A 60948-nucleotide genomic window follows, 5' to 3' on the forward strand; every position below is an offset into this window, starting at 1 on the left:
ACTAAAGTGATTGAAGGTCAGTCCTAACTATACACTCACTCACTAAAGTCATTGAAGGTCAGTCCTAACTACACACTCACTCACTAAAGTCATTGAAGGTTACGTCCTAACTACACACTCACTCACTAAAGTCATTGAAGGTTCAGTCCTAACTACACACTCACTCACTAAAGTCATTGAAGGTTCAGTCCTAACTACACACTCACTCACTAAAGTCATTGAAGGTTCAGTCCTAACTACACACTCACTCACTAAAGTCATTGAAGGTTCAGTCCTAACTACACACTCACTCACTAAAGTCATTGAAGGTTCAGTCCTAACTACACACTCACTCACTAAAGTCATTGAAGGTCAGTCCTAACTACACACTCACTCACTAAAGTCATTGAAGGTTCAGTCCTAACTACACACTCACTCACTAAAGTCATTGAAGGTCAGTCCTAACTACACACTCACTCACTAAAGTCATTGAAGGTTCAGTCCTAACTACACACTCACTCACTAAAGTCATTGAAGGTTCAGTCCTAACTACACACTCACTCACTAAAGTCATTGAAGGTTCAGTCCTAACTACACACTCACTCACTAAAGTCATTGAAGGTTCAGTCCTAACTACACACTCACTCACTAAAGTCATTGAAGGTCAGTCCTAACTACACACTCAGGCCCCGCCCCCTCTCTACTCTACACCAGAGGTGTTCCACATGTGTGAAAGCAACAATGCCCAATGATTTTCCTGAGATATTCCTGATCTTAAAGTGGCTTCTGCCATCATTAGTGTAACTATTTTATAATCATAGGTATCGAGCTTTTCAAAAGGTGCATATCTCATTTGAGAATGGATTTCTAAATGCGACTTCTTTGCTTGATTCCTGCTTTTTGAAATGAGCGACTTTATCATTTTGAGACATGAGAAGTGATGCTACTTGTATGTTGCACAGGCCCACTAGTTTGTTGTTGTGAATTTTCATTCAAGTTGTGGCTTATTAGTCTGTTCTTTTCAGATGAAAATGTCAGGTGGTAGTGACTGTTTGTAACACATTGTCCATTTCTCTCTCCTCCCTCCCATAACCAGCTGAGGACCAAGGGGAACCTTGAGAACATTGAGCAAACGTCAGAGCTGCCGTCAGAGATGGCCGTGCAGTCCATCAAGGCCTTCCAGGAGAACAGCACCATGGGCTCCCAGATAGAGGTGGGATGATATGACAATTTCATGTTACCATTATCTTGTCCCAAATCATCACGATTAACGATATTATTGCGAGAATTGTCAAAATATGCTTACAAACTCTCTTAACATGGCTCTGAAACAAACTGGAATCCCTTTACTATACTTACTGTAAAGAGTTATATTGTGACTTCATCAGAATGTAACTCAAATGCATCGAACAAAACAAATCTAAGTGTAAGAGTACCAGTGTTTCCTCTAGAATGGAGTTGTAGCAGTGGTGGTGAAGCACAATTTTCTTTATTTCCCTGTCTAGTCCTGTCCTGTCTAGTAGGACAGCCTGTCTAGTCCTGTCCTGTCTAGTAGGACAGCCTGTCTAGTCCTGTCCTGTCTAGTAGGACAGCCTGCCTAGTCATGTCCTGTCTAGTAGGACAGCCTGTCTAGTCATGTCCTGTCTAGTAGGACAGCCTGTCTAGTCCTGTCCTGTCTAGTAGGACAGCCTGCCTAGTCCTGTCCTGTCTAGTAGAACAGCCTGTCTAGTCCTGTCCTGTCTAGTAGGACAGCCTGTCTAGTCCTGTCCTGTCTAGTAGGACAGCCTGTCTAGTCCTGTCCTGTCTAGTAGGACAGCCTGTCTAGTCATGTCCTGTCTAGTAGGACAGCCTGTCTAGTCCTGTCCTGTCTAGTAGGACAGCCTGCCTAGTCCTGTCCTGTCTAGTAGAACAGCCTGTCTAGTCCTGTCCTGTCTAGTAGGACAGCCTGTCTAGTCCTGTCCTGTCTAGTAGGACAGCCTGTCTAGTCCTGTCCTGTCTAGTAGGACAGCCTGTCTAGTCCTGTCCTGTCTAGTAGAACAGCCTGTCTAGTCCTGTCCTGTCTAGTAGAACAGCCTGTCTAGTCCTGTCCTGTCTAGTAGGACAGCCTGTCTAGTCCTGTCCTGTCTAGTAGGACAGCCTGTCTAGTCCTGTCCTGTCTAGTAGAACAGCCTGTCTAGTCCTGTCCTGTCTAGTAGAACAGCCAAATTGTATTAAGCCATCGGGATGTAATGGTATAAAAATGTCACAGTATGGTACAAACAGTATCTACCAAAAACATCAGGGCATTTCACAGTATTCCCCCATTTTAATTAAACAAACCTAGGCCTATCCAAAAAAACAGCCTTTTCAAAATAACGGCTTTTCAAAATAACAGTCCCATGGTTAGTTTTTCAATGTGGCGGTAATTAACAGACTTTAGTGTTTAATTTTTATTAGAGGGGTACATTTAAACCTTCCCCTGGCTGCCCCCCCCCCCCCCCCCCCACATGTTTCCTACACCTTTGTGTTGTGCTGACATGATCAGGTAAGGCATGAAGCACAAAGCTTCTTGTTGACTGTTATATGCTTTACTGCTCACAGGTGTGTGAATTGACTGGATATAAAGCATCTGTAATATAAGCTTCGTTTGTAAAGAAAAAAGCTATAGCAGTGGTGGCCATGCTGCATATGGGGGAAACACTGAGTACTATGAAAGGGTGGCATTTCCCTTTTTAAATGTCCTCACCTCCCCGTGTCAAATACGGATGCTAACCAAGATGTGATGTAGGGATGCACGATATATCGGCAATCATATCGGTATCGGCCGATGTTAGTCAATTTTTAACATATCGGTATCGGTCCGATGTTGCAATGTTAATATCGGTTATCGGTATCAACCAAATTCTTCACATTAAGATGAAATAATGCAGTAAATCTATGATTTATGGGCTTTTACAAATGTTTTTGAAATAAAGAAATGCATTACTTTTTCAAATTCAGTGTGTTCAATGTGTTTTTCAGTATGTACAAAATTTTATTATCATAGAAATGTGTTTTTATACAGATCATATCGACATCGGTAAATATCGGTTATCGGCCAAAACGGCAATGTTAATATCGGTTATCGGCATCGGCCAAAATGTTCATATCGGTGCATCCCTAATGTGATGATATTCCCTCTGTTCAGACCCAGATGGAGGCGCGTGTCCTTGTAAAGACCTCCGACGGCTACCGGCTCCGACTGATCTGTGTGGGTTTCACAAAGAAGCGCATGAACCTGATGGGAAAGACCTCCTGTGCCCAGAAGCAGCAGGTCCAACAGAAGATGAAGGAGATCATGTCTCGTGAGGTTCAGACCAATGACCTGAAGGATGTTGTCAACAAGCTGTAAGTAGTGAGATGTTCTTGCTGTGACTACACAGTTACGTAGGCATTGATACTAAGCTGCTGCCCCGATGGAATATCTCCTAAATCAGACAGAAACCTTTTCTTACCAGGGTGCACTGCTGAGTCTGACCTGCAGGGTGCACTGCTGAGTCTGACCTGCAGGGTGCACTGCTGAGTCTGACCTGCAGGGTGCACTGCTGAGTCTGACCTGCAGGTCTGTGCAAGATTAACACGTTCACTGCCAATGACGAGTTGACTCGTCAAAAAAAATCCAACGGTTGACTGCCAATGACGTAAAAAAAAAAAAAAAAATTTTTTTGACGGTGGGACGTGCATCTAACGCTTTTACATCTCCTATATAAATATGGGAGCCACCGAACGTGTACAACCCATTCCACCCACCCACTAAGTGGCGACAGTGCTCTCCAGACTAGAGGAAGCCAAGCAAAAAGCAGCCTGAGGAAGCCATTCTCATGAAAATGGATTGGCGAAAACGCTTTCGCTTTCGCGCTGGGAGCTGGCGGTGGGGGATTGCAAATTTGCATAATAGATTATGGGTGCAACACACTTTGAAACACCTTTGAACCACCAGCAGAAAGCCCAAAATCGCACGCAGCTTCATTCCAGCTGAGCTCAACCGAAAACCCAGAAACGAACGAGCCTCATTCTCATACTGTAGGCGAAAACGCTTTCGCGCTGGTGCACACGGGCGCACAACGGTGGGGGGTTCCAAAAATAGACTGGGTGCAAAACACACTTTGAAACACGCAGCATAAAGCCTAGAATCGCACAAAGCTTCATCAAAGCTCTCAAACCCAAGAAACGAGTGAGCCCCATCCAGACTCGCCGACGAGGGGGCCGCCAGGGAGGGAGGCTGCTCACTGCTCAGACAGGCAGTAGAAACTCGCTTGTGACAAACGCTGCTGAAAGCCACCAGACACGCCCACGGAGGGAGGAGTTTGAAGGAGAGGGGGTTCAGAACTATATTGTTTAGATGTCTGATATCTCACTGATGCCAAAAATAAATGGTTAAAGTGACTGTTCTGCCTGTTTGATTGAATTTCACAAAACTGCGATTATCTCAGCTTTCAGTCTCAGACGCTGAAACCATGCTGTACTCAACGGCTAATATCTACATAACTACTAACTCTACAAACTAACTCTTTTAGACAGAGAAAGCACACATTCTATTAGTACTTTTGTGAACTTTGTGTTCACAAAGTCCAAGCAGAAAATAATCCTCGGCTCTTGTAAAATGAGCCAGAATCCTCAAAAAAACCCTTTGGCAGAAGCTACCTACAGTAAAAAAAAACGGCTGGCAGTGAATGTGTTGAAAAAGAGGGAAAAAAATGCTTTTTTCATACATCACTTTTCTCAAATGTTTTACAAAGCACTTCACAATGACAACACAATAACAAAGCCACACAAGGAGGCTTTTATTCATATTATCGCCCTATAACAATAACCACTAACCAGCCTCTGTTCTTTTAATGACCTTTATAAATCCTTGATGTATTAAAACATAGCATTTTAAAGTGATGTCTGTATTTACATCATCTGTCTGCTGTGAATTTGGCTTTCTGTTTAATGCCGGGATCAGACCACACGATATTTTTTGTCTTTCACGATGTCACCATGTCAGACGAGGCATGTCAGACGAGGCATGATGTCACCATGTCAGAAGAGGCATGATGTCACCATGTCAGACGAGGCATGATGTCACCATGTCAGACGAGGCATGATGTCACCATGTCAGACGAGGCATGATGTCACCATGTCAGAAGAGGCATGATGTCACCATGTCAGACGAGGCATGATGTCACCATGTCAGAAGAGACATGATGTCACCATTTCAGATGAGGCATGATGTCACCATGTCAGAAGAGGCATGATGTCACCATGTCAGACGAGGCATGATGTCACCATGTCAGACGAGGCATGATGTCACCATGTCAGAAGAGGCATGATGTCACCATGTCAGACGAGGCATGATGTCACCATGTCAGACGAGGCATGATGTCACCATGTCACCATGTCAGAAGAGGCATGATGTCACCATGTCAGACGAGGCATGATGTCACCATGTCAGAAGAGGCAATCATTCTGCCATCAATTCGTGACGTTGTCTTGGTCGTGAGTCGTGAGAGTGGATCAACACTACAAGTCTGATCCCGACCAGGACCGCCAACTCTGATGCAGAACATCGACAACAACCCGCACGTCACAAGTCCATTTTCTCACGCAGAGAAAAACAAAATCAAACTGATAACCTCACGGAGTGAAAACATGACTGACAGCACACGGGCAGGCAAGACAGACAGCACAGCACCACAGCAGGAAGCCAGAAATAGCCTATCGGTTACTAAATCTAGCATTACATTACATTACATTACATTACATCATTTGGCAGACGCTTTTATCCAAAGCGAGTTACAATAACGCATTTTTGTCAGCAATATAGAAATCAACTATGCAACACAATCTATGACAGCTACAACTTTTGAAGGAATAGAGTGTTGTTGTTGTTGTTTTTAGCCTGCTATATTTGTAGCTACAATATCATCGGTTGTGTAGCTCACAGCATGCTGCTGCTGCTGCTCTCTCTCTCTCTCCTCTCTCATCAGGGAGGCAGAGTGTGTGAGTTGCTATGGTTACAGAGTGTGTGAGTTGCTATGGTTACAGAGTGTGTGAGTTGCTATGGTTACGGGGAGGGGACACACTTCAAGCCGAAGTCAAAAGGAACTCGTCCTCATAGTTTATCAAACTACATGAGAAAATAATTCAGCCGTGATGAAAAAAGACTTGGCAGCATGCCAGTCTTTTCATCAGGCTCGCGTGTGATTTGTGTCGTCTGATCCCAGCATAAGACTCCAGTCTCAGAAGACTAAACAGCGTTGTGTCTCACAAAGGCAAATGGTGAATGGCGTGCTGCTGTGTACTAACGTGTTGTGAAATGTCTCTTGTGCTCCAGGATTCCAGACACTGTTGGCAAACACATTGAGGAGGCCTGTCAGTCCATCTGCCCTCTGCACAACGTCTCCGTCTGCAAGGTCATCATGCTGAAGGAGCCCAAGCTGTGTGAGTAGAACACAGCAACAACGCTGGGATGGTCAAGCCACAGCTGTGTAACAGGAAGAGAGCTCTGTTCCCCTGTCAGAGCGCTCATGTTGTATCAGGACCTTTAGGTTTTGATGCCAAGACAAAGTCAGCATTTTCTACAATCTTTACAGACTGGTTGCTATTATATAGATAGAGCAACCATAGAGCAACCAGTCTGTTAAGATGTTGATCAAGTCAAGTCAAGTCAAGTTTATTTATATAGCCCTAATTCACAAGCATGTCTCAGAGGGCTTCACAGAAAGTATGTCTAGCTGATTCTAGCTAACACAACAGTAACAAGAATATACAGAATAAAGATAACATTTGAACAATTGATAATATAGAAAATATAGAAATGAAGAGAGAGCAGAGGAGAGAGCAGGAGAAGGGAGAAGAGCAGGGGGAATGTGAGAGAGTGATGGGGTGGGGAGGGAATGGGAGATGTTGGAGGGTATAGGAGGTGGGGAAGGAGCAAGAGGAGAGAGCAGGAGAGGGGAAAGGGGGGGGGGGGAGGGGGGGAGAAGAGAGCAGGGGGAGGGAGGAGGTGGGGAGAGAAAGGGAAATGTGGGGGAGGAGAGAGCGTATGGAAGAGTATGAAAGTATAGAGGAGTAAGGGAGACTATAAGGAGAGAACAGGGAAGGGAGGGCTAACTGACACAACATTAACAATTTACAATAGTAATAATAACATATCTAGCAATTATATGATAGAGAAATATAGACACACATCTTGCAAACAGAAACACCGGGAGGAGGAGAAAGCAGGAGAGTGGAGGAGGGAAGGAGAGCGGGGGGATGTGGCGGAGGAGAGGGAGGAGGTGGGGAGAAAATGGGAAATGTGGAGGAGGAGAGAACAGAGAAGGAGAGGTGGGAGGGTGCAGGGGAGGGAGAGCCAGGGTAGAGGTAGGGTCTAGGGTTGGGGGAGGGGACAAGTTTATACTGATATTGCTGGCTTGCTGGATCATTTAGTTGAAGGACCAGTTGTCTGCTTTTAACTACTTTTTTATTGTGGTTTGAACCCATCAGTAGTTTCAGCATTTTGAATCTGTCTCCTTCTTCTCTGCAGTCTGGATCTGAATCCGAGCCATCCGCTCCCCGCCTCCCGCTCCGAGCTCCACATCTTCTGCTCCACCAACCAAGCCAAGTTCCAGCAGCTCAGGATTGGAGCTTAGGCCTGGACGAGCTGCTGAGGCACTGTGAGTGTGTGGTTAGGGGAAGCTCCGGCAACCAGAGCTGGAGCCGTGCTACCAGTACCATGGCCGGCACCGCCCTCTTCACACACACACACACCGCCTTCGACATGCCGCACAACTACAGCAGGATAACTGCAGCTGTGGAGAAGGTGGAGCTGCTGTGGCAGCAGGCCTTCTCTTAAGGCCCTTGTCCAGCTGCAGGTCTTCCAGCTGCGTGAGGACGCGCTGCAGATCACAGAACAGATTGAAACTCTCTTCTAAAAGAAAAGTTCCAGTCTTACTCTTACAGGATGGAGATTGGCCAAGGATGCTGCGAAGGCTGGAACGCTGGCATCAGAATTTGATGCATCCATTTACCCCCCAGCTCTGGCACTGGGTCCGCTGTGCTGATGACGTGATCCACACGCTGGTGGAGATTGTGCCGTTTGGTGCTCTGTCAGACCAGAGAGAGTTGGGTCCTGGATCTGGACAGGCTGAAGGAGAAGCTCCACTCGGCTGTCAAGTTAACTCAAAACAAACCCTCAGAGCTGTTTCAAGCTACTATCACTACTACAACAAGGCCAACAGCTGTGGTACAATCTGCTCCTGTGTGAGAACATCCTCCAGCAGCTACTGTCAGGTGTCAGCGGAGACGTGGCCGCCAGGCAGCGGCCCACACTCCCCCATGTGGAGGCACAGACTGTCTGCCTTTTCCAGCAAAGGAACCCCTCCTCCCCAGCTGTGGAGGAGCTGGTTCATCTGACTCATCTCTCTAATGTCACATCCCAGACGGCCGCAGGCTCAGCAGGCCGGACAAGCAGCTCTCCCAACGGTGCACGACCCTCAGGAACCTTCTCAGCTCATCGGGGAGGCCAGGTGGCCGTCGGTGACCTCCAGGTGGCTTTACAGTGGCAGTACGAGCTGCTGAGTGAGGAGCAGCCACGGAAATCGGCCCCACGCTGACGACGCTGACGAGCAGAGCGACCGAGAACGTCCAGGACGGCCCCCGATCCCTCCGCGAAACCTGCTCCCGGATCAGAGCACCACATTAAGGAGAACCCACACAGCCACGGTTCTGTTTCTAACCCGAGTAAATGGGCAGCTGGAAAGGAAGCGAGCACCCAGCAAGCCCTTCTTGGAGCGTCCCCTTCTACTGCAGTTCCTGGGAACCGCATCACAAGGACTTCCAAGGAGGACCGGAGGACGTTTTGTGCCGGCGAGTGCAGCCAGAGAGACCTGTACAGCCACCTGCAGCACACAGTCTCCCGCCGAAAAACACTTAGAACTCTAACAAAGTGAGATATTCATCCAAATAAGACGGAACGATCGGAAGTTGTTCCCTGTGGACTGAACTGATTTTTAAATTGATGAAATAAGTTTTGAACAAATTTAATTTTAAATCGAGGTAATGAAATCCCTTTAATTGTATCATATCTTGTCAATATTAAGTATAAAGTATTCATATATATGTTTTCTTATGTCTTTATAATCTCCTCTGGGTTGTTCTGGGTTTTGTTTTATACCATATATACCATATTTCTATAAGTTTTAAAAATGTTGAATTTTAAATTGAGGTGATGAAATCCCTTTAATTGTATCTTATCTTGTAAATATTAAGTATTCATATGTTTTCTCATGTCTTTATAATCTCTTCTGGGTTCTTCTGGGTTTTGTTTTATGCCATATATACCATATTTCTGTCATTGTAAATATCTGTTTTAAATAAATGAATAACTAGCTGTGAACTTTAACAAGGATTTCTATGAATACATTTCATGCTGTCATGATTCTCAGGTTTTCAGACAGACAAAACATCAACACAGTGAATCCTCCACTGACCACGTGGTGCCCAGCCAAAAACATCAGCCAGTCTTTACAAAGTTGCCGTCTGTAGATCTTCTCGTCCACCATTCGAATCCACAGGTGATCAGGCTGTAGATGTCCATGTTTTCAGTCTGGCCCATGAGATACACACTCGGTTTGAGCATCTCTGGCCGGGTTCCAGCTGGAGCAATTAGATCACAACTCTGTTTGCTGCCGTTAAGGTGATTCCAACTCCTACCCGTCAGTCTCATTATTTTGAAGCCTCTGTTGCCCAGGACGCACACACACCCACACACACACACACCCACACACACACACACCCACACACACACACACACGCACACACGCACACACACACACACACGCCCGCACGAGGACGCGCTCGATGTCAACAACCTTCCCTGTATTGAGTAAAGACCAGACTTCCTGTTTGAGCCTCTCGAGAAGCGCCATCAGAAACGCCAGCTTTCCAGACTCCCGATATTAATGTTCTATCTGGAACGTTGACGATGCAGTGAGCTGTCGTGTCGACTCGGCCGCGTCATGCTTTTGTCTTACGGCTGTAGGCTGCTCTCCTCCAGGCCTAACGGAGCTACAGACATTACATTATGTCATGCCTTTCTCCAAAGCGACTTACAGTGTCATATCGGCATAAATCACAGCAATATCACATCTCATCAAGAGCACAGAGAAACGGCATGAAACACAATTAATAACGGTCAGACATCAAGAATAAAATAGCATAGAATAGCAATTGTAAAAGGTAATCGGGGGCAGAACAAATAATATGTAACATTAGTTAGTAGGTATAAAAGTAGCAAGTACATTAGTCGTTTTTTGTTTTTGTTTTAGTTTTTAAGAAACTGAGACAGTTCCAGAAGGGTCGAGGTGTAGCTCGAACAGGTGAGTCTTTAGTCTACGACGAAAAATAGGAAGTGATGCGGCCAATCTGACCGAGAGGGGGAGTTCATTCCACCATTGTGGCGCCAGGGAGGCAGGAAGTCGCGATTTTCGACATCCCTACTTGCGGTTGGCCTGCGCCCGGCCAATCACAGTGAATCTCAGCGAATTCAGGGTTTCCCCAAGGCTGTCAATGTTGACAAACATCAACGTCTTGCTGTTTCCTCCCAAGCACATCTGCAGGAGGTAGGTGAGCTTGGTGTTCCTATAGGGAATGTAGCGCTTCTTGTTGGCCAGGGCGCTGATGACGTTGCCCAGGTGGGAGAGGGAGGTGTTGATGTCGTTCATCTCCGTCAGACGTTCCTCTGTCTTGGCTCTTGTCACGCCGCTCACTGCCCGGCCAGGTCCACCAGGCACAGAGTCGACTTGCAGGTGATGCGCCTGCCGGGGTTCACTCCCTCTATTCCAAGCTGGAGGACCGAGTGAGAGCGAGAGGAGCAGTTGTTTTGTTTGGTCTGAGCTGTGGAAGGATTCTGATTGGCCACCTCGATCAAGCCGAGTACCTGATCGATATAGGTGACCTTCTTGTAGGTGAGGTTGGTGACCGTCGGCTCGTTGCGAGACTTGCGGATCTCGTGCCGCAGCCGCAGCAGAGAGCAGCCTTGGGTCATCTTCCACATGTTCAGTTGAGTGGTCGTCAGCAGCTCCTTGGTGTGGTCCAGTTAAAGAAACCACCTGTATGAAGCCCAATGTTTGCTTCGTCGCTAGACACTTTTGACATCTTTCTTTAGCAACATGGCAACATAGATAACTGTCTCTCAGTGAAAACCAATGGGATATTTGGATCCAGTTTGTCAATCATTCGGTTCTATAAAATGGCTGAAATGGTCAGTAGAAATGACACATGGCAAGGTTGTTACATATTTTAACGTTACTGAATAATATTTTTTTAATCCGTGGTCATGCTGGGGACATTGTGTTGTTGTCTTCGTTTCACAAAACCACAAAATTCTGGAATGCTAAGTCTGGCTAGTAATTTTCTTTTTTCTCATTGCAGCTTCAAAACTGCCAGAATCCACCTTAGATAATGAAGAAAACCATATTTGAGGAATCCTTCAATGCAAACAAATTAGCAATGTTGTCATTGGACGCAGTTAAAGCTAATTGTTGTACACACCTGTTCTTTTCCACTTTAGACTGAAAGTGGGCGGGGCTTATAATCCCTTATTTGGGCTGAAAATGATGTCACACTTAAGAGGACACCAGACCAACATGTTTTTATTTTCACGTTTTTTTTCTTTTTTTCTTATTGAAACATGAGCAGAACTGAACCTCAGCTGTTTTCTTGCCTAAACGTCATCGCTGGCTAACGTTTTTGTGTAATGAACACATGAAAATAGCGTGTCCAGTTCAAAATGTTATGTGTTACTGACTGTATTCGGAACATGTCATCTGCATTTCAAAGTCATGAAAACTTTGTGAGATTGTATGAGTATTTTACCGTCTTGAGAGCTGAAGTGAACGGTGTTTTCTAGTAGGAAGCTTGTATCTCCTGACTTTCCCATGTCACCTGAAGGCAGCAAACAGAATCATCAGTTACTTTGTGGCGGTGCCAACTTGGCCTCCAGTGGCCGAACTCTGTACCGGCTGTGCGCAGAGGCCTGGTGTAGTACAGAGCTGTTACTGAACTCTGCTTTAGAAGCAAGTCTTTTTGGAAACGCTTTTTTTGTATTGCTCTTCTTGCGATGTATAAAAATGAATATAAATATATTGATACGATTTCCACTATGGCTAGTTTATTTTAGCCAACTACGATTGCTAAAACAGAAAAAGCAGAGAAATCACTTATGCAGTTAAACAATGCTGATATTTGAATGGAGTTGGGTTGCGGGGGGGGGGGGGGGGTATATGAGGATTGAGGAGTTGATATGAAAGCGTTGGAACAACTTTCACCCAAAGTGACAAACCTCATGAGAAAAAAGAATCCAAGAGCTTGTGACACTCCTTAACCCTCATGCCCCGCCCACACGGTGTATCATGCCCCGCCCCCACGGTGTACATGACGCAGAACATTTGCCGATTGCTGCACTTTATTCATTTCAGTGACGAAAGTGTGCCTCTGATCATTCATGTTAATACCTGTTGTCTTTTATAAACGGATGGTGAATGACGTCTACATGTGTTGTGCGTTTGTAATTGCTTTATTTTATCTTATTAAAACCATAATTTTGAATAATATCTATGATCATATAAATAAAGAGAAATGTATGGAATTTGATGGACATTTGTTTGTTTTTATTCCCCCCCCGTGGGTAAGAGCTCTTTAGTCCAGAGAATAGAAATCTGCTAACTGGTAGTGTAGGAGCCATTTCGTGGTTTGGTCACCAGGTGTCCTCATTGAGCTTGGGGTTAGGGTGAAATGTTTGTATGGAGATTTGCACTAGAGGTTTTAATATGGATGAGCAGTGACAGACTGATGGTTAAAGGTATAGTTCACATTTTTTAAAGTCTAGCCCTATTTGCTGTATACTTACCAATGATGATGATTGGTAGAGTTCTTTCTCAGCACCATCCATGCTGTTCCTCTTAGTAGCTCTGGAAGTTTGGGGGGAAAAGACTACAGTACAAGGTCAATGGCGTCACGCTCCTGTAGGTACAAGTTGACTGAGGTTCACTAAAATGTCATCCAGTCACACAAAGTACATTTCAGTGCCTCAGTCAGCTGGTTCATACAGGAGCATGACCACATTGATGTTGCATTTGTTTTTCTACAAACTTTCCAGAGTTTCTATGAGGAACAACATGGATTGTGCTGAGAAAGATCTACCAATCAACATCATCATTGCTAAGTAGCAAATAGGACTTTGAAAAATGTGAAATATCCCTTTAAAATACATGTAGCAGCGTTTTTAAAAAAAAGTGTCCCAATCTTTCATTTTAGCAGTCATATCATAATAGGAGTCAATAAGGTGTCAATTGGTAAACAAAAAGGCTTACAAACCACATGTATTACAACTTGAAATGAAATCTATCACTGGCCTATGCTAACAATATTCCAACAATACAAAACATAACCAAAGCTTAACCCAGAAACCACTGGATGCAACTTGGACATCAGTTTAAAATGATGACCGGTCTTTATTTTTTGTCTTAAAGCCGGGTTTTTCAAAGTCTGAGACTGTGGGCCTCCCCTCTGACAAAACTTGGAAAAGGGTGCCCTCCTTGCTCAATTCGCGCAAATCCTGGATGCCTATGAGATCATGATTATTTGATCCCATATAGACACTCAAAAGTTAAACTAACAGTTGTAAAGTAGCCTACTCTTATTCTCACTGTGAATCACTCAACAGTTTCTAACAATTTAAAATCATGTTCAATACTTGAATAAAAATAGAAAAAGTAAAAATAGTAATTTAGTAGGCTATCCTAGTTCAATGTGAGGTTTAAAAGACAGGCCGTCGTCATTTCAGACTCTCGGCTACTTGTAACTTGCCTAAATATGTTTTGTTGTAGCTACTGTGAGAGTGCTAAAATCACTTTTTCCAGTTTATGCAGTTAATACCACAAACACCTGAAGGCATCACAGAGCGCTCCTGTTGGATTAACCCCTCAGCCAATCAGGGAGTGGGACCGCTGAGAGCAAAGAGGTACGTTCGATTCCGTGTCCCGACAGCCCGGCTCGGCGGGCGGTGTGAGAAACCTGTCAAGGTTCATTATTCTCAAATTTCACTGTCGGATGAGGTTCGACCAAGCGAGCTTGTGCCATATGGACCTCCTTTTATAGGTCTACAGTCCATATGGACCTCCTTTTATAGGTCTACAGTCCATGGGACCATTAAACGGGATCCTCCTATGATGTCTTCTCTCTCCTCAAAGCTGGATAAAGGTGCGTTTAGTTCGCTGCACGTCACATTCCGATATGGGGCGCATGCGCAGTTTATAACTTTTTTGCTGGAGTAGACGTCTTCTGGTTTAGCTAGTTTACCTTCAAAATAAAAGCTTGGGCACAACAAACTCCACAGTGCAGAAACGTTTTCAATATAAATTCATCGGTACACTTCATAATCAGCTGTGTCAGACTGACAGCCAGGACTATGGTAAAAAAGATAATTTTGCTATAGTCTTGTGATATTTGCAGAGTAATCTTCTGATAACAAATTACGTCCAACCATTCCCGATCTGTGTGCCGGTTTTCCGGCAGGGGCTTGCAAACATTATGATTGAAAATATAAAATATCACTGTAGCCTACCTCCCCCTGTGTGGTCATTTTGTCTCCTTTATATCGTTAAACTCAAAAGTGCTCTGAGCGCATTATTTGGCCTCCGTCGGATGTGGGCTGTGAACATTTTGAGATTTAGGTTGGACCAAAATCTTGGTTAGACCAGGTCAGGACCTGGTTAGACCTTGGTTAGCCATGGTCAGGGACCTGGTTAGACCTTGGTTAGACCAGGTCAGGACTTGGTTAGACCTGGTTGGACCTTGGTCAGGACTTTGTTGGACCTGTTGTGGAAACCCGCCTGCCGCTCTGCCTCTGGTTGTCCTCCGCTGCACAGTAAACGCCCAAACCAGCGGACTCCCGATCTGCGAGGAAGTCAGACTGTTTCTGAAGGTCTGGCTCGGTCTGCAGGATGCGGCCGCCATCTTTCTTCCTGGAAGGAGAGAAAAGAACAACGCGGCCGGGGTTTGACCTTTAACCCCACCTCCATGATGTGACATCAGCAGTAGGAAATTGTGTGTCCATCAGGAGCCAACATGGCAGTCATATTTTACACAATACTGTTGTGTTGTGCTGTGTGTGTGTGTGTGTGTGTGTGTGTGTGTGAGTGTGAGAGAGAGTGTGAGAGAGAGAGAGAGAGAGAGAGAGAGAGAGAGAGAGTGATAGAGAGAGTCTGTGAGAGTGTATGTGTCTGATCCTGTCACTCAGCTTGAGCAGTGAAAAAAAGACAAAACATCAACACAGTGAATCCTCCACTGACCACATGGTGCCCAGCCAAAAACATCAGCCAACATATTTTGCAGGATTTGCAGCGTCCGATCGGCCAGTGCAGTTTCAGATGGCTCTGTCAGTCTGTTGTGTTTCAGATGGCTCTGCCAGGCTGTTGTGTTTCAGATGGCTCTGCCAGTCTGATGTATGACATCACCGATGATGTCACAGTGGGATTTATGACATCATGGATGGATGATATCACAGTGGGATTTATGACATCACAGTGGGACAGGGAGAATCACAGTGGGACAGAGAAACAGAGCCTGAGCTCTCATTTATATGTGGGATACTATCAGCAGTTTCTGACAGGTCGGTCACATGGAGATTACCATTGAGTATATCTGAAGTCTTGGTGGCAATTTGATCAGTGGTGACCCGTCTGATGCGACGTTCTTGTAGCCTTTATTGGGTTTGTTTGTCAGTCTCAACTGTCTGACATTCAGCATGTTGCTGACAATCTTGGGCAAGTCGCTGCTGCCTTCGCTCATCATCAGTCTTGAGTTTCGCCCTGTAGGCCTGCTTTCGCTCACGGGCCTGCTTTCGCTTAGCCTCATCAGTCGTGGGTTTCTTGGCTGGAGGAACTGGAGGACCTTCTCTGGCCCATGGAGCTCGCTTTTTCTCAGCAGTAGTCATAGCCCTTCAGGAGCTAATGATCCTCTTCAGTGATGACACTGGCTGGAATTTATGACATCAGTCATCAGTGGGATTTATGACATCACTGATGACATCAGTGGGATTTATGACATCACGGATGATGTCACAATGGGATTTATGACATCACTAATGATGTCACAGTGGGATTTATGACATCACGGATGATGTCACAGTGGGACAGACACACAGAGCCCGAGCTCCCATTTATGTTGGGGAGATATATACATTGTAACATGTAAAATACAAGTTTTGCTGGTTGGTTATTGTCTCTTTTTATCTTGTTTCATTGTGTATGTTTATACCTTTGTGTATGAAAGTGTGAATAATAATAATACATACGGTATATATACATGTGTGTGTATGTGTATGTGTGTGTATATATATAGACACATATATATGCGTGTGTGTGTGTGTGTGTGTGTGTGTGTGTGTGTATACTTAAGCAATATAGCATGAGAGCAAGTGTGTTGTGGCAAATATATCCCGCTGATAAGCTGTTATAAACAGCTTATCAGCGGGATATATGCCACAACACCACGCAGCTCGAGTGCTATATTGCTTTTATAAAACGGTTTCCAAGTATAATAATATAATAATAATAATACTATGTAATAAGTCCGACTGGCATTTTATTCTGATAGAGTCAGTTGAAACACTAATGTAAGGCGGGACCGCAAGAACGTGTGGGTGATTTGATTGGATCGTTCTGGAGACTTAAGTTGACATTGGCCAATCCTGGCGCTTGCTGAGAAGCTGAGAGCTTTCTGGAAAGCCGACAGGCAGCTCGAGCGCAGCGCTGCATTCTCAGCGCTTGCTGAGAAGCTGAGTGCTTTCTGCAAAGCCCGACACCAACTAACGTTACGGGGTTAAATGCGGGGTTAACAGCCTTTTTTTGCAAAGAAGACATTAGCCCGCATTTATTCTTGTACAAAACATAATTTTCTGCGAAGTATTAGTAAAGTTATAAGCGAAGATCGATTCACAAGGATCTGACAGCTGTCTCCGCCATTTGTTTTTTTTGAGGTAACCAAAGGCTTTTAGTAAGAGAGTTGCCGTGGCAACCAATAACCCATGCCATGGGTTATTGGAGTGGGTTATTGGATTTATACAATGGCTGTGAACCAATCAGATTGCTTGATTTGAGAGAGCCGTTTTATAAATAGATATATACACACACTCACACACACATATACACACACACAGTGTGTGTGTGTGTGTGTGTGTGTGTGTGTGTGTGTGTGTGTGTGTGTGTGTGTGTGTGTGTACATAAGTGTGTGTCTATATCCTACATAATGTAGGCTAAATACATGCATTTATTGAATAAATGCACTTCGGCTCCGCCCACAAATACATCATCTCTGTTTACAAACATGATGGTTTCAAATTTGCCGCCAAGTCACCACAACTTCCGGCAGCTGCGTCACCTGCGTGTGGGCGTGGCTAACGTGACAATCAGCTGCAGATGAGAGGAGAGATCAAGAACGGAGGAATCGCATCAAGAACCAACTTTGAACAACTTTGTCATTCCACCATCAGTAAATCTACACTGTAAGTATTATTAACTTGTGAGCTAACGCTAGCGTAATTACGTCTATGCTAACGCTGTCTTGCAGTAAAGTCGTTTTGTTTAGCTAACGGTAAATTGGCATTCAGAGTAGCCGGTTAACAGAGGACAGCAAGACACTTTAGCTAACTAGTATGTCAGCGCTAACGTTAGCTAAAGTGCCTTGCTAACTTCCAACACATGACGGTAGTAATGTAGTTCTGTTTACCCGACGCTAAATTGACATCCAAAGTAACGTTAGTACGTTAATGGACGACAGCTGGCAGTGCCGATTTTAACGGGTTTTAAGCCCACCTGTTTGTTGCTAACATTTGAGCTAACATTAAATGTTAATGTGATGAGGAGCGTCAATGGTAACTAGCTGATCTCGTCTGCCTCATATTAGCACTATGCTGCGCTAACGTTACTGGTTTCAAACTGCATGTTAAAATAGTTGGCGTTGCTAAGATAATATCTGGGTTTTCCTTACTTGATGAAAATGACATGATGGCTGTGCAATGATGTCGGCGACGGTCTCCGTGTTTGGTGACCTCAGGCTCCGAGGCCCCCCGAAAATCTACTCCTCATCCGCGGCCGCGATTACTGTCTTTCAGAGGCTCTATATAGGCTCATTTTTTAAAGTTGTAGTGAAGATACTTACAGTACGGATTACCCCCCACAGTTCAGCATGCAAGTGAACCCCGGATTAATTTGCTAATTTAAGTGAAATTAAGTGAAACACAGTTGAACTGCCTGCCGCTATTGCTTTTTGAAAGTGTGACAATTAGTTGCAGTAGAACGAGACGATAATAGGCTGTGAAGTTCGGGCATTTTCACTGGTGTAACTGGGAAACTTACGAGGCAAAATGCTGCCTGCAGCTTGTCTGCCTTTCCCTCGAAAAACACCGACAGAGAAAAGCTCCACTCGCTGTGAGCAGCTGCTGCCAGGGTGTGTTCAAACTGCAAAACGGTGTGCACCTTTTGCTATGGTTGCCAAGTTATTACCTCCACGATTCAAAGCACCGCTGTTTCCGTTTGAATACTGGTCAAGTCAGTGGTTCTCAACCTAATGGTACGGGACTACGGGTACCCCACAGGGGCTCAGCTCCCTCTCATACTCGGGGGGTCTGAGGGTGTTGAGGGCGGGACACTGAGCAAGACTACAGAGACAGACAGGAGAGGCTTCTCCATCAGAGTCAAAGTAGCAAATAATTGTGCAGAAAATAGAGTGGAAGCCTGCTGGGTCCTTGTAGTGATCACTTACAGGTGCTCTTTGGATATGTCGGGTGTTGTGCTGCTGTGCTTATTTCATTTTGTCAACACAATCCTTGCATGAGTGGTATCTTGGTCAAATGTATGACTTCAAACAGAATCCAAGGCACACTGTGAGAGTTGGTGTAATTAAAATGTCTTTATTCTATCAGGGGGGGGGGGGGGGGGGGGATTTAAAATGACCCTAGCAAATAATTGTATTATTAATGTTAATGAGTTTATTTATCTCGATTTTTTAGAATAAATAATTACTACATTTATTTCTTTATTTAAATTCATATTCTTGTTTATATGTATACCACTATGATGAGAACATCTGCAATGTTTGTATAGCCTATTTGAATGTTTTTTTTCTTTAATCAAAATAGCACCTTTTAAAATAATAATAAAAAAAAAAATGCTGATCCGAAAAATGATCCAATCTGTGAGTTTTATGATCTGTTGCAGATCAGTTGTGGTCAAAATACATGAAACTGGAATTGTCCCCCTTTTTATTTCATAGATAATAACATTGGATATTTTAATGATGTATTGACTCTGCCGAACTGGAAATGTCCCCGATTTTCATTTCAGAAATCTGGTCACCTTAAGCTTAAGCAGCATTCATTGTTATAATAGGCTACAGTTGGTCAGTGCTCAAAAGCAGGGAAGGAACAGGTTGCTCCTTGATTTAGAGTGAATCCCACTTGTCATCCCAAGTCTTTAACAGACCTCGAAACATTAGGCTTCATGTTACATGCTGCCTGCATTAGTCACATATTTATCTCATTTGAATTGTTAGTCACTTTGCATAAGGGTGTCAGCTGAAGGCCTAAAATGTAAATTAGGTCATTAATTTGAATTGCACTCCCCCCCCCCCCCCCCCCTTCTTCCTCGTCATCAGCCTGCCATATCATCATGCCCAGACCAACAGCCCGTCGCCCAGCGAAGAGGCCCAGGCCGGACGAGACTCCAGGGAGTGATTATAAGAGAAGGCGTATCTCCCTGGAGCAATGCCCAGAAAGTCCCTGGAAGGTCAGTCCTAACTACACACTTACTCACTAAAGTGATTGAAGGTCAGTCCTAACTATACACTCACTCACTAAAGTCATTGAAGGTCAGTCCTAACTACACACTCACTCACTAAAGTCATTGAAGGTTACGTCCTAACTACACACTCACTCACTAAAGTCATTGAAGGTTCAGTCCTAACTACACACTCACTCACTAAAGTCGTTGAAGGTTCAGTCCTAACTACACACTCACTCACTAAAGTCGTTGAAGGTTCAGTCCTAACTACACACTCACTCACTAAAGTCATTGAAGGTTACGTCCTAACTACACACTCACTCACTAAAGTCATTGAAGGTTCAGTCCTAACTACACACTCACTCACTAAAGTCATTGAAGGTTCAGTCCTAACTACACACTCACTCACTAAAGTCATTGAAGGTTCAGTCCTAACTACACACTCACTCACTAAAGTCATTGAAGGTTCAGTCCTAACTACACACTCACTCACTAAAGTCATTGAAGGTCAGTCCTAACTACACACTCAGGCCCCGCCCCCTCTCTACTCTACACCAGAGGTGTTCCACATGTGTGAAAGCAACAATGCCCAATGATTTTCCTGAGATATTCCTGATCTTAAAGTGGCTTCTGCCATCATTAGTGTAACTATTTTATAATCATAGGTATCGAGCTTTTCAAAAGGTGCATATCTCATTTGAGAATGGATTTCTAAATGCAACTTCTTTGCTTGATTCCTGCTTTTTAAAATGAGCGACTTTATCATTTTGAGACATGAGAAGTGATGCTACTTGTATGTTGCACAGGCCCACTAGTTTGTTGTTGTGAATTTTCATTCAAGTTGTGGCTTATTAGTCTGTTCTTTTCAGATGAAAATGTCAGGTGGTAGTGACTGTTTGTAACACATTGTCCATTTCTCTCTCCTCCCTCCCATAACCAGCTGAGGACCAAGGGGAACCTTGAGAACATTGAGCAAACGTCAGAGCTGCCGTCAGAGATGGCCGTGCAGTCCATCAAGGCCTTCCAGGAGAACAGCACCAAGGGCTCCCAGATAGAGGTGGGATGATATGACAATTTCATGTTACCATTATCTTGTCCCAAATCATCACGATTAACGATATTATTGCGAGAATCGTCAAAATATGCTTACAAACCCTCTTAACATGGCTCTGAAACAAACTGGAATCCCTTTACTATACTTACTGTAAAGAGTTATATTGTGACTTCATCAGAATGTAACTCAAATCTAAGTGTAAGAGTACCAGTGTTTCCTCTAGAATGGAGTTGTAGCAGTGGTGGTGAAGCACAATTTTCTTTATTTCCCTGTCTAGTCCTGTCCTGTCTAGTAGAACAGCCTGTCTAGTCCTGTCCTGTCTAGTAGGACAGCCTGTCTAGTCCTGTCCTGTCTAGTAGGACAGCCTGTCTAGTCCTGTCCTGTCTAGTAGGACAGCCTGTCTAGTCCTGTCCTGTCTAGTAGGACAGCCTGTCTAGTCCTGTCCTGTCTAGTAGGACAGCCTGCCTAGTCCTGTCCTGTCTAGTAGGACAGCCTGTCTAGTCCTGTCCTGTCTAGTAGGACAGCCTGTCTAGTCCTGTCCTGTCTAGTAGGACAGCCTGTCTAGTCCTGTCCTGTCTAGTAGAACAGCCTGTCTAGTCCTGTCCTGTCTAGTAGGACAGCCTGTCTAGTCCTGTCCTGTCTAGTAGAACAGCCTGTCTAGTCCTGTCCTGTCTAGTAGGACAGCCTGCCTAGTCGTGTCCTGTCTAGTAGAACAGCCTGTCTAGTCCTGTCCTGTCTAGTAGGACAGCCTGTCTAGTCCTGTCCTGTCTAGTAGGACAGCCTGTCTAGTCCTGTCCTGTCTAGTAGAACAGCCTGTCTAGTCCTGTCCTGTCTAGTAGGACAGCCTGTCTAGTCCTGTCCTGTCTAGTAGAACAGCCTGTCTAGTCCTGTCCTGTCTAGTAGGACAGCCTGCCTAGTCGTGTCCTGTCTAGTAGAACAGCCTGTCTAGTCCTGTCCTGTCTAGTAGGACAGCCTGTCTAGTCCTGTCCTGTCTAGTAGGACAGCCTGTCTAGTCCTGTCCTGTCTAGTAGGACAGCCTGCCTAGTCGTGTCCTGTCTAGTAGAACAGCCTGTCTAGTCCTGTCCTGTCTAGTAGGACAGCCTGTCTAGTCCTGTCCTGTCTAGTAGAACAGCCTGTCTAGTCCTGTCCTGTCTAGTAGGACAGCCTGCCTAGTCCTCTCCTGTCTAGTAGGACAGCCTGTCTAGTCCTGTCCTGTCTAGTAGAACAGCCAAATTGTATTAAGCCATCGGGATGTAATGGTATAAAAATGTCACAGTATGGTACAAACAGTATCTACCAAAAACATCAGGGCATTTCACAGTATTCCCCCATTTTAATTAAACAAACCTAGGCCTATCCAAAAAAACAGCCTTTTCAAAATAACGGCTTTTCAAAATAACAGTCCAGTGGTTAGTTTTTCAATGTGGCGGTAATTAACAGACTTTAGTGTTTAATTTTGATTAGAGGGGTACATTTAAACCTTCCCCTGGCTGCCCCCCCCCCCCCCCCCCACATGTTTCCTACACCTTTGTGTTGTGCTGACATGATCAGGTAAGCCATGAAGCACAAAGCTTCTTGTTGACTGTTATATTATATATGTTATGTTATATATATATTATATTATATTATATATATTCTGTTATATGCTTTACTGCTCACAGGTGTGTGAATTGACTGGATATAAAGCATCTGTAATATAAGCTTTGTTTCTAAAGAAAAAGGCTATAGCAGTGGTGGCCATGCTGCATATGGGGGAAACACTGAGTACTATGAAAGGGTGGCATTTCCCTTTTTAAATGTCCTCACCTCCCCGTGTCAAATACGGATGCTAACCAAGATGTGATGTAGGGATGCACGATATATCGGCAATCATATCGGTATCGGCCGATGTTAGTCAATTTTTAACATATCGGTATCGGTCCGATGTTGCAATGTTAATATCGGTTATCGGTATCAACCAAATTCTTCACATTAAGATGAAATAATGCAGTAAATCTATGATTTATGGGCTTTTACAAATGTTTTTGAAATAAAGAAATGCATTACTTTTTCAAATTCAGTGTGTTCAATGTGTTTTTCAGTATGTACAAAATTTTATTATCATAGAAATGTGTTTTTATACAGATCATATCGACATCGGTAAATATCGGTTATCTGCCAAAACGGCAATGTTAATATCGGTTATCGGCATCGGCCAAAATGTTCATATCGGTGCATCTTTAATGTGATGATATTCCCTCTGTTCAGACCCCGATGGAGGCGCGTGTCCTTGTAAAGACCTCCGACGGCTACCGGCTCCGACTGATCTGTGTGGGTTTCACAAAGAAGCGCATGAACCTGATGGGAAAGACCTCCTGCGCCCAGAAGCAGCAGGTCCAACAGAAGATGAAGGAGATCATGTCTCGTGAGGTTCAGACCAATGACCTGAAGGATGTTGTCAACAAGCTGTAAGTAGTGAGATGTTCTTGCTGTGACTACACAGTTGCGTAGGCATTGATACTAAGCTGCTGCCCCGATGGAATATCTCCTAAATCAGACAGAAACCTTTTCTTACCAGGGTGCACTGCTGAGTCTGACCTGCAGGGTGCACTGCTGAGTCTGACCTGCAGGGTGCACTGCTGAGTCTGACCTGCAGGGTGCACTGCTGAGTCTGACCTGCAGGTCTGTGCAAGATTAACACGTTCACTGCCAATGACGAGTTGACTCGTCAAAAAAAATCCAACGGTTGACTGCCAATGACGTAAAAAAATAATAAAAAAAAAAATTGACGGTGGGACGTGCATCTAACGCTTTTACATCTCCTATATAAATATGGGAGCCACCGAAAGTGTACAACCCATTCCACCCACCCACTAAGTGGCGACAGTGCTCTCCAGACTAGAGGAAGCCAAGCAAAAAGCAGCCTGAGGAAGCCATTCTCATGAAAATGGATTGGCGAAAACGCTTTCGCTTTCGCGCTGGGAGCTGGCGGTGGGGGATTGCAAATTTGCATAATAGATTATGGGTGCAACACACTTTGAAACACCTTTGAAACACCAGCAGAAAGCCCAAAATCGCACGCAGCTTCATTCCAGCTGAGCTCAACCGAAAACCCAGAAACGAACGAGCCTCATTCTCATACTGTAGGCGAAAACGCTTTCGCGCTGGTGCACACGGGCGCACAACGGTGGGGGGTTCCAAAAATAGACTGGGTGCAAAACACACTTTGAAACACGCAGCATAAAGCCTAGAATCGCACAAAGCTTCATCAAAGCTCTCAAACCCAAGAAACGAGTGAGCCCCATCCAGACTCGCCGACGAGGGGGCCGCCAGGGAGGGAGGCTGCTCACTGCTGAGACAGGCAGTAGAAACTCGCTTGTGACAAACGCTGCTGAAAGCCACCAGACACGCCCACGGAGGGAGGAGTTTGAAGGAGAGGGGGTTCAGAACTATATTGTTTAGATGTCTGATATCTCACTGATGCCAAAAATAAATGGTTAAAGTGACTGTTCTGCCTGTTTGATTGAATTTCACAAAACTGCGATTATCTCAGCTTTCAGTCTCAGACGCTGAAACCATGCTGTACTCAACGGCTAATATCTACATAACTACTAACTCTACAAACTAACTCTTTTAGACAGAGAAAGCACACATTCTATTAGTACTTTTGTGAACTTTGTGTTCACAAAGTCCAAGCAGAAAATAATCCTCGGCTCTTGTAAAATGAGCCAGAATCCTCAAAAAAACCCTTTGGCAGAAGCTACCTACAGTAAAAAAAAAACGGCTGGCAGTGAATGTGTTGAAAAAGAGGGAAAAAAATGCTTTTTTCATACATCACTTTTCTCAAATGTTTTACAAAGCACTTCACAATGACAACACAATAACAAAGCCACACAAGGAGGCTTTTATTCATATTATCGCCCTATAACAATAACCACTAACCAGCTTCTGTTCTTTTAATGACCTTTATAAATCCTTGATGTATTAAAACATAGCATTTTAAAGTGATGTCTGTATTTACATCATCTGTCTGCTGTGAATTTGGCTTTCTGTTTAATGCCGGGATCAGACCACACGATATTTTTTGTCTTTCACGATGTCACCATGTCAGACGAGGCATGATGTCACCATGTCAGACAAGGCATGATGTCACCATGTCAGAAGAGGCATGATGTCACCATGTCAGAAGAGGCATGATGTCACCATGTCAGAAGAGGCATGATGTCACCATGTCAGAAGAGGCATGATGTCACCATGTCAGAAGAGGCATGATGTCACCATGTCAGAAGAGGCATGATGTCACCATGTCAGAAGAGGCATGATGTCACCATGTCAGACGAGGCATGATGTCACCATGTCAGAAGAGGCATGATGTCACCATGTCAGAAGAGGCATGATGTCACCATGTCAGAAGAGGCATGATGTCACCATGTCAGAAGAGGCATGATGTCACCATGTCAGAAGAGGCATGATGTCACCATGTCAGAAGAGGCATGATGTCACCATGTCAGAAGAGGCATGATGTCACCATGTCAGAAGAGGCATGATGTCACCATGTCAGAAGAGGCATGATGTCACCATGTCAGACGAGGCATGATGTCACCATGTCAGAAGAGGCATGATGTCACCATGTCAGAAGAGGCATGATGTCACCATGTCAGAAGAGGCATGATGTCACCATGTCAGAAGAGGCATGATGTCACCATGTCTTGGTCGTGAGTCGTGAGAGTGGATCAACACTACAAGTCTGATCCCGACCAGGACCGCCAACTCTGATGCAGAACATCGACAACAACCCGCACGTCACAAGTCCATTTTCTCACGCAGAGAAAAACAAAATCAAACTGATAACCTCACGGAGTGAAAACATGACTGACAGCACACGGGCAGGCAAGACAGACAGCACAGCACCACAGCAGGAAGCCAGAAATAGCCTATCGGTTACTAAATCTAGCATTACATTACATTACATTACATTACATCATTTGGCAGACGCTTTTATCCAAAGCGAGTTACAATAACGCATTTTTGTCAGCAATATAGAAATCAACTATGCAACACAATCTATGACAGCTACAACTTTTGAAGGAATAGAGTGTTGTTGTTGTTGTTTTTAGCCTGCTATATTTGTAGCTACAATATCATCGGTTGTGTAGCTCACAGCATGCTGCTGCTGCTGCTCTCTCTCTCTCTCCTCTCTCATCAGGCAGGCAGAGTGTGTGAGTTGCTATGGTTACAGAGTGTGTGAGTTGCTATGGTTACAGAGTGTGTGAGTTGCTATGGTTACAGAGTGTGTGAGTTGCTATGGTTACAGAGTGTGTGAGTTGCTGTGGTTACGGGGAGGGGACACACTTCAAGCCGAAGTCAAAAGGAACTCGTCCTCATAGTTTATCAAACTACATGAGAAAATAATTCAGCCGTGATGAAAAGACTTGGCAGCATGCCAGTCTTTTCATCAGGCTCGCGTGTGATTTGTGTCGTCTGATCCCAGCATAAGACTCCAGTCTCAGAAGACTGAACAGCGTTGTGTCTCACAAAGGCAAATGGTGAACGGCGTGCTGCTGTGTACTAACGTGTTGTGAAATGTCTCTTGTGCTCCAGGATTCCAGACACTGTTGGCAAACACATTGAGGAGGCCTGTCAGTCCATCTGCCCTCTGCACAACGTCTCCGTCTGCAAGGTCATCATGCTGAAGGAGCCCAAGCTGTGTGAGTAGAACACAGCAACAACGCTGGGATGGTCAAGCCACAGCTGTGTAACAGGAAGAGAGCTCTGTTCCCCTGTCACAGCGCTCATGTTGTATCAGGGCCTTTAGGTTTTGATGCCAAGACAAAGTCAGCATTTTCTACAATCTTTACAGACTGGTTGCTATTATATAGATAGAGCAACCATAGAGCAACCAGTCTGTAAAGATGTTGATCAAGTCAAGTCAAGTCAAGTCAAGTTTATTTATATAGCCCTAATTCACAAGCATGTCTCAGAGGGCTTCACAGAAAATATGTCTAGCTAATTCTAGCTAACACACAGTAACAAGAATATACAGAATAAAGATAACATTTGAACAATTGATAATATAGAAAATATAGAAATGAAGAGAGAGCAGAGGAGAGAGCAGGAGAAGGGAGGAGAGCAGAGGGAATGTGAGAGAGTGATGGGGTGGGGAGGGAATGGGAGGTGTTGGAGGGTATAGGAGGTGGGGAAGGAGCAAGAGGAGAGAGCAGGAGAGGGGAAAGGGGGGGGGGAGGGGGGGAGAAGAGAGCAGGGGGAGGGAGGAGGTGGGGAGAAAATGGGAAATGTGGAGGAGGAGAGAACAGAGAAGGAGAGGTGGGAGGGTGCAGGGGAGGGAGAGCCAGGGTAGAGGTAGGGTCTAGGGTTGGGGGAGGGGACAAGTTTATACTGATATTGCTGGCTTGCTGGATCATTTAGTTGAAGGACCAGTTGTCTGCTTTTAACTACTTTTTTTATTGTGGTTTGAACCCATCAGTAGTTTCAGCATTTTGAATCTGTCTCCTTCTTCTCTGCAGTCTGGATCTGAATCCGAGCCATCCGCTCCCCGCCTCCCGCTCCGAGCTCCACCTCTTCTGCTCCACCAACCAAGCCAAGTTCCAGCAGCTCAGGATTGGAGCTTAGGCCTGGACGAGCTGCTGAGGCACTGTGAGTGTGTGGTTAGGGAAGCTCCGGCGACCAGAGCTGGAGCCGTGCTACCAGTACCATGGCCGGCACCGCCCTCTTCACACACACACACACCGCCTTCGACATGCCGCACAACTACAGCAGGATAACTGCAGCTGTGGAGAAGGTGGAGCTGCTGTGGCAGCAGGCCTTCTCTTAAGGCCCTTGTCCAGCTGCAGGTCTTCCAGCTGCGTGAGGACGCGCTGCAGATCACAGAACAGATTGAAACTCTCTTCTAAAAGAAAAGTTCCAGTCTTACAGGATGGAGATTGGCCAAGGATGCTGCGAAGGCTGGAACGCTGGCATCAGAATTTGATGCATCCATTTACCCCCCAGCTCTGGCACTGGGTCCGCTGTGCTGATGACGTGATCCACACGCTGGTGGAGATTGTGCCGTTTGGTGCTCTGTCAGACCAGAGAGAGTTGGGTCCTGGATCTGGACAGGCTGAAGGAGAAGCTCCACTCGGCTGTCAAGTTAACTCAAACAAACCCTCAGAGCTGTTTCAAGCTACTATCACTACTACAACAAGGCCAACAGCTGGTACAATCTGCTCCTGTGTGAGAACATCCTCCAGCAGCTACTGTCAGGTGGCAGCGGAGACGTGGCCGCCAGCCAGCGGCCCACACTCCCCCATGTGGAGGCAACAGACTGTCGGCCTTTTCCAGCAAAGGAACCCCTCCTCCCCAGCTGTGGAGGAGCTGGTTCATCTGACTCATCTCTCTAATGTCATCCCAGACGTCCGCAGGCTCAGCAGGCCGGACAAGCAGCTCTCCCAACGGTGCACGACCCTCAGGGACCTTCTCAGCTCACCGGGGGGTCGGTGACCTCCAGGTGGCTTTACAGTGGCAGTACGAGCTGCCGAGTGAGGAGCAGCCACAGAAATCGGCCCCACGCTGACGACGCTGACGAGCAGAGCGACCGAGAACGTCCAGGACGGCCCCCGATCCCTCCGCGAAACCTGCTCCCGGATCAGAGCACCACATTAAGGAGAACCCACACAGCCACGGTTCTGTTTCTAACCCGAGTAAATGGGCAGCTGGAAAGGAAGCGAGCACCCAGCAAGCCCTTCTTGGAGCGTCCCCTTCTACTGCAGTTCCTGGGAACCGCATCACAAGGACTTCCAAGGAGGACCGGAGGACGTTTTGTGCCGGCGAGTGCAGCCAGAGAGACCTGTACAGCCACCTGCAGCACACAGTCTCCTGCCGAAAAACACTTAGAACTCTAACAAAGTGAGATATTCATCCAAATAAGACGGAACTATCGGAAGTTGTTCCCTGTGGACTGAACTGATTTTTAAATTGATGAAATAAGTTTTGAACAAATTTAATTTTAAATCGAGGTAATGAAATCCCTTTAATTGTATTATATCTTGTCAATATTAAGTATAAAGTATTTATATATGTTTTCTTATGTCTTTATAATCTCCTCTGGGTTGTTCTGGGTTTTGTTTTATACCATATATACCATATTTCTATAAGTTTTAAAAATGTTGAATTTTAAATTGAGGTGATGAAATCCCTTTAATTGTATCTTATCTTGTAAATATTAAGTATTCATATGTTTTCTCATGTCTTTATAATCTCTTCTGCGTTCTTCTGGGTTTTTGTTTTATGCCATATATACCATATTTCTGTCATTGTAAATATCTGTTTTAAATAAATGAATAACTAGCTGTGAACTTTAACAAGGATTTCTATGAATACATTTCATGCTGTCATGATTCTCAGGTTTTCAGACAGACAAAACATCAACACAGTGAATCCTCCACTGACCACGTGGTGCCCAGCCAAAAACATCAGCCAACATATTTTGCTAGCCTAGGTAAACCCAGCCCCCACGTGACCTGCTCTCTCAGTTCCCAGTCACTAGCTACCTTGTGACTGTAAGCAGGGTGAGCCTGAGAGCAGGTCACTGGGGGCTGGGTTTACCCAGGCTAATATTTTGCAGGATTTGCAGCGTCCGATCGGCCAGTGCAGTTTCAGATGGCTCTGTCAGTCTGTTGTGTTTCAGATGGCTCTGTCAGTCTGTTGTGTTTCAGATGGCTCTGTCAGCCCATTGTGGAGATGAATGGATTCAGACAGAGAGACAGTTTCCTTCATTCTATAGTCAAGATTACCATCAAATAAAGTAGCACTATATTGCTGTCAAATCGGCCATGATGAAGACACTCCTCTCCAGTGCTAGTCTTAATACTCTAACTCTTATTTTTGGGACCTCGCGCACTGCACTCGATTCCTAGGCTCGCCTGCTACGTGGGCTTGCTAGCTCAGCCGCTGTGCGGCCTCGCCCGTCCTGCAGCGTGGCTGTTGTGTGACAGTGCGGATGATGTTCGGCTGATGATGTCACAGTGGATTTATGACATCACTGATGATGTCACAATGGGATTTATGACATCACGGATGATGTCACAGTGGGATTTATGACATCACAGTGGGACAGAGAAACAAACAAACAGCCCCAGCTCCCATTTATATACTGATGATGATGATATAATGTTTGTATATACGGTATATATACATATACATATATACATAAATACATATATATTGTATATATATACAATATATGTATTTATATGTGTGTGTGTGTGTGTGTGTGTATACTGTATATACAAATACTGTACCTGTTACAGGTACACGGTACAGTACTACTGTATACACACACACACACACACACACACACACACACACACACACACACACACACACACACACACACAGTGTTGGGGAAGCTGCTTTGAAAGCATAGCTTAGGAAGCTACCAACTACTTCACCATTGAAGTACCAGTAGTTGAAACTACAGCGAAGCTACCCTGGCAGAAATGTAGTTTGAGTTTAGGAAACTACAAGCTACATGTAAAAAGTAGCTAGCCTACTTTGTAAAAAAAACACATGAATTGTGTGATAGGCTATGAAATAAAATGTAATAGCCTACAATAAAGCACACTGCCAGCAAAAATATGCCTATATACACACATACAGTACACACATGCACGCACACGCACACACACACACACACACACACACACACACATAACATTAGATTCGATACTTTAATAACCACACACTGGTGGAATTTTCCGTCAGTACATTACATAAGCCAGGTTCCAACAGAAATATTATATAATATAATATAGGCTAATATAATATAATATAATATAATTTAATAGAATACTGGCTAATATAATATAATACAATATAGGCTAATTAATATAATATAATACAATACAATATAATACAATACAATACAATACAATACAATATATCATATCATATCATATCATATATAATACGCACACAGTATACATGTGTGTGCGTAAGTGTGTTTGTGTGTTGTGGCCTATATATAGGCGCCTGTGAGGGATGTGTGGCAGGCAGCAGAGTGGCGCAGCGGAAGCGTGCTGGGCCCATAACCCAGAGGTCGATGGATCGAAACCATCCTCTGCTAGGTATTTTGATGCATCTTTACCGCAGTCTGTTTTTTTTTTATAAACACGCGCACATCACTTTGTATTACTAATAGCCGTGCAGCTAAACCTATAATTGGTCAAATCGTTTCTGCTTCAAAGTAACCACGCATGTAAAGTTATTGTTTAAAAAAACACAGTCCGTCACTCAGTCAAAACCCACTCGTCTGCTCTGCTTAATTGTTGACTGTATTTCTCTGCATGGCTCTGAAGGCTACTGTGACCCATTATAAACTATAGTATAAAAACTATAATAGTCATAATTAATAAACGAGAATTACAACCTCCCATGTAATCTCCACCTCCGCACCGCCAGGCGGCGCAGAACACACACTCACTTCCTGATCCAGTGAATACTCCCACAATGCATCACTCCTTAATGCAGTAGAAATATCTTCTTTTCTGAGTTATTTAATATATATATATATATTTTCTTGGTTGTGTGTGTGTGACGGTTTTCTGTCTGCTAATCTGTAGAGAGGAACAGCGTGCGTGCCCGTGTGACGCGCGTCACCGTGACTGAAACGCGCAGCGCCGAGCTTGACGTGCCTCCGCGCCACCATCACTCTCTGATCCTTCTGGTTCAAGCACGTGATGAATGGGTCTTTCACGGCTCTTCTGTGAAAGGTGCAGCCTTCAACTTGTTACGCATGCGCCTCAGCCCTTCTGATCTTGAATCATATCTAACTGTATTAATGTTTAAAAAGAAGATTTCTTCAACCATCTGGTCAGTGTTAAATCGACTAATCGCAGGACAGTGATGTTGACGGGTCAGAGAAGTTGCACTTCCTGAAGAATACATTTAATGCATGTACTGTTTTACAAGATTTAAAAAATATATAATGTTTATTGGCTGTTGTTGCAAGCGAAACATGTGGTTTCAAACATATATACCAATAAAGCAAAGCAGAACAGCATCCCGACAAAACAAGATGACACAAGGAGAAAACATTTGCATATTCAAGAAATGGTTCTTAATGAGCCTTATCAGAAATGTAAAAGGTTTTCTATGATGTAACCACATTAATAATGTGCACACTAGAAAGAGCAAGGAGAAATGGCACTGGGTCCAATTCAAATTCAATACCTAAGTCTGAAGTTCATGCAGGATAGTTTCCAAATATTTTTCGTAATTTGGCGCAGGACCAGAGACAATGTGTAAGACTGCCAGCATTGATCTTACATTTTGGGCACATTATTATATTAGGACACCATCAGCTTTGCAGTAGTAGACTATATAGGACACCATCAGCTTTGCAGTAGTAGGCTATAGGACACCATCAGCTTTGCAGTAGTAGGCTATAGGACACCATCAGCTTTGCAGTAGTAGGCTATAGGACACCATCAGCTTTGCAGTAGTAGGCTATAGGACACCATCAGCAGCTTGCCACCATCAGTGTATGAATGGGTGAATGTACCTAGTGATTGTAAAGCGCTTTGGATAAAAGCGCTATATAAATGCAGGCCATTTACCATTTACCATCAGCTTTGCAGTAGGCTATAGGACACCATCAGCTTTGCAGACTATAGCAGCTATTCTCAACCACTGGGCCGTGGCCCACTGGTGGGCCCCAGAGCACCGGGGAGTGGGCCGCGGAGGCAGTGGTATTGCCAAATAGATTAATAAACATAAAAAATAAATCATGATTAAAGCTAGTTATTTATTTATTTATATATCTAAATATGCTCAAGAATTTATATAAATCAAAAACCTCCCAATTAAAATGTATGATTTCAATGACTTTTTCTCTCTCTCTCATTTATCTGGGGGAAGGAGGTCCTCGGAAATGTTTGAACAATCAGAAGTGGGCCTTAAGTTAGAAAAGGTTGAGAACCCCTGGGCTATAGACCAAATCACCGTGACGTCACCATGTAAACAAATTTACTTCCGGGTACCACTTGGGAAAGGCGGCAGGTTTAAATGTGCGTGTTGTCATATAAATGCTGTCAAACCCTCTCGTTGTTTTCGGCCGACTACTTTCAATTTAAATGGTTAAACGGTTGGTAAACATGCTTGTCCGACGTATCTAGCCTTTCTTCTGTGTTTGTTTTATGTAGTGTTAGCTAGCTAATAAAGTTTGTTTGTCTGTCAAACTCGCTGTTTTTTTACGTTACAGACAGAGTAACCTCGCGTCACCAGGCTCTTCTCGGCGAGAAAGAGCCTGGTACAGACAGAGCTACTGACGCCAGGTCAATTTAATTTAGCTTCAAGTCTACTCTAGTCTGGTCCAACAGGTAAATTAGCTAGTCTGGTCTCCACTAACGTTAGTGAAAGTGTTGTTATGAATGATATTAAACAACAACACAACACGGACAAACCATTTTTGTCTTCTTTGTCTGTTTTTGTCTTCAACATGTCAGTTTGTGCCGTCCACCGCCATTATAATGTGTGGACCTCAGGGGTACCCGGAAGTAAATGTAAACATCCCGCTGATTTGGTCTATAGGACACCATCAGCTTTGCAGTAGTAGGCTATAAGACACCATCAGCTTTGCAGTAGTAGGCTATAGGACACCATCAGCTTTGCAGTAGTAGGCTATAGGACACCATCAGCTTTGCAGTAGTAGGCTATAGGACACCATCAGCTTTGCAGTAGTAGGCTATAGGACACCATCAGCTTTGCAGTAGTAGGCTATAGGACACCATCAGCTTTGCAGTAGTAGGCTATAGGACACAATCAGCTTTGCAGTAGGCTACAGCACACCATTTCCTATCAAATTGATTTGAGCAAACTGAAAGTCTGAAGACATGGTGTGACTACCTGACCTCTGCTTTAGTGACTTTAATTGAAGGTTGTTTTTATATGATTTTGAAATCTGTCCCAAAATGACATGGTTTGGTAAAAATGTTGAGATCCATATGAAGTGGTAAGTCTCAATAAATTTCATATTACGCTCGGATGTTTTTTTTAATGCTTCATCGCAAGATTACTAGGTTTTACATTATTTACATTTGATTGTTTGCACTTGTAGCATTCTTACAAATATTTATATTTTTGTGTGAGGAAAAAAAGGACAACAATACACATCAATGATGATAATAATAATAAAAAAAACAATATTGTAATAAGAAAGGGAAAAATAGTGCATAATAATACACACACTCACACTGTATACACATACATGCATACACATACACACGTCTGCATCTGTATCCATATTATAGCCTATAGGCTATATTATAGCCTATAGGCTATTTTGTCTGTCCAGCCAACACAGAGAGAGAGGTCTGATGGTAAATCCACTCCTTTGCCATAGTGACTGAAATTATATGGACTTCAGTGAATGCAGCTCATAGCAGAATTGCATCTGAAGAGTGTGTGTCAGTCATTGTAAACACTTTAATCTGGATTATTACACTCAATCCACTTATGTCCAATCATTTATTTTGGCAGCAAACACACATACAGAGAAACACAACACATCTCTCTCTCTCTCTCTCTCTCTCTCTCTCTCTCTCTCTCTCTCTCTCTCTCTCTCTCTCTCTCTCTCTCTCTCTCTCTCTCTCTCTCTCTCTCTCTCTCTCTCTCTCTCTCTCTCTCTCTCTCTCAGCGGAGTCTTTCGCGAGCCAGTAAATCCCCTCCGGCAGCCAAAGTCCCTCCCAGCCGCTAGAGGCGCTGCGGTAGCGTCAAAGCAGCTCCACCGCCATCTTGGCCCTTAAAATCAGCCTTGCGTCATCAAAAGCAGCAGCAGAATGCATTTCACTATTTCACTCGATTTCACTAGTCTCCTAACGGGGCCAAAATGGCGGAGGCGTAGCTCTGCGGCTGCGCGCTGTTGTCGCAATCGTTGTTGTCACCTCTTATCAATGTACCTTCTTTGTCCTCACCGTCCATGTGGCTTCAGAGACAGAAGAGCCCCGTCAGAACATGACACTCATTCTATAGTCATTTATTAATGAACACATTTTATATTACAGAAACAAACAGTGCGCGCGTCCAGGAGGCTGTGGACAGATCTGAGAGGAATCCAACATGCAGCACGACGACGTGAGTCAGTCTGTGCACTTTAAATAAGCTGCTCGTGTGCTAACACCTGATGCTAATGCTACCAGTGGCTTTAAATGCATCTTTCCAGGTCATTACTTAACGTTCAGTGTGGAGGTGCCGTCTATAAATGACCAGTAACGAGCGCTATTGTCTCTGCCTTCACTTCAGAGTGTACCGTTAGAGACTCGAGAGATCAGTAGGATAGATAATTTGTAAAGCTAACGCTAGCTAGCAAGAGCTGCTGGCTGATGACGTCACGTGCCGTGCGTGCTTGTCAAGCCACACACCAAACTCCATTCAGAAACGTGTGCGTTTTAAAGCCGCATCCTTTATTAGACAGCAAAGATACTCGCAATGAATCAAGACTCTGTACAACTTTAGTGAGGTTTTCTATCGGTTAACATGAACATTTGCCCATGAGCAAGGCAGTATTGACTGGACAGATTTGTGAATGGATTTTAAACGACGCTGTTTATGCAGGGTTGCCAACTTTGGGTACCTGGCTGGAGTGATATTTTGATAGCATGGCCTTAATCATGCATTATGCCACTTAACCCTTTTACACCCAAGCCTGAAACAGTCCGCCTGGATATAGAAAATGTCTTTGGAGTAACTGCTTGTCCCCCTTTTTTCACAATCACTTCAACTTTCATTGTCTGGAGTTATTTACATTTCACAGTAGCCTATGTCTTGAGTGTGTAATAACAGTTTAAATGGAAGAGAAACAAAAAAACGAAGATTGATTTGAGAGGTTTTTAGTATGGAAAGCAATATAATTCACACTGTGACATCATCAGGGATGTCATAAAAAAAACGTTCACAACTTTTAGATGAAAAGAAAAGAATTACTGCACATCATATTGAAAGATAAGATAAAAGATAAGATAAAATATAAATGTAATTGACTGCATGACATCCACCACCCACCACAGGAATATAGTGGGGGTTACCCCAAGTAAATTCAGCTTTTGAAATTAGGCTGAGAGCACCTTGGATAGCCTATCCACCTCGGCATTTACTATATATATTGCTATTACTCCTGCTAGGTCATTATATTGAGAAGTATTATTACAATGAAGTTGATAGTTTTCGTTTTAGTGAAGTCTATCCACTGTATATTTACTGAAAAAGTATTTCACAGTACTTACAATGGCGTGGCGTCAACGTGTTCGTCTTCACTCTCACTGAATTTGCGAGGTGGCTTTGTCCTTCTGCCTGACTGCCTCGGCATGTTGACGCTCAAAAGTTGTCAAAACTAAACTAAAACGACACAAAACACTGAAAGACAACGGACAAACACTGAAATAAAACGAATAAAACAGTGATAAATCCTGCCTCCACTTCCCTGTTTTCTGCTTGCGTGGTGACGTCCTTCTCTGCGGAGTACCGTAATACCATGTCTATGGGAAGAAAGCGCAGCTTCTTTTCTTCCTGGAACCGTTTACAGTTTTTTTTTAATATCTAGGAGTTACGGTAACGGTAATCAGCTCACATTCATAGATTGAAATACTAAATCAAATAAGAATATAATGCATGCAGGTCATGAAACAATGTAGATTTCTATATTATATGCTACATATCCATATTTATAGTTTACATTTCATAGCCTACTTCCATATAGAGCTTAACACCATCAATTAAATCTGCTCCTAATCACATCTGCAAATATAAACAATTCAGATGTGTATTTAAATCCAAGGCCATTTGCATAGCATCTCGCTTATACCTAAATGGTGAATGCAAATATCGATCGTCTCGTGCGGGCGTGCACTTGTCGCACGGTGTTGCAACAATAATGGGTTGCGCTCTCGTGTGTGCGTGTGCGTGATAGCCTACAACTTTATTCATAACTTTCCACTTCAAAGGAATCGCACCGGACTCACTCACGTTTGATCCGACGTGGAGTTTGATGAGCAGGGATCGCATGTGGCAGGGAGCTTTGTTTGTTACACTGATAAATAAATAGCGGACAGGACTAAATCCTCTCATGCGCTTCAGCGCAGCAACGTGAAGGATTTTCGCTGCACTCGCTGTCCTTTTATACGCACGCATGCGAGAGGGTCGGAAAGAGAGAGAGAGAGAGAGTGCACTGCTCTGCTCTGCTCTGGAGGACATGTGGCGACCGCAGCCAGTCACTGTTAACCCATTGATACCTGACGCAGCATTTGTGTGTGTATCCCTTTAAGACCGCGTGACGCGGTTCGCGGTCTTAAAGGGATACACACACAAATGCTGCATCAGGTATCAATGGGTTAATTGGCGTGAGAATTGTTTGGGCAGAGTGAAGCGCGTGAGATTGAAGGTGAGAGAGTGTGTCACACGCCAGAAACGTGTGAGTTGGCAACCCTGGTTTATGTCAACAAGTAACTTTGTGCTTGTGTAACGGCAGAGAGACGTATTACACAAGTATGACCTGCTCACTTTAATGTGCTGACTGAATACAGTCTCATAACATTTACGCTTTCCTGTCAGCCAAAACTGTTTAACCAGCATCAAATTAATTACTACTCGATTACAATTAATTAATTAATAATCAACTTTAGTGATCGAGTCTGTCTGGTTTCCAGGATTTTTGCCTCTTTGCATTTAAAGGTCCAATCTGAAAGTTCTGGCGGGAAAAAGTGTTTTCTATTACATGCTCAGAAAGTCTTATTTGAACTGTATGACATATGAAATAAAAGGCAGACTTATCTTGAATTACATGCCTATGTTTTTAAACAAGTTAATAATAATAATAATAATAATAATAATAATAATAATAATAAAACAAGTTAACCTGGTCATGCTAATCCAGTTTCAATAGTCTGAATTGAACTAATATGAAATAAAAAGGCAGACTTATCTTGAATCACAGGCAGAGCATATGCTTCAGCTTGTTAAACAAGTAAAACTGGTCAGGCTAATCCAGTTTCAACAATCTGAATTTAATTTGTAACCTTGATGAAGACCTTGTCGGTCGAAACCGGTCGGTTTTTTAATTGTTAATTGTTCTACATGTAAAGCCATGCAATAATAAAGGCTTTTTAACTTTAAATTAACTACCGTAAATTCCGGACTATAAGCCGCGGCTTTTTCCCCGTTTTTTGGCCTTTTTTGCCCCCTGCGGCTTATATAACGGTGCGGCTTATCTATGGATGTTGGTATGAGGCAGAACGAGAGCAAGACAGACATTATGAGAGCGAGACCCTGATTGGATGATGTTGCAAAAAATGTGCCTCGCGACCTGATTGGAGCACTGTGCCACTACTCTCTCTCAGCCACTACGGTAAAACACCCTCCCTCCTCCCTCGCTCCGGGGGGAAAAAGGCAGCGATTGAGCCTGAAAGACAGTCTGAATGAAATTGAATGTAACATTCCCAATTCTATGTATTACATTCTAAAAAACTAACAGCAACATTTTGGAAGGCTAAGCCACACAACTAGCTCGTTGTAATCTAACATCATGCTTCAAAAGATGGAGAACTGGCTGTGTTACGACGATGGCGGCGATTGAGCCTGAAAGCCATGTCTGAGACAGTAGCGAGACAGGAACAACAACAGCAGCAGCAGCAAAGGATCATGCACAAACCCGAGACGAAAGGGACTGTCCGTCAGGGCGCGGACGACTGTGTCAGCAACTCCCTCCCGACTACCAGGAGAAAATTACAAACTTCGGCGAATTCACACAAAGAAAGATCAAGGAATATTCCATCGGACCGGAGCAGATCATAAATATGGATGAAGTGCCTTTGACGTTCGACCTGCCTCTCACTAGGACTGTTAACAAGAAAGGTGAATCGTCCATCACGTTGAGAACCACAGGTCACGAGAGAACGAATTTCACTTGTGTTCTTGGCTGCACAGCATCTGGAGTAAAGCTCCCGCCGATGGTGATTTTTAAGCATCTCACAATGTGTGATTTTGTCTGGGGATTAGTGACCTGACTTTTGTTTTGTTGAAATGTTAATAAATGGGAGCTTCCCCAAACAGCCATCTCTTTCCCGACAATCCCCTCTGTGCACGAAGCCTTACATATGGTAATTAAACATCAAAACACCCGCGGCTTATAGTCCGGTGCGGCTTATATAAGAAAAAAAAGTCACCTTTGAAGGTGCGGCTTATAGACCGGTGCGCCTTATAGTCCGGAATTTACGGTAGTTTTTCTTGCTCCACGTACGAGTGCCTGAAGCCTGCCTTTTGCTCCAATATGATGAACCCTTTCTTCAAGAGCACCTACGTTCATTTTCCTTGAGACACCAGAACAATCCTCAGAGCACACCACCACCTCTGTTCACAATCTGAATTTAACTCAAATGAAATATGAAATGAAAACGCTACTTCCTGGTATGCTTTTTAGTTAAACTGGTCATAACTTGTAATTAAACCGGGGCCATGCTAATCCAGTTCCAATCATCTGAATTGAACTAAAATTAAATATGAAATGAAAAGGCAGACTTCTCTTGAATTACAGGCAGAGCATATGCTTCAGCTTGTTAAACAAGTAAAACTGGTCAGGCTAATCCAGTTTCAATAATCAGAATTTAACTCAAATGAAATATGAAATAAAAACGGTACTTCCTGGTATGGCTCGTGTGCCCTTCAAAATAAAAGCGTTTTTTTTTTTGGCAATTTAAAAAAAATTAATTAATTTTTTTTTTTTTTTTGCCAATGTCCGCGACCCAATCAAAACGGTACCGCGACCCACCTTTGGGTCGCGACCCACCAGTTGAGAAACGCTGCACTAATCCGTCCAGAATCCTTCCCGGCTGTCTCGAGGCTGATCTGGCTGATAAATTGTCCAGGTTGCCGTTTTCATGTGACTTTTATCAGATAACGTTACAAAGCAACAAACACCTCTGCTGTCATTCATTGTGTTTAGCCAAGCAGGCGGAGGCAGCTGCTGGGCGCATGCAAGTACGGTGCCTGCTGCCTGCCTGCTGCCTGCAGTTCCCCTAACAGCCACCGGTGTCAGTAATAGTTAGAATTTACAGATAGGACCTTTAATCCGTGTGTGTGTGTGTGTGTGTGTGTGTGCTCAGGTGATCTGGGACCTCGTTGGTGGGAACAAGGGGGTCTGCTCCTTCAAAGTAAAGTAAGTCTAAACTCATACAAATGGTTACTAGGGATGCAACGAATATAGAGTTTGATGCTGCGATTATAGTTTGTCTGAGGAGAAATCACGGTTTCACGATTATTATGCAGCATTAATTTATTTCACAACACTACAGATAATTCATGGCGATCTCGTCCATGTTCGTATGTGTTTACATGATACATTCACGTTACTGTTGTTGGTCTGAATCTCTTTTTTATTTAGTTGTTTTTATTTCAGCTTTATTTCACCAGGCAAGTCATTAAAGGGGCCCTATTATGCATTTCTTAATTTTGTATCATATATATGTTGTTACAATCTTGGATGGTCATATTAAACATGGGCTAAGCTTCAAATAAATATGTGAAAGTGTTTTAATGTTACCCCCATGAACCCCCCCCTCGCGCCTATGAACTCTCGTAGACGAGATGACATGGATTTATGCCGATTTTGTGCGAGAACCATAGTTTTGGTGACGTCAGGTAGGACTTGTTACCCTGGCAACAAAGCGTTGCGGCAGGCTGGCGCGCAGCGCGCGCACGCCCTCTAGCCCCCACCCTTCCCTGTGTTGACATTTCTCCAGTACACTGCCGACCGACACGACAGTAGCGCTGCTAATTTCCACTCGTCTCGGCCGTATCTGCCTTTTCACTTTCACACAAAACAAGGAGACGACTTGGAAGTGAGCCAGGATGTAGGACTGAAGTGGTAAGTTCTGAAAATATGTGTCTCATTCCAGCATCGGTTGTACCTAGCAGCTAGGAAGCGCTAACGTTACTTACCACCGGCTGGGTAACGTTAGCACTTGCTATTAGCCTAGCAGCACAGCTGCCTTTCATAGACATGAACAAACGATGAATGACGAAGGCACACATTTTCAGAACTTGTAACGTTAGTCCAACTTGCTGACTTCTCCAAGCCCTCATTTTGGTTTGGTCCGTGTAGCCTTTGCTAGGAGAGGCACACTATAGTCACAAGCATTTGGGAAGTTAGCTAACTAGCTACATTAGCTGTTGTGTTGTGGCTTGAGTGTGAAGCTCGCCGGGCAGGGCGGGGAGCTGTAAAACAATTATATAAACGAGCAAGGGATTGTCAAAATGAATCTGACCATCGATAACAAATGTGACTTGGGCGTAAACAAGCAAGGCTATCAATTGATATATCAACATCCCCCTAGCTATCTATCCCCTAGCTCCGCTCGGCCCGGGCTGTGCCGAGACATTTCCTTCGGCGGCTGGCCGAGCAGGGCATCACGTTCCGCAGCCAAACACAAAAACTCCTCGCGCTGCCCTCCTGCCTCCTGGAGTATTTTCCGGAGGGTGGGGGTTCTTAAAGGGACAGGACCTAAAACAGAGCGTTTCATACAGAGGCTGAACTGAAGGGGGCAGTGAGAGCCAGTACAAGATAAACTGAGTTTTTTCAACTATGAATGATGCAATAAGTTACTCTACTGGAGGCCAACAATAAAATAATAATACATTATATTAGCAAAATATGGGCCCTTTAAGAACAAATTCCTATTTACAATGACAGCCTGGAAAGTGACAAGAGCTACTTGAGGGAAGGAAGTGGACTAGAAAGAAAAAAACAAACAAAAAACAAGGGAGACCTGGCCAAGATAGCCGGATTAAAAGTTAACTCTTCAACAAGGAGTTATTTCTGCTCCACAGTACCAAAATGTCCCTTTAGCTTCCACAGTACCATAACGTCCCTTTAGCTTCCACAGTACCATAACGTCCCTTTAACTTCCACAGCACCATAATGTCCCTTTAACTTCCACAGCACCATAATGGCCCAATAGCTTCCACAGCACCATAATGTCCCTTTAACTTCCACAGTACCATAATGTCCTTTTAACTTCCACAGTACCATAATGTCCCTTTAACTTCCACAGCACCATAATGTCCCTTTAACTTCCACAGCACCATAATGTCCCTTTAACTTCCACAGCACCATAATGTCCCTTTAACTTCCACAGTACCATAATGTCCCTTTAACTTCCACAGTACCATAATGTCCCTTTAACTTCCACAGCACCATAATGTCCCTTTAACTTCCACAGTACCATAATGTCCCTTTAACTTCCACAGCACCATAATGTCCCTTTAACTTCCACAGCACCATAATGTCCCTTTAACTTCCACAGTACCATAATGTCCTTTTAACTTCCACAGTACCATAATGTCCCTTTAACTTCCACAGCACCATAATGTCCCTTTAACTTCCACAGCACCATAATGTCCCTTTAACTTCCACAGCACCATAATGTCCCTTTAACTTCCACAGCACCATAATGTCCCTTTAACTTCCACAGCACCATAATGTCCCTTTAACTTCCACAGCACCATAATGTCCCTTTAACTTCCACAGCACCATAATGTCCCTTTAACTTCCACAGTACCATAATGTCCCTTTAACTTCCACAGTACCATAACGTCCCTTTAACTTCCACAGTACCACAACGTCCCTTTAACTTCCACAGTACCATAACGTCCCTTTAACTTCCACAGTACCATAATGTCCCTTTAACTTCCACAGTACCATAATGTCCCTTTAGCTTCCACAGTACCATAATGTCCCTTTAACTTCCACAGTACCACAATGTCCCTTTAGCTTCCACAGTACCACAATGTCCCTTTAACTTCCACAGTACCACAATGTCCCTTTAACTTCCACAGTACCACAATGTCCCTTTAGCTTCCACAGTACCATAATGTCCCTTTAGCTTCCACAGTACCATAATGTCCCTTTAACTTCCACAGTACCATAATGTCCTTTTAACTTCCACAGTACCATAACGTCCCTTTAGCTTCCACAGTACCATAATGTCCCTTTAACTTCCACAGTACCATAATGTCCTTTTAACTTCCACAGTACCATAATGTCCCTTTAACTTCCACAGTACCATAATGTCCCTTTAAATTCCACAGCACCATAATGTCCCTTTAACTTCCACAGCACCATAATGTCCCTTTAACTTCCACAGTACCATAATGTCCCTTTAACTTCCACAGCACCATACTGTCCCTTCATAATGTCCCTTTAACTTCCACAGTACCACAATGTCCCTTTAACTTCCACAGTACCATAATGTCCCTTTAACTTCCACAGTACCACAATGTCCCTTTAGCTTCCACAGTACCATAATGTCCCTTTAGCTTCCACAGTACCATAATGTCCCTTTAGCTTCCACAGTACCATAATGTCCCTTTAACTTCCACAGTACCATAATGTCCTTTTAACTTCCACAGTACCATAACATCCCTTTAGCTTCCACAGTACCATAATGTCCCTTTAACTTCCACAGTACCATAATGTCCTTTTAACTTCCACAGTACCATAATGTCCCTTTAACTTCCACAGTACCATAATGTCCCTTTAACTTCCACAGCACCATAATGTCCCTTTAACTTCCACAGCACCATAATGTCCCTTTAACTTCCACAGTACCATAATGTCCTTTTAACTTCCACAGTACCATAATGTCCCTTTAACTTCCACAGTACCATAATGTCCCTTTAACTTCCACAGCACCATAATGTCCCTTTAACTTCCACAGCACCATAATGTCCCTTTAACTTCCACCGTACCATAATGTCCCTTTAACTTCCACAGCACCATAATGTCCCTTTAACTTCCACAGTACCATAATGTCCCTTTAACTTCCACAGTACCATAATGTCCCTTTAACTTCCACAGTACCATAATGTCCCTTTAACTTCCACAGTACCATAATGTCCCTTTAACTTCCACAGTACCAAAATGTCCCTTTAACTTCCACAGCACCATAATGTCCTTTTAACTTCCACAGTACCATAATGTCCCTTTAACTTCCACAGTACCACAACGTCCCTTTAACTTCCACAGTACCATAACGTCCCTTTAACTTCCACAGTACCATAACGTCCCTTTAACTTCCACAGTACCATAACGTCCCTTTAACTTCCACAGTACCATAATGTCCCTTTAGCTTCCACAGTACCATAATGTCCCTTTAACTTCCACAGTACCACAATGTCCCTTTAGCTTCCACAGTACCATAATGTCCCTTTAACTTCCACAGTACCACAATGTCCCTTTAACTTCCACAGTACCATAATGTCCCTTTAACTTCCACAGTACCACAATGTCCCTTTAGCTTCCACAGTACCATAATGTCCCTTTAGCTTCCACAGTACCATAATGTCCCTTTAACTTCCACAGTACCATAATGTCCTTTTAACTTCCACAGTACCATAACGTCCCTTTAGCTTCCACAGTACCATAATGTCCCTTTAACTTCCACAGTACCATAATGTCCTTTTAACTTCCACAGTACCATAATGTCCCTTTAACTTCCACAGTACCATAATGTCCCTTTAACTTCCACAGCACCATAATGTCCCTTTAACTTCCACAGCACCATAATGTCCCTTTAACTTCCACAGTACCATAATGTCCCTTTAACTTCCACAGCACCATACTGTCCCTTCATAATGTCCCTTTAACTTCCACAGTACCATAATGTCCCTTTAACTTCCACAGCACCATAATGTCCCTTTAACTTCCACCGTACCATAATGTCCCTTTAACTTCCACAGCACCATAATGTCCCTTTAACTTCCACAGTACCATAATGTCCCTTTAACTTCCACAGTACCATAATGTCCCTTTAACTTCCACAGTACCATAACGTCCCTTTAACTTCCACAGCACCATAATGTCCCTTTAACTTCCACAGTACCATAATGTCCCTTTAACTTCCACAGTACCATAATGTCCCTTTAGCTTCCACAGTACTATAATGTCCCTTTAACTTCCACAGTACCATAATGTCCCTTTAGCTTCCACAGTACCATAACGTCCCTTTAACTTCCACAGCACCATAATGTCCCTTTAACTTCCACAGTACCATAACGTCCCTTTAATTTCCACAGCACCATAATGTCCCTTTAACTTCCACAGTACCATAATGTCCCTTTAACTTCCACAGTACCATAATGTCCCTTTAACTTCCACAGTTCCATAATACCTATACCTGTACCATACCTGTTTTTCTAAGAAAAGAAAAGACAATCAAAAATTAAAATGAAAAGACTCGAGACTCGACTGGGACTTGAGATATAGTGACTTGACTACAGCACTGCTGATATGTAGAGTGAAACACAATATGAGGTCACATGATCACTGCTGATATGTAGAGTGAAACACAACATGAGGTCACATGATCAGGATGGTTTTAACTAGGCTATATCACTAGTCACAGTAATACAAATATCTCTCTGTCTCTCCTCTCTTTCTGTCTCTCCCTCTCTCCTCTCTGTCTCTCCTGCTCTCTCGCCTTCTCCCTTTCTCCGTCTCTCTTTCTCTGTCTCTCTTTCTGTCTCTCTTTCTGTGCACCCCCGTCCCCCCTCTTTGTTTCTCTCTCCAGGACGAAGAGTGGGAACTTCTGTCGTAATGAGTATAACGTCACAGGCCTATGTAACCGCTCGTCGTGTCCGCTGTTGAGCCAGTACGCCACCATCAGGGAGGAGAAAGGTATGACCGCGCCTCCTCAGGGAGTTTAGTGAGGTGACCGCACCTCCTCAGGGAGTTTAGTGAGGGCTGGTCCAGATGGAGGGAAACAGGGAGTTAGTTAGTTATTCCCTGAGGAAGATAGGCCATCGACAAAAACCCTCCATCCACTCCGGTCTTGTGCCCTTCGGTGCTCAAATTCTGTCATGGAAAATGTTAAGGAAATTGATTTAATTACTCCTCTAAAATCACAGGCAGGTGGTTCCTCCTTCAGTTCTTAATGGGCCTGAAAATTCAAACACAACCCGACCTGCCCAGCCGAACCAGACCCGACCAATTAGCATAAATTGTCAGCCCTAGTCGTGCTCGGGCTGAAACAGAACTCTAGTTGCAGTAGGTGCAGAGAGAGCAATAGTACTTCCTGTGTGATACCTACCTGATCTCTCTCTCTCTCTCTTTCTGTGTGATACCTACCTGATCTCTCTCTCTCTTTCTGTGTGATACCTACCTGATCTCTCTCTCTCTCTCTCTCTCTCTTTCTGTTTGATACCTACCTGATCTCTCTCTCTCTCTTTCTGTGTGATACCTACCTGATCTCTCTCTCTCTTTCTGTGTGATACCTACCTGATCTCTCTCTCTCTCTCTTTCTGTGTGATACCTACCTGATCTCTCTCTCTTTCTGTGTGATACCTACCTGATCTCTCTTTCTGTGTGATACCTACCTGATCTCTCTCTCTCTTTCTGTGTGATACCTACCTGATCTCTCTCTCTCTCTCTCTCTTTCTGTTTGATACCTACCTGATCTCTCTCTCTCTCTTTCTGTGTGATACCTACCTGATCTCTCTCTTTCTGTGTGATACCTACCTGATCTCTCTCTCTCTTTCTGTGTGATACCTACCTGATCTCTCTCTCTCTCTCTCTCTCTTTCTGTTTGATACCTACCTGATCTCTCTCTCTCTCTTTCTGTGTGATACCTACCTGATCTCTCTCTCTCTTTCTGTGTGATACCTACCTGATCTCTCTCTCTCTCTCTTTCTGTGTGATACCTACCTGATCTCTCTCTCTCTCTCTTTCTGTGTGATACCTACCTGATCTCTCTCCCTCTCTCTTTCTGTGTGATACCTACCTGATCTCTCTCTCTCTCTCTTTCTGTGTGGTACCTACCTGATCTCTCTCTCCCTCTCTCTTTCTCTTTCTGTGTGATACCTACCTGATCTCTCTCTCTCTCTCTCTCTCTTTCTGTGTGGTACCTACCTGATCTCTCTCTCCCTCTCTCTTTCTGTGTGGTACCTACCTGATCTCTCTCTCCCTCCCTCTCTCTTTCTGTGTGGTACCTACCTGATCTCTCTCTGTGTGATACCTACCTGATCTCTCTCTCTCTCTTTCTGTGTGATACCTACCTGATCTCTCTCTCTCTCTTTCTGTGTGATACCTACCTGATCTCTCTCTCTCTCTTTCTGTGTGATACCTACCTGATCTCTCTCTCTCTCTTTCTGTGTGATACCTACCTGATCTCTCTCTCTCTCTTTCTGTGTGATACCTACCTGATCTCTCTCTCTCTCTCTCTTTTTGTGTGATACCTACCTGATCTCTCTCTCTCTCTCTCTTTCTGTGTGATACCTACCTGATCTCTCTCTCTCTCTTTCTGTGTGATACCTACCTGATCTCTCTCTCTCTCTCTCTTTCTGTGTGATACCTACCTGATCTCTCTCTCTCTCTTTTTGTGTGATACCTACCTGATCTCTCTCTCTCTCTTTTTGTGTGATACCTACCTGATCTCTCTCTCTCTTTCTGTGTGATACCTACCTGATCTCTCTCTCTCTCTCTTTTTGTGTGATACCTACCTGATCTCTCTCTCTCTCTCTTTCTGTGTGATGCCTACCTGATCTCTCTCTCTTTCTGTGTGATACCTACCTGATCTCTCTCTCTTTCTGTGTGATACCTACCTGATCTCTCTCTCTCTCTCTCTTTCTGTGTGATACCTACCTGATCTCTCTCTCTCTCTTTCTGTGTGATACCTACCTGATCTCTCTCTCTCTCTTTCTGTGTGATACCTACCTGATCTCTCTCTCTCTCTTTCTGTGTGATACCTACCTGATCTCTCTCTCTCTTTCTGTGTGATACCTACCTGATCTCTCTCTCTCTCTTTCTGTGTGATACATACCTGATCTCTCTCTCTCTCTCTTTTTGTGTGATACCTACCTGATCTCTCTCTCTCTTTCTGTGTGATACCTACCTGATCTCTCTCTCTCTCTCTCTCTCTTTTTGTGTGATACCTACCTGATCTCTCTCTCTCTTTCTGTGTGATACCTACCTGATCTCTCTCTCTCTCTCTCTCTCTTTCTGTGTGATACCTACCTGATCTCTCTCCCTCTCTCTCTCTCTTTCTGTGTGATACCTACCTGATCTCTCTCCCTCTTTCTCTCTCTTTCTGTGTGATACCTACCTGATCTCTCCCTCTCTCCCTCTCTCTCTCTCTTTCTGTGTGATACCTACCTGATCTCTCTCTCTTTCTGTGTGATACCTACCTGATCTCTCCCTCTCTCTCTCTTTCTGTGTGATACCTACCTGATCTCTCTCTCTTTCTGTGTGATACCTACCTGATCTCTCTCTCTTTCTGTGTGATACCTACCTGATCTCTCTCCCTCTCTCTCTTTCTGTGTGATACCTACCTGATCTCTCTCTCTCTTTTTGTGTGATACCTACCTGATCTCTCTCTCTCTTTCTGTGTGATACCTACCTGATCTCTCTCTCTCTCTCTCTCTTTCTGTGTGATACCTACCTGATCTCTCTCCCTCTCTCTCTCTCTTTCTGTGTGATACCTACCTGATCTCTCTCCCTCTCTCTCTCTCTTTCTGTGTGATACCTACCTGATCTCTCCCTCTCTCTCTCTTTCTGTGTGATACCTACCTGATCTCTCCCTCTCTCTCTCTCTTTCTGTGTGATACCTACCTGATCTCTCTCTCTTTCTGTGTGATACCTACCTGATCTCTCTCTCTTTCTGTGTGATACCTACCTGATCTCTCTCTCTTTCTGTGTGATACCTACCTGATCTCTCTCTCTCTTTCTGTGTGATACCTACCTGATCTCTCTCTCTCTCTTTCTGTGTGATACCTACCTGATCTCTCTCTCTCTCTTTCTGTGTGATACCTACCTGATCTCTCCCTCTCTCTCTCTCTTTCTGTGTGATACCTACCTGATCTCTCTCTCTTTCTGTGTGATACCTACCTGATCTCTCTCTCTTTCTGTGTGATACCTACCTGATCTCTCTCTCTCTCTGTGTGATACCTACCTGATCTCTCTCTCTCTTTCTGTGTGATACCTACCTGATCTCTCTCTCTTTCTGTGTGATACCTACCTGATCTCTCTCTCTCTCTTTCTGTGTGATACCTACCTGATCTCTCTCTCTCTCTCTCTCTTTTTGTGTGATACCTACCTGATCTCTCTCTCTCTTTCTGTGTGATACCTACCTGATCTCTCTCTCTCTCTCTTTTTGTGTGATACCTACCTGATCTCTCTCTCTCTTTCTGTGTGATACCTACCTGATCTCTCTCTCTCTCTCTCTTTCTGTGTGATACCTACCTGATCTCTCTCCCTCTCTCTCTCTCTTTCTGTGTGATACCTACCTGATCTCTCTCCCTCTCTCTCTCTCTTTCTGTGTGATACCTACCTGATCTCTCCCTCTCTCCCTCTCTCTCTTTCTGTGTGATACCTACCTGATCTCTCCCTCTCTCCCTCTCTCTCTCTCTTTCTGTGTGATACCTACCTGATCTCTCTCTCTTTCTGTGTGATACCTACCTGATCTCTCTCTCCCTCTCTCTCTCTCAGGTCAGTGTTTCCTCTACATGAAGGTGATTGAGCGAGCGGCATTCCCGGCCAGGATGTGGGAGAAGGTGAGACTCACTCCATCTGCTGGACACACGCCAAACTTATTTTCCCTCACTATCGGCAGTTTTATTATTCCCCAGTTCTTTCTCTCCCCTTTTTTTTTTATTTGAATTGAGGGGTTAGGGTAAAAAATATGTATATATAGTTTTGGATGACTTGGCTCTCTCAGACAGCCTCTTAGACATGTTTCTCAAAGTGAAGTTGTGAGGCGAAGTAAGGGTCCCACGCAAGACCGACCCCCCTCTCAAAACACCCCAAATTGAAAACTGAATAATTTCTGTAAGCCTATTTTACACTTTCTTTCTACAATAATTAGGCACCCCCCCCCCCCTTTTTTTTTTTTACATTTTCAGCCAAAATGTTCAGCCAAAAACTTGTATTACCAAATTCTGTCATTCCATCTGTGTTTTCTGGATTGCGGGAAATTACATTACGTCAATTACATTACGGGAAAAATATGGTCCTGTGTGTGTGCGTGTGTATACACAGGTGAAGCTGAGTAAGAACTATGAGAAGGCATTGGAGCAGATTGATGAGCAGCTGATCTACTGGCCTCGCTTCATCAGACACAAATGTAAACAGCGCTTCACCAAGATCACCCAGTACCTGATCCGCATGCGCAAGCTGGTCCTCAAGAGACAGTGAGTACTGTGCTCATACCATTACCCTATTTCCTCTAATAGAAGAGACAGTGTGAGTACTGTGCTCATACCATTACCCTATTTCCTCTAATAGAAGAGACAGTGAGTACTGTGCTCATACCATTACCCTATTTCCTCTAATAGAAGAGACAGTGAGTACTGTGCTCATACCATTACCCTATTTCCTCTAATAGAAGAGACAGTGAGTACTGTGCTCATACCATTACCCTATTTCCTCTAATAGAAGAGACAGTGAGTACTGTGCTCATACCATTACCCTATTTCCTCTAATAGGCAATTAAAAGCCTGGAAAAAGTTTTCAGACCTTGTTGAATGTCTATAAGCCCACATGAGCAAATGCAACCTGCTGTAAATAAGGTTGGATTGACTCAGCAGAGCAAATCTATCGCTCTGACTCAGAGCAGACATTGAACTGGCTTGTTATTGCCGAACTGGCTTGTTCGGTTATTATTCTTATCAACCTGAGCGTTTCACAGTACATGCATCCCCCCCCCCCCCCACCACAATAATAACGTTACAGACACTGTCTCAGACAGTAAACGTGTACGAGTTACAGAGTATATTGAGCTTTGAAAGCTAGGAATGTGAGTCTTACTCTCATGCACCCATAAGCCTAACGTTAACGTTTCCTCAGTCACCATCATCTCCTGTAAACACACTTCTCCCATCAAATCTAAACAGCTACATTATTATTATTATTATTATTATTATTATTATCATGGTTAATGCATAGAATAATGCAGTTGAATGAGGTCTCTGACATACTGCTCTCACTATAGCCTACCAGTCGCTACTGAAATCTATACTGCATGTATTTTTCTATTTCATAACAAAAAAAACATGTAACTGTACTGGCTAAGATAACCATCTTATATTAGATGTACAGTATAATGTTATATTCGATTTTCAATGTGCATGAATGGATAATGGAAATATAGGCTACTTGATTTTTTTACCCAAATACTAAAAATATTCATTATTATATTTAAATCGTATTTTAGCGAATGAAAATAAATAAATAATAATAATCTGCATTATATATCGGCCATCAGCCGCCCTGCTCTCTAAATATCGGCATCGGCCATAGAAAAACTCCTATCGGTCGACCTCTACACCAGTGTTTCTCAAACAGTGGTCCGTGCCCCCTACTGGTCCGCGAGTAGATATTTTTTTGCTTTTTTTACACCTCCCACTATACAATCCACTTTCTGGGAAACGGAAGGTCAGATCGCGATGCCTATTAAAGACTATGTATTTTTTCACCCCGAATCCAACGCCTTCACCCCTGAGTCTACGAGTTAAGAATATACAGCCATTTAACACTTATTTGAACACAAAAACATAACTGAATGCACCTTCAAGATGGCAACAGCCTATTTGACTTTGGCAACATTGTGCATTTATTGAACTTGGAAAAAACTTTCTTTGAACTTTGAATATACTAGGGATCTCACGTGCTATGTGCGCTCGATTCCCAGGCTCGCCCACCACGCGGGCTCGCTAGCTCGGCCGCTGCGTGGCCTCGCCCGTCCTGCAGCTCGCCGAGCTGGCCCTGCAGCTCACATTCGCAGCTCGACTGCTGCGCGGCCTTGGCTTGGCTTGGCTGCTGTGTGGCCAATGAGACCAGCATCACTGATTTATGACATCACTGATGCTGTCACAGTGGGATTTATGACATCACTGATGATGTCACAGTGGGATTTATGACATCACAGTGGGACAGAGAAACAGACAGAGCACTAGCTCCCATTTATATGATGATGATGATTTGAAATGAAAAGATGAAATAAATGTAAAAAAAAAAAAAAGGTAAATGGACGAACTAAAATAAATAAATATATATATACCATATATATATATATATATATATATATCGGTTATCTTGTTTTCATAATTGTGGGAAGCCTTAAATGTGATTAATTGTACAGCCTTAATGCTATTTGTCATTTAATTAGCCTGTAATTTGTCATTTACAGTTGAAGTAGTAGACCTATTGTTTTTGGGGATGTTTGGGGAGTTAGGTGGTCCCTGAGTTTTTTTTGATTGGTTAAGTGGTCGTTGGTCTGAAAAAGTTTGAGAAACACTGCTGCTCTACACACTATATAGTCCACTATTGCTGTATTATGGAATGGTTTCCAACAGGGCAAGTGAGTCCTGGGCTCACACTCTGTGTGTGTGTGTGTGTGTGTGTGTGTGTGTGTGTGTGTGTTTCAGGAGGAAGCTGGTTCCTCTTAGCAGGAAGGTGGAGCGGAGAGAGAAGAGGAAGGAGGTGAGTGCTGCACACACACAGACACACTCACACACACGCGCACAAAGAGACACAGCACTTCACGCAGCTTGAGTCCAGCTGGATAAGACCAGGGTTCTTCGGGGTTGCTGGAAATCCTTGAAAACACTTCATAACACTTTGGATTTTAATGTGGTCTTTTCAAGATTTGAAAAGTGCTTGGATTTTGAATAAAGTGCTTGAAACTGCTTGAAATTGTAATTGCATTACTTCCATCATAAATGGCTATCTAAATTTTAGGGCATCCAGGTAGTGTCGATTCCCTGCCTACCAACACGAGGGTCACAGGGTCGAGCCCCCGGTGGGTTATGTGTCCTTGTCGCTGCGCTAGCGCCTCCTCTGGTCGGTCGGGGCACCTGTTCGGGGTAAGGGGAACTGGGGGGAATAGCGTGATCCTCCCACGCGCTATGTCCTGCCGGTGAAACCCCTCGCTGTCAGGTGAAACGAAGTGGCTGGCAACTGCACATGTATCGGAGGAAGCATGTGCTAGTCTAGAACTCTCCCCAGATCATCAGAGGGGGTGGAGCAACGACCAGGACAGCAGGGGGAATTGGCCAAGTACAATTGGGGAGAAAATGGGAAGGAAATCAGAAAAAAGAAGAAGAATCAAAACAAGTAAATGGCTATCTGACTGAATAGATTGATTTGTAGATAAAGCAATAAAATAAGTCGGAGACTAAACTCTTTTGCCTTTTGGACAAAATGAAGACGACTCTGCTCGAGCCTTGTGAAAAAAGTGATAGAATCATTTTGAGTAGATATGTGTAATATAAATGTCATTTACCACAGCTGTAAGTTGCTAGAAAAGTTGGAAAATGCACCTTGAGGAGTGCTTGAATTGACTTTGGAAAAGGTGTAGGAACCCTGTCAGATGAAGCTTCACGTGACGCGTACAGATAGATGATGTCCAGATGTGATGTTACTGTCAGCTGCTCATATGATGCTGTTTCCGCATGGAGGTCGAGGTTAACTCATTGAGTGCCAAGGACGTCTTTCGACGTCCAATTAAATAGTGACGTAGAGTGCCAAGGACGTCTTTCGACGTCCAATGCGTTTTTTGACGGTGGGACGTCGATCAAAGCCTTCTGCATCTCCTGTACAAATATTGTAGCTATTGGAGGTCTATAACCTATTTTACAGAACCCTTAGGTGGCGACAGTGCTCTCCACATTACAGAAAGACAGAGAAAAACAGAGAAGAAGTCGTTGGGGAAACGGAAATCGCATCGCATCCGTATGCATCGATATGCTGAAGCATAACGTTAGCTGTGCCTGCAGCAGCCAATCTGCTCCCACAATTGAGCTCCTCCGTGTCCGCTGCGACAGCACATCCGCATGATCAGCCGTGGAGTTGTTATTATTCTCAACTGGAAGCATGCGAGCCGGTGACAAACACACGCGGAACGCTGTAAAAAAGCTGGATGTCGCGCACCCTTCACTGTGCACAGCAAACTCAGCAGAGAGCCACCAGAGACACTCCCATACGGAGGAGGAGTGTGCAGTTGAGGGGTGGGAGGGGGGGGGGGGGCACGCAGAGCAGCACACAACACTGACCCAGACAGACCCAGACAGCAGGACAGGATTGGCAAACGCAAGCCAGAATATCCGATGCCCACCAGCAGCAAATCAAGAAGCTGCAACCAGCAGCGCACGCAGGGGCCAGCGCTGCTGGTTGCAGCTAAAAATATTATTCTGCCAAACAAAATTCCCTGGCCTTCACTGTTTTATTGGAGGAAATTATTTTTGAGGTGTGACTACATCAGAAAATTAGCTTCAGAGTCAGTGATGTGTTTGAAATGTTTAATTTCACAAAAGGGTCATTATCTCAGCTTCTAGAAAAAAACGTCTGTTTTTGGTTAAATCAAGCTATCTTCTCCGGCTGATAACTAAAGAACGGAAAATTATATCAATAAACCTGTTTTTGCTGATGATAGAAGAGAGTCTCATCGTTCTTTTTGCGTGTTCAGTGTTTACATAGTAATATCACACAATATTCTGTGGGCCTCAAGAAATCACTGAAAAAAGCTCTGAAACTCTGGCACTGGGAGCGTCCGTTCTCCAAAAGTGGCTGGCACTCAATGAGTTAAAGGTCAATTGACGTGTTTGTGTTTTGTCTGTGTCGTTTGTGTGTGTGTGTCATGTGTGTGTTGTAGGAGAAAGCTCTGATCGCCGCTCAGCTGGAGAACGCCATCGAGAAGGAGCTGCTGGAGAGGCTGAAGCAGGGCACGGTACTGCTTCACTTTAACACTGCTCTGTGTCCACTTCACTGTGTTAGCTGCAGTAGAAGAAGCTTCACTGTGTTAGCTGCAGTAGAAGAAGCTTCACTGTGTTAGCTGCAGTAGAAGAAGCTTCACTGTGTTAGCTGCAGTAGAAGAAGCTTCACTGTGTGAGCTGCAGTAGAAGAAGCTTCACTGTGTTAGCTGCAGTAGAAGAAGCTTTACTGTGTTAGCTGCAGTAGAAGAAGCTTCACTGTGTTAGCTGCAGTAGAAGCTTCACTGTAGCATCAGAAGTCATATTTTTATGACATTAGAATTGTCGGCGATGCACAAATTGCTCACAAAAGCTCAAATACAACAAAATGTGAAAACACACAAGTCAAGCCAAACTTTATCAAATGCACACTTATGAACAATGACATTCTTAGAAAAAGGCAAGCAGCAACTTTAAGAAAAACAAAATCTCTCATATTAAAAAACAACACACAAATAATGGCAAATAATAGCACAAAATAAAAACATATTAAAACATTAACAGCAGTTCTAGAGCCAGTAAGGATGGGCAATATGGACAAGAGAAGAATAAGATGATTAATTATGATATATAAAGTAGTGCCAGTGGGTAGCCTATGTACAATTATGTACTGTATGTTTATGTATATACATTTGTTGTACATTTAAGATTCAAGTGAATTGTTTCCAAAAGAGACTGGAGGAAATGTCTCGTGGGTTGGTTGGCTGTCCTGTGGGTGAATGAACACAAACTGGGTTACTCTGCAGTCACATGACCAGCCAGCCAGCATTTTCTGTGTTGGTTTAAACTAGTGATTTAAACGTGTGTGTGTTGGTTTAAACTAGTGATTTAAACGTGTGTGTGTTGGTTTAAACTAGTGATTTAAACGTGTGTGTGTGTGTGTGTGTGTTTCAGTACGGAGACATCTATAACTTCCCGGTCCATGCCTTCGACAAAGCTCTGGAGCAGCAGGAGGCCGAGAGTGAGTCAGAGTCTGAAGAGGAGGAGGAGGAGGATGAGGTGAGGAAGATTTACACACCGCTGCAGATCATTCATAAACGCACAGAGGCTGAGTCAGCTTGTTGTGTGCCTAGAGATCCATTTCGGGCGATAATATGATTTCTGCAATGCAGAAAATACAGATCAAATCATGGAATTTGTTAGCAAAAATTGAATCAGTTTTCCATAATTGGGCTGAAATTGATTGAAAAAAAGGGCCAGGCCTAATTATCAAAATCAAAAGGAGACCTAATTATCGTAAGTTAGTAACCTAAATGATTTCTTAATTGTAAAAATAGGCCTAGAGAAATTATTCCGTTTTCGATTGTGGTGTTTTGAGAGGGGGGTTGGTCTTGCATGGGACCCTTATGTCACCTCACAACTTGGTTTTCACTTTGAGAAACATGTTGAAGAGGCGGAGTCTGAGAGAGCGGAGTTATCAAACAAACAAAATTGATCCTAACCCCTAATAAACAAAACAAAAATTGAATTCGTAAAAAAATAAAACGGATTTCATATGGCCCTATATTAGGGGTGTCACGGTACACAAAAGTCACGGTCCAGTACGTACCTCGGTTTTGGGGTCACGGTTCGGTACGAATATGGTACGGTACAACGGGGAAAAAGCAACAAAAAATGTATTTTTTATTTGGAACCTTGGGCATTCATTTTGAACAGGCAGTACTAGTGCTCCACCTAGTGTCACAAACTGGTACAGCATGGCCCTGTTTCAAGCAGTAAACAGTAAATTAACAGTGAACATACACACTCTTGCATTAGGTTATATTTTATGTAGGGCTGGCTCGGTCACAATGTCACAATCAGCTACAAGGCTGAAAAGCATTTAGTTATAAAAATACAAAAATAGAATAAAACAATAAAACTTGTGCAAATTGAGTATTTCAATTTGTTCATTTCTTATTTCCCACTCACTGTCGATGTAGTGTGCGCTCACGGTGAGGTAGCTTTCAGTAGCACGGGACGTCCATCCATCAGTTGTCAATGGAACGGCGGGTGCAGTGGACAGGCCGTGCTCAGTCACTGCTCATGTGCGCTTGTACAGACGTGGGACCACGGTTCCGCTCATGTGTGAACGGCACCTTGTAAGGAGGCTCGAGTACCTTTAATAAATGCCTGAAGCCGGCTTGCTCTACCACTGCATATGGGCGCATATCCATGGAAATGTAGACGCCAATCGCCTCTGTAATCTTCTTGTGTCGGTCTGTGTTGGCATTCAGAGGATGGTTAAAAGCAACGGGGAGAAGCAGTTGTCCCGTTTTCTTTACCCCGTCTCCGGTGAGCGGTGCATCTGGGTGGTGTCGCCTGAGATGCGTCAGCATGTTGGAGGTGTTTCCACCGACGTACCCAACAACGCCGACACACCGTCTTTGTTCGCTCAATCTCTCGCACTCACTCTCCCACACCGCTGATTTAAAAGAAGCGGCTCTTCAAGCTCTTGCATCCCGCCTGCCTCGCCTCTCGCCATAGCGTTAGTTAAAGTGACTGACAAAATGGACGGCTTTCTCGTGTTGCTTTCGCGTGTCTTCTTCTGTGGCGTTTAATGGCGTTCAAACAGCGTTCGTTTAGGTGCTTTACTGCCACCTTCTGGATTCGGCGTATTCGCCGCGGAGCTCCACGTACCGAACCGTGATGCCCGTACCGTGAAGTCACGGGACGAATACATGTACCGCCACAGCCCTACCCTATAGAAACAGAGTTGACTGAGGCAGCTTGTTGTGGTGTAGCTGGAGATGGATTCAGTAACGTTCTCAGTTAGCGTAGCTACATGCTAGTTTGTCTTGACTCACCAGTGCAGAGAGGTTGTGTTACATCGCTTTCTTTTTCACTCAACAACAACTCACAAGGATTTTTTTAACGATTGTTTTTAATTGATGTCCGAGCATAAACACGCCCCAATTCAAACACAATCCTCTGGTCGTTAGGGGCGCCTGTTCGGAGGGAGGGGAACTGGTTGGAATAGCGTGAACCTCCCACGTGCTATGTCCTACCAGTGAAGCTTCCCCTGTCAGGTGAAAAGAAGCGGCTGGCTAACTGCCCATGTCTCGGAGGAAGCATGGCGCCAGTTTCGGCTCTCCCCAGATCGGCAGAGGGTGGAGCAGCAACCAGGATAAATAAATTAAATTAGCACTAGTGGGGGATAAAAATGGGATAAAAAAAAACGGGAAAAATATATATATATAAAAAAACAAACACAAAAAACAGTGGATATACTAATGCTCACATCACTGTTAAGTGCTTTCAATTCTCAGATGAAGGCGGCCGGTAGATAACAACAATATCCTATTCTTACCTTTTCTTCCATCAGTTTAAAGTTGAGCAAATATTCCCAGCTGAGCTTGTGAAGTTGAATTAGCCTAAAGCAAGTTGGATCAAGGCGTGTCAATCAGCTGCAGGCTGCTTTTAATAACATGATCATGGTCGTTGACATAACGTTAGACCCGCTTGGCTTTCAGAAAATACTTTTGAAGGTTACATTCATGTCTCATCTCTCTCTCTCTCTCGTGAGCCGCTGACCGAGGCACACATCCAATCAGAGCGCACGCATCATAATCGTAGCCTAAATGTAACAGTTGTTTGTTCATTGCATAAGGGAGGCTATATAACATAGCATACACATGATCAAAAATATTCACTTAGGCTGGCTATTTCAAAGATGTGTGGCATTTCTATTTGAGCCTAATTACAATTCAAATTGTGTTTAGAGGGAGATCATTCTTGGTGTCCGGGAGATTTCACTTTGTCGGAATTTGATTAATTTTAACGGGAAAAAGTCCAGCAATTAGCGGATAACGGAAACTGGCAGCCCTGTTTCCAACGGCCCTGGGCTCTACTAACCCTGGGCTAGTAGAACTGCAGTGTGAATTGCATGTCCCTGGGTTCAGGTTAAGCTGGGTTAGCAAATGTGTGTGTGTGAAAAGGGGCTAAGTTAGCCCTATTCTTAACCCAGGGCTAAGATAGCCCCTGGCTAAGAGCATGCAGTGTGAAAAGGCCTTTTGTGTGTAACATGTCTGCGCCGCTCGCAGGACGTCGGGAAGAAGGAGTTTGTTGCCGAGGACGAGGTGGAGGAGAGCGACCTGAGCGACTTCGAGGTAAACCAATGACTCGCAGAGTCCCATCACCTGAGCTAACATGACACATCACCTGAGCTAACATGACATCACCTGAACTAACATGACATCACCTGAGCTAACATGACACATCACCTGAGCTAACATGACACAATGTTTGGAACCTGGAAAGTCCCTTGTTGTGATGCTTTTAAATGTCCATGTTATTCTCTTCTTTTCTTTTATTTTCCTGTCAACCATTTTATGTGAAGCACTTTGAATTGCCTCTGTGTATGAAATGTGCTATACAAATAAACTTGACTTGACTTGACTTGAACTCACACTCACTCTCCCTACCCGTGTCTCTCTCTCCTTGCCCCCACCTCTCTCTGTCTCAGGACATGAACAACTTGAAGGCGAGCAGCGACGAAGAAGAGCAAGATGAGGAAGAGGAGTCGTCAAGTGAAGAAGAGGAGGAGATGGAGGTGGAGGCGGAGGTGAAGGCCTCCACCTCTAAAGGCAACGCCCCGGTTGGCGGCAGGAAGCGGCGAGCGTACGTGGAGATCGAGTACGAGCAGGAGACACAGCCGGCCGCCAAGAGCCGCAGCACGTAGGGCTGAGAGGCGAGGGGTTCAGCCCGCGACCCCACGCCAGGCCCTGGACTCTGCCGCACGGGGACACATGCCTTCTCGTAATCTGATTGGCCGAAAGGCTTTGAATGTGTTGAGCTCGTTGGCTTCAGTTAAAGTGACATTTTTACGCTTTCCTCATGACGACGTTGGTGTTTTCTTTTTCTCTGAATAGTAAACACACACACATTTCCACTGTCTACCATTGAGATGTTGTCTCTCCGACCCGAACCTGTCCTATTCCTATCGTCAGATATGATTTGGTCCAGAAGTCCATGACTGACTGTATTGATGATGTCTGTATGTCTGTGTGTCTGTATTATAGGTAGACTGATAACAGAGAAACTAGGATCAAAAACAGTCATTCTTCTACATTCTAGAGTGCCTAAGTCTCGCCATCGCCAGATTGCCCATGGGGTTTAAGGAAGTGAATTCCCCATTAATTTTTCCATTGACGAGTGAAATGCTATATGATCGTGATCCCGCACCCGACATGTTGCTTTGACTTGGAACAGAACATTTGTGTGGTGCTCTGTGAAAACCCTTCACATTGTTGGTAATGAGCCAAAGGAGGTTGAAAATTAGTTTTGCAGCTATTTTGGGTTTTGGAGTGATTTGGTTACTTTCATCACGATAGTACATCATGGTGAATTATTTTCATAAAATAGGGATTTTTTTTTTCTATTATTTTTGGTGGAATGCCACTGTAGAAAATACAATGTTGTGGAATGTTTTAAGCCATTTTCTCACGTTTTACTTTTAGACAACAGATTAAAATAGTCATAACTTTTGATCTGAGAGAGCCATCTCAGTCATTCAAAAAGTTATATAGAGGGGCGATTTTCTAATTTCTGGAAATATCAGAAAATTTTAATGTGAAATTCCCACCATGTGAACGGTTTTTGCAGGCTGCCACACATTTTGCCTATGTAGAAATGAAAATACATATGTCGGAGGAAGTGGGCTATACCTCACCCATATAAACGTGGATATGTTATGAGAGAGTTGTTGGTTCAATCCCTGCATCAGATGAAATGTTCACAGCTGCTGACTGTAAGATAGCAGCAGGTTGATTATGCTTTATCACCAGTAGTTCGAACACGTCAATAAGCTGATATAGGAGACTGGACAGTCTCTGGCTCTAGCTCAGTCAGATAAAGAGCTCCTTGGTGTGTTGCAGTTCACTGGTTCAAACCCTACTGGTCTCTTTACACTTTCAAATCAGATGCCAAAGCTCAAACTGAGAACTGTCAGATTTATTTCTCTACGCCTGGTGGCCGCGCAATTCTATGCTCTCAAACTAACTTGGCATGTGAGTAAAAGTTCAGCTGTCTCTGGTTTCCTCTCATAAGCCCTGCTCATGTCTCTGGAGGTTTGGGGGGGAAGGGGGAGGCCAGGCACCCCCTGGCTCCAGGGTGGTGGTGGTGGAGGAGCGGGAATCGAACCGGCCACCTGCTGGCTGCCACATCTCTGGTCGACAAATCCATTGCCCCACCAGCTCCCCTTCACTCTCGCAGCTCTTCTCTGAGTGTTTTTTTTCTTTCCTCTGCCTGTTACCATTCAAAAGTAACTGAAGCTCGAACCCACGACCCCAAAACTGACTGAGGCTCGAACCTACAACCTCAAACCTGACTGTGCCTTGAACCCCCAACCTCAAA

At 44.0% G+C, this 60948-nt stretch overlaps 1 protein-coding gene across 1 annotated transcript; it reads left to right on the top strand.

The window, feature by feature from the left end:
* The first annotated feature begins 34809 nt into the window (after window positions 1-34809).
* On the top strand, window positions 34810-60625 carry mak16 (MAK16 homolog). The gene is made up of 10 exons (XM_083643972.1): window positions 34810-34965; window positions 39984-40036; window positions 45447-45553; window positions 49358-49422; window positions 49907-50058; window positions 52294-52348; window positions 54519-54593; window positions 55510-55614; window positions 58638-58703; window positions 59060-60625. Exons 1-10 carry the CDS (start codon window positions 34951-34953, stop codon window positions 59273-59275), a joined length of 909 nt encoding a protein of 302 aa, XP_083500098.1. The 5' UTR covers window positions 34810-34950; the 3' UTR covers window positions 59276-60625.
* Window positions 60626-60948: the final 323 nt, after the last annotated feature.

The sequence above is a fragment of the Poromitra crassiceps genome (assembly GCF_964638095.1).
Source record: "Poromitra crassiceps genome assembly, chromosome: 10".
NCBI classification, from domain to species: domain Eukaryota; kingdom Metazoa; phylum Chordata; class Actinopteri; order Beryciformes; family Melamphaidae; genus Poromitra; species Poromitra crassiceps.

Excerpts from the sequence above, each read along its gene's own strand:
- mak16 (XM_083643972.1), top strand. Across the intron at positions 45,554-49,357 it reads CACCATCAGGGAGGAGAAAG|GTCAGTGTTTCCTCTACATG; the intron begins GTATGACCGCGC and ends TCTCTCTCTCAG. Across the intron at positions 55,615-58,637 it reads AGGAGGAGGAGGAGGATGAG|GACGTCGGGAAGAAGGAGTT; the intron begins GTGAGGAAGATT and ends CGCCGCTCGCAG.